This window comes from Pelophylax lessonae, assembly GCF_965119305.1.
Source record: "Pelophylax lessonae genome assembly, chromosome: 13".
NCBI classification, from domain to species: domain Eukaryota; kingdom Metazoa; phylum Chordata; class Amphibia; order Anura; family Ranidae; genus Pelophylax; species Pelophylax lessonae.
Window position 1 is genome coordinate 14,500,465 of NC_138780.1, and position 72,089 is coordinate 14,572,553.

The 72,089-nt window shown below is 44.4% G+C and overlaps 2 protein-coding genes and 1 long non-coding RNA gene across 3 annotated transcripts; all 3 read left to right on the forward strand.

The window, feature by feature from the left end:
• Positions 1-17,376: 17,376 nt before the first annotated feature.
• LOC309569798 (SLAM family member 7-like) lies at positions 17,377-28,808 on the forward strand (the record flags this gene model as incomplete). Its single annotated transcript, XM_082275802.1, has 4 exons — positions 17,377-17,498; positions 23,429-23,725; positions 25,648-25,905; positions 28,639-28,808. The coding sequence occupies exons 1-4, from the start codon at positions 17,450-17,452 to the stop codon at positions 28,806-28,808; spliced, it is 774 nt and encodes a 257-aa protein (XP_082131928.1). The 5' UTR covers positions 17,377-17,449.
• A 9,841-nt stretch (positions 28,809-38,649) lies between these two features.
• Positions 38,650-50,507, forward strand: LOC309569582. The gene is made up of 2 exons (XR_014226076.1): positions 38,650-38,682; positions 50,352-50,507. It is a non-coding gene; the product is annotated as an uncharacterized lncRNA (long non-coding RNA).
• Positions 50,508-54,494: 3,987 nt separating this feature from the next.
• On the forward strand, positions 54,495-61,484 carry LOC309569799 (SLAM family member 5-like; the record flags this gene model as incomplete). The annotated part of the gene is made up of 5 exons (XM_082275803.1): positions 54,495-54,571; positions 55,669-55,983; positions 58,552-58,806; positions 60,729-60,828; positions 61,352-61,484. The coding sequence occupies exons 1-5, from the start codon at positions 54,526-54,528 to the stop codon at positions 61,482-61,484; spliced, it is 849 nt and encodes a 282-aa protein (XP_082131929.1). The 5' UTR covers positions 54,495-54,525.
• Positions 61,485-72,089: the final 10,605 nt, after the last annotated feature.

The following is a 72,089-nucleotide window of genomic DNA, read 5'->3' on the forward strand; positions in this document are numbered from 1 at the left end:
CCGGAAGGTTTTACCCCCAATAAACCAGGCCCTTTTCTGTGATAAGGTCACTGTGTTACTTTAATTGACAATACCGCTGTCGTGCGAAAAAAAAAAGAGTGACAATCCTGAAAAAAAAAAACATTATTTTTTTACTTTCCGCTATAAAATCACATTTTCCACCATTATAGGCCAATAATTCTGCTACATATTTTTGGTAAAAAAAAAAAAATCCCAATAAGTGTATATTGATTGGATTGAGAAAAAGTGATCACATCTACAAGCTAGGGGAAAGATTTATGTCATTTTTTTTTTTTTTACTAGTAATGGTGGGGATCAGCGATTTTTAGCGGGACTGTGACATTGCAACGGACATATTGGACACCCAACTGATATTTTTGACACTTTTGGGGGGACCAGTGCCATTACTACAGTAATCAGTGCTAAACATATGCACTGTTACGGTACTAATGACACTGGCAAGGAAGGGGTTAACACCAGTGGCAATCAAAGGGTTAAATGTGTCCCTAAGAGGTGCTTTCTAACTGTGTGGGGGATGGGTTTGCTGGGTGAACACAGAGGCCTGTGTTCCTAAATAGGACCTGTGTTCATTACTCACGAACAGCGGACTGCCATGTTTACATTGGCAGACCATCGTTCTGTCTCCACGGGGAGCGATCGTGGGTGCTCTGCGGACATCGTGGCCATCGGACCTGCTGATTGGCTCCCCCTGTGGCCAAATGACGTGTGCGTGCCCCCACTAGCTGTCCCGCAAAATTACGTACAGGTACGTCGTTTCGCGGGACAGAACTGACCTGCCGCAGTATAAGTATGGTAGCTGGTCAGCAAGTGGTTAAGTAAGATTTATTTACAGTGAAACCAAAATCCATCCAGACACCAGCAAACAGGAAACAAATGTGAAAATACAAGTGAAACCATAATCAAAAAATAAAAATGCCTAAGGCCGCTTTCACATGGGCTTTCTGATCAGGTCTGCCTGTCAGTTTTTCAGGCGGAATTGATCGGATTCTCCATGCACCCCTATGGAGCAGCGGATGTCAGCGGGGAAGGGGAAACTAGGACTGGGTTCAGGAACAAGTGGAGCAGATATAGGGCAGCAGGGTACAAGATGAAAAGCAAGATCAGGAGAAGGATAAATGGTAAGCAGTATCTGGCTAGCAAAGAAAAACACTGAAGCAAAGTGTAATAATAGAGGTGGGACTAAGTACCTTCCCAACAGCCAGCATCAGGCAGAGACTGGTTACTGGAACGAGCTGGCTGCTGGGAGGGTATTTAGTTCCTCCTCTACTATTACACTTCAGTGTTTTGCTTTGCTAGCCAGACAATGCATGGACACGGGAACTACAACCTTCTGCTCTGCAAAGCACAGTGCCACCAGCAGGAGATCCAGGTCCTGACGCTAACAAGCAGAGAAGGCACCATTTCCAGCATATCTATCTTTTTAAGTCTTTGATTTGTTGTTTTTAATAAGTGGGAACAGAATGACAGCCCGGCAACTAGCATTTTTAGTAGCAGAGCTCAGCAATGGAAGCTGCCTTGTTTCTTTCTGAAGAAAAGTGCCATTTTTAGTCAAACCTTTGTAATGGTGGCCATACATATTATCCGATTGATCCAAGCAATCAAATCAGCAACCAATCAAATAGCCATATTTTCCCTCTAAACTGTGTTGTGCTAATCAATAAATGTGTCAGTAATCTCCAAATACAACAAAAGATACAAAATTGTCCCAAAACCAATTAAGCCTTGGTTCACACTGGTGCGACTTGTCATGGGACTTGAGAGTTCAAAGTGACTTGACAAGTCGCGCTGCATGAACGGCAATGGAACCATTCTAATCGGTGCAACTCAAGTCGCTCTGACTTAGAAAAACGTTCCTGCACTACTTTTGGTACGACTTCAGCACGACTTTGAAGTCATAGCAGTGTGAACGGGGCTGATGGAATTAACATAATAGTCCGCAACATGTGTAAGTAGATGGAAATCTTCCATCCATAAATCTTAAAATAAGTGCCACGATAGATCAGGAACCTCCACCGGGTGGACAGAAATGCAGGCTTACCAGACAAATATGACCGCCTAAAGTCATAAAAGGCACGTATGAAGGGAATCCACACTGGCCACGTCTCTCTAGCTTCTTCTCAGAGACTCTAGGTAGCCTGGTAAATCCTATGTTTCCCCCTTCAGACATCAGCCATGAATGCTCAGAAATAAAAACAAGAGCAGACGCTCCATATAGCGTGAAACCCAATAGTACCTTTTATTTAAATATAAACATCACTTACAAACATCAACAGGCTAATAGCGCTTTAAAATCAGCTCTGGTCAGTATACAAACAGAATACCACTGCGTGATGACGTCAGCAACGTTGCTCCTCCCTATGCGTTTTGTCACATATGACTTCTTCCGTGATCCTTCCAATTGATTTAGATTCAGTTTAGATCAGCAAGGGTTGAACATTTTTGACGTGTTGCATCATTAGATTTGCTCGGATTATGAGGATGCCAAGGAAAAAACAGAGATACAATGGATAACTTGCAATCATATCTTTCAACTATTAAATTCCTCTCCCCCTGGTGTGACATATCGATCTACTGTGTTGTCAATTAATTACTCTTATCGGGGGAGATCAATTGTAAAAGAAATCAATTGTTTATCAAAGCGTGTATTGCCACCATAACTGAGATCATAGAGATATCGCTTGTAGCAATTTCTTCATCTGTGTGTCAAATATGTATTTTTTTCCCTTACATGCTTTTTGAAATTTGAAATATCTATCATCTATCTACTGTATCTATCTATCTATCTATCTATCTATCTATCTATCTATCTATCTATCTATCTATCTATCTATCTATCTATCTATCTATCTATCTATCTATCTATCTATCCACATAATACAGGGGTGTCAAACTCAATTTCATCCCGGGCCACATCGGCATTATGGTTGCCCTCAAAGGGCTGGTTGTATCTGTAAGACTAGATGTCCAGAGACCCCCCCCCCATATCAGATGTCAAGGGCACCCCCCCACCCCCCCACCATCAGAAGTCCTTTATCCCCCTTATATCATAGTGCACCTCCTTACCTTGTTCTTCTGCTGGGAAGAACCTGGGGAAGAGCTAGTAGGAAAAAAAGTGCAGGGTCTTGAGGAGGAGCAGAGGAGCACTGGAGTCTGTTGAATGCTGACACAAGAGGAGGGGGTGCTGCGGCTGCACAGAGGCACAGGATCTGTAGGAGTTCTGTCTTCCTCTCTGCTGCCAACTGCTAAGATAGGGGGGCAGCAGATGCAAGCTGCCTTCTTCGTGGCTGCAGGGAGAAATGAAGGATCTGGTCGAGGAGTTCTGTCCTCCTCTCTGCTGCTGACTGCTGAGACAAGGTGAGGGCAACAATGAGGGGGTTCCCACAGCTGCAGGAGAGGTGCAAGGCCAGGCCTTGTGTTTGACACATGTGAAATAACATATGAAGGAGTTCATAACTCTTTCACATTGCAGTGGTTAATACCAGTAAACTTCAGAAAGGAAGTACATTTGTTCTTGGCATCGGCAGCCTGCTGCTATTAGCTTGGGCAAACTTCAGCCCTCCAGCTGTTGCAAAACTACAAGTCCCATCATTCCTCGGCCTTGATCAGTCATGCTGTCATTCTTGCAGTGCCTCATGGGACTTGTAGTCCTGCACGCTGGAGGGCCAAAGTTTGCCTATCCCAATTTATGACATTAAGCTCTTGAACACAGAGGTGCAATTCTTGCAATCACCTAAGTGCTCCTGTAAATAGGTGCCATATAATCAGCCCATCTCTTTAAAGCTGAAGTTTAGGGATGATTTTTCTTGCGTAACTCCATTGGTCCAGCTTGGACCAATAAAAGGAAGCATGTCAAGCTACAAATCACTGTAGTAGTTGCCGCTACTATAGTAATAGCAGCTGTCATCCATCCAGACCCTAGACCCCAGAATCCATGCTAGACCCTTCCCCATGCGTGTGGCCTGGCTGGCTAGGAAAGGGAGAGAGGAGAGTGAACATGTGCGGTGCCATCCCCTTCTGAACCATGATGATGTCACAGGGATGATCAAAGTTTTGAAAAGTTCGGTTCGACCAGAACACCCGAATTTCCCGAAAGTTCGGTTCGGATTCCAGAACCCCATTGAAATCAATGGGACCCGAACTTCTGGAATCAAAAAACACAATTTTGAAGCCCTAAAACCCAATAAATGCCCCTAAAAAGTACCTAGGGTTCTGGGTCATGCCCCAGGGACTATGAATCAGGCAAAAAAAAGTTCTTAAAAATTGTCGTTTTTTGATAGAGAGCCAATTATTGAAAAAATTATTGAAAAGAAAAAAAAATGAGATTTCTTTGGATTTAGTGTCGGGGGGGGGGGGGGGTCTAAAAAGAGTACCTGTGAAGTTTCAGCTCTGTAGAATGTCCAGAACCAGAAAAAAAACAGATTATTTTTATTAGAATTTCAGTAGCGCAGGGATGGTGTTACCCTCCTTTCACACCTTGGCGTTTTTGTTTCAGGTGTTTTTTGGGCGTTTTTTGAAGGCGTTTGGAGGAAGGCATGACATCTGAACTTCTGCATAGGGGTATATATATATATATATATATATATATATGTGTGTGTGTGTATATATGTGTGTAAGTATATATATATATATGTGTATATATATATATATATATATATATATACTGTATATATATATACATATATATGTATATATATATATATATATATATATATATATATATATATATATATATATATATATATATATATGTGTGTGTGTGTGTATATATGTGTGTAAGTATATATATATATATATATATATATATATATATATATGTGTATGTATATATATATATATATATATATATATGTATATATATATATATATATATATACTGAATATATAAATATATATATATATATGTATATATATATATATATATATATATATATATATGTGTGTGTGTGTGTGTGTATATACATATACATATATATACACATATATATATATATATATATATATATATATATATATGTATACCCCTAACCCAGATTCTGCATAGTGGGGTCACACTGACATGGCAGAGTCAGTTCACACTAAACTACTCTACGGTCACCCTGACATAGCAGAGTTCGGTCACCCTGACATGGCAGAGTCAGTTCACACTAAACTACACTACGGTCACCCTGACATGGCAGTTCGGTCACCCTGACATGGCAGAGTCAGTTCACACTAAACTACACTACGGTCACCCTGACATGGCAGAGTCAGGTCACCTAAACTACACTACGGTCACCCTGACATGGCAGAGTCAGGTCACCTAAACTACACTACGGTCACCCTGACACTTTTAACTATCCCTACAAAAACTAGATTGTTGAATCTAACTATAGTGGTATATAGTACCCTAACTACACTGCATATCCCTTTCCTCACACTAAAAGCAGCAGGAGAAACACAAATGCTTCCACTCTCTTCCTCAGCCTCTGTATTACAGTGCTAGAGATTTGGCGGGGCTATGTTATATACTGGGGGGCGTATTCACTCCTGATTGGCCTCTTTACCCCGTAGTCACTCCAATCACATTCCTAGCAGACTCCTGCCCCCTCAATTGGCTTTTACTGACGTTTCTGGGCCAATCATGGGCTTTTAAAGCCCAGTTCCTGTCCCATTGCATTTTGGGCGGTTCTGGTGACCGAATTCCGAACTTTTACCGCAAAAACTTCGGAATTCGGCTGAATTTCGAACACCCAATGTTCGGGTCGAACTGATGGTCGACCCGAACCGTTCGATCATCCCTAGTCACAACCATATTTGGGAATTTTTGGTAAACAGGCACATTATCATTAGTCCCAGCTGGCCTGCCATTATCATGTGGGAGAAATCCAGTGGAGGCTGGGGGAAGAGTCCTAAACTCTCACTGAGGGTAGAGGTGTCTGTGATTCCTGCTTGTGGAAGGAAGGCTGGTGTGGTGGATAAGACTTGGCAGGAGCTCGGTAGGTGGATGGATGAGCAGAGACCGCTGCAGGTACGGCATGCAACCAAGCTGGAATGCAAGCCGCCATAGAAGCTAGGAACCAGAAGGATATCGGGGCAGAAGTGGCATTGCTATGTAGGTGGTAGTCTGTGTGCTTCTTCCCTTCTTTTTGGTTTGACAAAGGAGCTGAATCGCCCCGAAATATGTTATCACCTACATAGTGATTTCACTTCCGCCCCAATGTCCTTCCAGTTCCTAGCTTCTACAGCAGCTTGTGTTGCAGCTTGGTTGTGGGCCATTCCTGCAGCGGTCTCGTCCTTCCACCTACCAAGCTCCTACCAAGTCTCATCCACCACACCAGCCTTCCTTCCATCCTGCCGAGCTCCTGCCAAGCACGCCTTCCTTCCACAAGCGAGAATCACAGACACCTCTACCCTCAGTGAGAGCTATGGCCTCCCCTGGATTTCCCCCAGATAATATCGGCAAGCCAGCTGGGACTGATGATGATGTGCCCGTTTACCCCTCTTACCCTGTGAGTGCAATCCTTTATATTTGTCTATACTCTTTTATTAAACAGATACACTTAGATGGCAGCGCCTTCTTTCTTTTATTTATTTCCATAGTGCACAGAGAAAACCAACACTCTCATTAAGAAGAGCTGCAGCCATCTTTAAATGGACAGATTTACATGGAACTTTCCCACATATAGTCTATGGCACAATAGGGTTATCAACACGTTCTCTGGTTGCGCTTGGAGTTTTTTTTTGTTTATTACATAAAGCCCATCAGGCTATCACTGGAGGCTTTAGGACCTTGTGAGGACCCTATGGCTGGACCTAATGGGAGATGTCCACATCATCTAGCAGTGACTTGAGCACCCAAAGGACTCGCCGACTCCGCAGTTCAGAAGGCAGAAGACTCTGGACCCAACCCTTCAAGTGACCATGGAATTGCGTAAATGTTTGGGCCATTTTTTTTTAAATGGTGGGGCAATTAGCTCACATTTTCTGATGAAAGATCAGCCACGCCAAACTATCACAGTTCTGCCTAAAGTTATCAATGCCAAGCCCTGAGGAAAGAGAAATCTGGATAGAGATATAGATAGAGTGTTCAAGATAGATAGATATACTCTAGGTCCATGCCGCCAGTCATGGTGGCCACCTCAAGCAGCACTCATGGAGGAACAGTGAGGAATGCCACTGAAGCTACATAGTTACATAGTAGTTGAGGTTGAATAAAGACAATAGTCCATCCAGTTCAACCTGTGTAGATGTGTGTGGCCGTAATCATCTCTCATACCCCTGAATGTTCTGATCAAAGCTGAAGTTGTTTAAAAGCAGAATCAACAGAATGGCCCATAGATAGATAGATAGATTAGATACTGTATTATTTGTTCATTAATATATTACCTTCACTACCGCTCATCCCCCCTGCTGCTTATTAACCCTTAAACTGCTTTTGACTATTTATTATTATTATTATTTATGTCCAAAGGTGTATTACAAGATAATTAGTAATAAAGGACACAGGAATTGCAGTCTTTTCTGAATTTTGTTCTATGTTTTCTAAAGATGAAGCAGAGCAGATGCTGTTTACTTTCAGACAGCCTGTTTCTGATTGAAGCCTCTGATGATGAACCCATATGGAGATATACAAGGGTGGGAGGAGTCATGGCTCAAACCCATCCACTTGTGTCGGTAAATTCAGCTTCAGCTACAGAGCTCTGTTAAGCCTTGTATACACTCGTGGTGCTCTTTAAAGATGGACCCGCGCTCAGATTGCTCCTAAGAGCCTTTGACTGGTGGGAATGAGGTGATGTATCACTTCCTTACCACCTGTTTTAACCCCCTAAATGCCAGATTACCACTCCACAATTGCCTGCAATGCATGGGTGCAGTGCGGCCCCACTCACTTGAATGGGTCCCATTCGGCAATGTCTGCCAAACGCGACAGGGGCAGTGGTGGTCGTCCATTGGGGGTGCAAGGGTGCCGCCCCCCATCCATGCGTCCGGCCCTCTAATCTACATGCAGGGTACCGGACGCATGGATTTCAATGGGTTTTTTTTTTTTTAACCACGTGATTAGAGCCAGAGGCTCTAATAGGCTTTAAAAAAAGGGTGGGCTCGGGGCGTAGAGCACTGCGCCCTGAGCCAACCCAGTTGTGTGACAATAGCGAATGAATATTACACGGATTCTCCTCCTGGCCAATCAGGAAGCGGGTCCTGAGGCCCGTTTCCTAATTGGCCAAAAGGAGAAGCCATGCCATTGGCCAAGGAGGAGGAGGGAGTCCGGCCCCCTAATCTACATGCAGGATGCCGGACGCATGGATTCCAATGGGGTTTTTTTTTAAGCACGTGATTAGAGCCAGAGGCTCTAATAGGCTTTAAAAAAAGGGTGGGCTCGGGGCGTAGAGCACTGCGCCCTGAGCCAACCCAGTTGTGTGACACAAGCGAATGAATATTACACGGATTCTCCTCCTGGCCAATCAGGAAGCGGGTCCTGAGGCCGGTTTCCTATTTGGCCAAAAGGAGAAGCCATGCCATTGGCCAAGGAGGAGGAGGAAGGAGATGCAGAAAGCTGAGGGGGAAGAAGCCTGCCTGACCTCCCTCTACATGTCCAGGGTGAGTGACCCGGTGACCCCGGGGGGGGGGTATGTGCGGGCTGGGCTGGTCCGGGGGAGGGGGGTATGGTGTGGTCCGTCTGCCGCCCCCCCAGCTCATTGAGCACCAGCTGCCACTGGACAGGGGGTATATTATTATGCCACGGCCGCTAAGCAGAGCATCGTGACCGCGTAATGTGTACACCACCAGCCGCCGCCTTTCCAGCTAAAGGCGGAGTGGTTGAGGAGTGGTAAAAATGCAGCCTAAACTGCATGGTTTTACCGCCCCAACCACTAGTGTAAACAAATCCTTAAAAACAAACTTATCTGAGCAAAGCAAACATGGATGAACAGGAAAGTATGTGAAAACAAACCAAGAGCACCACCTTGTGGCCTCTTATAAAAATGCAAAATGTATGTATTATTTCATATCTGCCAGCCTAAAAAAAATAGAACAAAAATATAGGAGAAGTGACTATTCGTTTCCTATAAATAAAACTGGTAAATAAACAGATTTTACAATTGTCACATTGCTATAATTGCAAGTGATGTTTTAGTTATGGGCAAAGGCACTTGTTTGGTAGTCACTTCTCTAAATCTAGTGACGAGACCTCAACACTAGAGTCCTTAGTTCCTACTTTTTTTCACCTTTCAGTAGTCTCTCACCTCCGGCAGCATTTCAAGTATTGTGAAGCACATTTTCCAAAATCTCAACAGTGCATGGGAAGTGCAACCCCTGTTGATAACTACATTACTCAACATAGCAAAGTAATTCTAGTAGATGTGTATTTATTTAAAAACAAAAATAATAATAATTTATCCAGTAAAAGTGCACATTCATTCGTTGTGTGACGGCGGGCCAACAAAAAAATGATATTAGGTTATTTCTTGCTCTGGTCTAATTTTTTTTATATTGTTTTAAAAAAGAAAATACAGTACCGCATTTGGCCACTAGATGATACTTAGCACCATCTGGTGGTCAAATGTGGTATTTTTTTGTTTTAAAATAAAAAGCAGCCTAATAGCCTTAAGCTGGATACACACGATACGATTTTCTTTAGATTTTTTCCTTTACATTTACCAAAACCATATAATACGAGGTCAAACCTAAACACTTTTAACCACTTCTGGACCGGAAGATTTTCCCCCTTAATAACCAGGCTATATTTTGCGATTCGGCACTGCGTTACTTTAACGGACATTGCACGGTTGTGCGACGCTGTACCCAAATAAAATTGACGTCCTTTTTTTTCCCATAATAGAGCTTTCTTTTGGTGGTATTTGATCACCTGTGCGATTTTTATTTTTTGCGCTATAAACAAAAAAAAAACGACAATTCTGAAAAAAAAAAACATATTTTTCACATTCTGCTATATAACATTCTCAAAAATAAAAAATGCACAAATCTAAATTTTTTAACATTTTAGGGCAATTTGTATTCTGCTACATATTTGTGGTTAAAAAAAAAAACGCAATAAGCGTATTTTGATTGGTTTGCGCAAAAGTTTTCGCGTCTACTAACTACGGGAAAGATTTATGTCATTTTTATTGTTTTTTTTTTTTTACTAGTAATGGCGGCGATCTGCGATATTTTTGCGGGACTGCGACATTGCGGCGGACAGATCGGACCCCTAACTGCCATTTTTGACACTTTTGGGGGGACCAGTGACATTACTACAGTAATCAGTGCTAAAAATATGCACTGTCACTGTAATAATGACACTGACAGGGAAGGGGTTAACACTGTGGGTGATCAAGGGGTTAAATGAGTGATTCTAAGTGTGGGGGGGCGTGGCTTGTAAAATGATCATAGAGACCTGTGATCCTATATAGAAGGATCACAGGTGCTCTGTGATCATTTCAGGGAGAAGAACGGTCGGCTGTGTTTACAACATCCGACCGTCCTTCTCCCTCAGCGGGGAGCGATCGCGGGTGTCAGGCGGCAATTGGAGCCGCCTGCCCCGGGCATTGGCTTCCCCACTGATGAGCGTAGGTCAACGTCGCTTCACGCAGGAGGGACGCACTGCCGCAGTCAATCGGCGGCGGGCGGTCGGGAACCAGTTACTGTAATTTGTATGCAACCAGTCAGGCCCCTGCACTACATAGTTGAGGGTAAATCTAAATGAAATCTAACAACAAAAGTTGTATGGTGTGTATCCGGCTTAAGAAAATATTTTTTTTTTTGCCCATTCTGCACAGAACGAACATACATGCCTTTTTTACTGAGTGAGTTGCCAAATACTTTATAAACACAACCCATATTCCTTTTTATTTTTTTCAGGACAAACAAGACTTTCTTTTGGTAATATTGTCTTACAAAAATGATTTATTTCCATGCAATCTATAGAAAAAAGAAAAAAAAAGATGTAACAATAAATGGATTTTTGTCTTACCGTAAAATCCTTTTCTCTGATGCTCATTGACAGACGCAGCTCCATATCTTCTTCACCCGTGGGTTATGCTGTTCTTCATAGGAGTAGGACACTAGGTGGAAAAAGGGTTAACAAAGCTTAACCATGCCCATGGGGCAGTCCCAGGAGGTATACTCCCACTTCCTGCTCTAGGATTTCAGTTTTTTTTTCTGCCTAGTCAGGAGTAAGGACCTAGCTCCTTACCATTTTAGCAAACTTTGTTTCAGATTCCTACCTTTTGTTATTCTGAAGAAATAGCTGTTTGTTTGTCTGTGTCAATGTCAAAGTGAATCTAATGGGAGTGAGTTTATCATTATCAATCAGCTGCTGCACCTGCAGGGCTCTAATGAGGAAAGTGGCAGGGTCTGCGTCCCTTTGAATGGGATTTCCCTTTGGCAGTATCTCACCAAAAATGAAATTTTTGTTGCAGGGGATGCCCAAAAATCTGACTTCTGCAGACTTCTTGGAAAACACACACAAGCAGGAAATTATTTTGAAGTTTGCCCCCATAATGCACTGCACTCTTGCAGTTTTCCCCCATAATGCACTGCACTCTTGCAGTGCATTGATTGCCGATGATTGGCCAAAGCATGCACCGGACCTGTATGCTTTGGCCAATCACAGCACAATGTACTGTCAGAGACATGATTGGCAATTTATCTGTATTGCCGGGAGCCGACAATACGTTACAGCCGTGAGCAAGTTTAAATTACATTTTTTTCCTTTAGAAATGTCAGTATTGATGCAGCAGGCTCCATACATTATACAGATGCGCCACTTTACAGGCACATTAAGGGGACCCCCCAGGCACGATATTTAAAGGAATTTTTTTTTTTTATTTGTAGTACCCTACAAGGTAGGTGCTAGGTAAAGTATAGTGGGCCTTATCTGCTTATCAGCAGGGCCATGATTTACAGCTGGGTTGTCATGTCTCTCAGGTGTGGCTGTTGAGACTGGGGAGTCTCCCCACTGTGCTCCATGAGAGGGTTCTCATTGGGCAGTGGAGGAAATCCAGCCAATGGCACACTCAGGCCTGTATCTACCCCAGAAAGGCAGATTCTGCCACACAGCATTCTGGGAGTGGGTATAAGTTTGAGGGGAGCGCATGACGCAGCGTCTTTGGCGGGAAGCAGAGCCACAGGAGGGAGAGGACGGCTGTCTCTCCTCCTGTCAGAGGAATCGGGTGTCCCGGGAGGGTTGTAGTCCATATATTGTTGACACAAGTTTTCAAATCAGGTCAATATATGTGGCTTGACCAGCGGCGGTACTCCCAGTGCTCATATGGATTGAATCCTCCACCACACCATCAGTGCTCCCCATAGAAATGGGCACTCACCAGAAAACTGATAGGGATCACGCTTTTTAAATATCCGCTCCAATACTTCCTCCACCTCTACTGGACCGTATCGGACACTCAGATACTCAATTTATTTCCAATATGATCAGAAGCCTCTTAAGTTTTCTTAGACATCCGCATCACATGACCACAATTCTCCAATCGTTATCACTGTTTTGGAAGGGAAGCAAATATGGAACATCGATAGTATAATACGGTTTTTATTCACATAATTCCCATATCACATCACATAAAACCCCCCAATCCAAATCTGCTTACATTCAATAGAAATAATTAAAGCATGTTCAAAAAGACTCTGATGGTTCGCTACCTCATCGCGTCTACTGAGGTTCCTCCAGGCTCGCGGCGGGTTCCGGAAATGTTGCGGTCGCGTCCAGAGTTACCAAGAAACAGCGTGCTTACGTCCTGACATGTTTCGTCATTACGACTTCAACTGAGGACCTGGGGTAGGTCATAAAAGCTGAGGGCACATGTGACAGGGCTTCTTTGGGCGGGAAGCCAGGTCCCAGGAGGAGGGTGATGGCTGTCTCTCCTCCTGTCAGCAAGGAAGGTGGTCACAGGCGGTCGGCCTAGGGGACCAAGTGTGTGATGCTGAGCCAGGAGGTCCAGGATACTGACGAGTGGAGCTGAAGGCAGAGCGAAACAGGAAAAACAGTGTTCGTGAGTACCGGGAAGCTTGCCAGGGTTCTGCCCAGGAAGGGGACCACTCCGGTGGAGAGTCAGTGGACAAGGGGCTAGCATGCATGGGAAGTGAGAAAGGGGTGCCAGGTTAGGACCCTGAAGAGGAATTAATTCAGGAACATATCTTTTACTTCACTTCAGTGGCAAGGTGAAGCAGCGGCCTTGCCGCACACACTACAGTCAGTTGTCCTCAGCAATTGTGCATAGTTCAAGTTGGAGTATCCCACTCATCCCTTCTCTCATCCAAGTTCTAAAATAAAACACAAAAACCAAATCCCCTGGACTGTTCATTGTCTGAGCCGAGTTTTACAGACCATTGCTATGGGTAACCCAGGGGAATCCACACTCAGCAGCTCCCTAGGGGGCAGTGCTACAATAGCTATCAGTGCAAATCTAGAATATAGTGTATCTCCTGTAAAATGCTGTAATACCTAAAGTATCTCCATCTGTATAGTTATATTGTTTTGTATTGCTACGCTTTTTCAAACCAATGAAATTATTTGAATATTAAAAGCATGTATTGTTTCCATAAAAGGAACCATAGCTCCCCTTCCAGGAACAGAAAGCGTCATTTCTGACGGCACACAATCAGATGCTTTGTCACTTCTTGTTACGCAAAAAGAGGAACCAGGCAGTAGATCCCATGGACATTGTCTCTGGGACATTCTACGGTAATATGTAATGACTGCTAGGTGCCAAGAAATATCAATACCTAAACTGGTATACAAGTGTGACGTTTTTCGTTCTTTTTGAAGACGTAAGTCTGGTGGGATTACTCACCCCAGGGGATCTTTGTAGTAAAATCGAAGTATAATCCCTTTGTGTAGAGACCTGAACAGTCCATTACTGTTTTTTTAGAGGTTCCCACAACAGCGGCAATTTTCAGCCAAGTATCGGTCAAAAGGTGGCCACTGACCTCACTGATAGTTTCACCCTCTGTTTTCACCTGGTGATCTGGCCAGTAACACACCTCCTCTAATCTTACTAGGGGATCCCTAAGACCTGAAGCTTTCTTTCAAGGGTTCTGATGGCACCTGAATAGTTCCAAGTCCAACACCACTTAGCAGAGCCACCAGCTTGAATGCAAGGGTGTCATTTTGGTCACCCCTGTAGGGTGGGGCAATTTTCCAACTTACCACTACCAATGTAAGGAGCATTTTCCCAGTGATACCCCAATGGACTAATCTTACTAGGGGATCCCTGAGACCTGAGCTTTCTTTCAAGGGTTCTGATGGCACCTGAATAGTTCCAAGCCCAACACCACTTAGCAGAGCCACCAGCTTGAATTCAAGGATGTTGTACTGGCCACCCCTGTAGCGTGGGGCATTCTTCCCACTACCAATGTAAGGAGCGTTTTCCCAATGATCCCCCAATGGACTAATCTTACTAGGGGTTCCCTGATGGCGCCTGCATAGTTTCTCCCTCTGTTTTCACCTGGTGATTTTTGCCAGTAACACACCTCCTCTAATCTTACTAGGGGATCCCTAAGACCTGAAGATTTCTTTCAAGGATTCTGATGGCACCTGAATAGTTGCAAGTCCAACACCACTTAACAAAGCCACCAGCTTGAATGCAAGGGTGTCATTCTGGTCACCACTGTAGAGTGGGGAATTCTTCCCACCACCAATGTAAGGAGCATTTTCCCAATAATCCCCCAATGGACTAATCCTACTAGGGCATCCCTGAGATCTGAAGCTTTTTTTGAAGGGTTCTGATGGCACCTGAATAGTTCCAACTCAAAGTCCAACACCACTTACCAGAGCCACCAGCTTGAATGCAAGGGTGTCGTACTGTGGCCACCCCTGTAGGGTGGGGCATTCTTCCCACTTCCCACTACCAATGTAAGCAGCGTTTTCCAATGATCCCCCAATGGACTATTCTTACTAGGGGTTCCCTGATGGCGCCTGCATAGTTTCTCCCTCTGTTTTCACCTGGTGATTTGGCCAGTAACACACCTCCTCTAATCTTACTAGGGGATCCCTAAGACCTGAAGCTTTCTTTCAAGGTTTCTGATGGCACCTGAATAGTTCCAAGTTCAACACCACTTAACACAGCCACCAGCTTGAATGCAAGGTTGTCATTCTGGTCCTCACTGTAGAGTGAGGAATTCTTCCCACTACCAATGTAAGGAGCATTTTCCCAATGATCCGCCAATGGACTAATCTTACTAGGGGATCCCTGAGACCTCAAGCTTTCTTCCAAGGGTTCTGATGGCACCTGAATAGTTCCAAGTCCAGCACCACTTACCAGAGCCACCAGCTTGAATGCAAGGGTGACATTCTGGTCACCACTGTAGAGTGGGGCATTCTTCCCACTACCAATGTAAGGAGCATTTTCCCAAAGATAACCCAATGGACTTATCTTACTAGGGGATCCCTGAGATCTGAAGCTTTCTTTCAAGGGTTCTGATGGCACCTGAATAGTTCCAAGTCCAACACCACTTAACAAAGCCACCAGCTTGAATGCAAGGGTGTCATTTTGGTCACCCCTGTAGGGTGGGGCAATTTTCCCACTTACCACTACCAATGTAAGGAGCATTTTCCCAGTGATAACCCAATGGACTAATCTTACTAGGGGATCCCTGAGATCTGAAGATTTTTTTCAAGAGTTCTGATGGCACCTGAATAGTTCCAAGTCCAACACCACTTACCAGAGCCACCAGCTTGAATGCAAGGGTGTCGTACTGTGGCCACCCCTGTAGCGTGGGGCATTCTTCCCACTTCTAATCTAAGGAGCGTTTTCCCAATGTTCCCCCAATGGACTAATCTTAATAGGGGTTCCCTGATGGCGTCTGCATATTTTCTCCCTCTGTTTTCACCTGGTGATCTGGCCAGTAACACACCTCCTCTATTAGATCGCCCCACAGCGGATGAAGGAGCACAGGGGGCACCTTAGGACAGCAGCATTGTCAGTCTGGGGAAAAAGGGGAGTGTTAGATGGACTAACAGATTTAGATACACTAACAAATTGAAGCCAAACTTCAGCTCACACTTTATAAGCAAACAGAAAACAGTTATTTTTCCTCTTGGGATAAAGGATTTGCATTCATAAATAAAAGTTGGTCCTTATAAGCAGCCCTACCAATGTAAAGTGGTTTGTCTCATCCGTGTAAACTGATACATTCTGCTGGAGAGTTTATGCTTCTGAAAAACAACAGACTTGCTGGCCGGATCACCAGATGAAAATAAAGGAAAGAAAGCCCCAAAAATGCAACAAATGCAGCCATCAAATCTAAGAATTGGTAAGCTGCAATATGATAAATGTTTGCTTTTGGGTTTATTACCGCTTTAATGCTGCACTTATTTCAGATTGAGGTTGACCAGTGGCGGCTGGTGCTCCATGGGCCGGGGGGGGGCGGCTGACAGACCACACCATACCCCCCCCCCCAACCACACCAGCTCCAGCCCACACACCATCCCCTCCCTCGGCGGCTCACTCACCCTGGACTGACGTGGAGGGCAGACAGCGGCGACGGCTTCCCCTGCGTCTCCTCCTCCTTGGCCAATGGCATGGCTTCTTCTTTTCGACCAATCGGGAAACAGGTCTATGGACCCGCTTCCTGATTGGCTGGGAGGAGAATCAGTGTGATAATAGCGAATATTTATTCCCTATTGTAACACAATTGGGTGGGCTCAGGGCGCAGTGCTCTGCGCCCCGAGCCCACCCTTTTTTAAAGCCTATTAGAACCTCTGGCTCCAATCACATGCTTCAAAAAAAAAGCCCCATTAGAATCCATGCGTCCAGTTCCCTGCATGTAGATTAGAGGGCCGGACTAATGGATAGGGGGGGCAGCGCCCCTGCGCCCCCAATGGACGGGCCGCTACTAAAGTTGACCTGTCAGAGGAAGCTTCAAGAAGGCTCTAATAAGGAAACTTTTGCAGGCTCTGCTTTCCCATGAAATGAAACATCTAAGTATGAGAGTCTTAGTCATTTCCACCTCCCCCTCCTCAGATACGGGTTTTGGGCTGATTGATGCAATAAATAGATACGAAACCAAGACCAAAAATTGAAGATATTACAGCTTACCGGTCCTTCAAGCTTCACTGGTTTGTTCCCTCCAGGGTGTAACTGAGCTACATTTTTTTGGGGGGGGGGGGGGAGGAAGTATCAGATTCATGAAGTAGTGAAGCCAGTTAGCATTATCAGACAGACATTGTCATTGATGGCCTCCTCGCTGTGCATCTAATGTACTGTCTCTTGAAAAAAATCTTAACATCAATAACTTACATTCCCCTTCCTGTCCAGGCAATTTTTCAATTTTCAGTAACTATTACCAGACTTTTTTTGGAAAATGAAGAAGTATGTGGGTGTTGAGGGGGTTAAAGAAAAATTGTTGTCAGTGGTAAAGATCTAATGTAAGAGGAAGTCAAGTCACAGAAGTCTGAACTGCGACGTTTTGGCAGTGCACAGAGAGCCAGCGGAGAATGTTACAGCTCTACGGCTTCATTCTATTTTATTGTTCCTTTCAAGCAGGTAAGTGCCATCATCGGCATTGCTCTGAAACTTGATTGTTAACATTTTTACCGCCTACTGTAACTCTGTCACTCTTGGTAAGCTGTTCACTGCAGCCTCTTCAATGGATTTTCTGCTTGGCGACCAATTAATCCAATCAAGATCCTTGGGGTAGTCTCTTTGGGAATTATGTTTTCTGTCATTCTGGGTAGATTCTTTCAGGAGATGTGATGAAGATCTGGAAAAAAGGCCAAGAGCTAAGTGAGAAATAAATGAATAGAAAGACAAGTGTAGAAGATGTTACATTGTGAGATTGCCATTGCTTGAAAATTATTACCAACCTAAACCACCCATTTTCAACCAGGGTTCTTCAAGGAGATTCTGGAGGTTCCTTGAGCTTTGGCTGATTGAGCTTTTATCTGATGGTGCTTGCACAGTTCCAATAGGACCAACACCAATTGGAAGAGTCAGCTGAATGAGCCAAACAATGTTTTTAGCCGACTGTAGGGGTGGCATTCTGACCACCGATGTAAGGGTGGTTTTCTTCCTGCTGGCTGCCAATGTAAGGAACACATTTCCCATTGACCACCAGTCTAGGGGGAATTCTTCCCACTGACCACCAATGAAAGAGGAATTCTTTCCAATGACCACCAAAGTAAGGGGCATTCTTCTCACTGATCGCCAATGTAAGGGGCATTCTTCTCACTGACCACCAATGTAAGGAGTATTCTTCTCACTGACCACCAATGTAAGGGGCATTCTTCTCACTGATCACCAATGTAAGGGGCATTCTTCTCACTGATCACTAATGTAAGGGGCATTCTTCTCACTGATCACTAATGTAAGGGGCATTCTTCTCACTGTTCACAAATGTAAGGGGCATTCTTCCCACTGATCACCAATGTAAGGGACATTCTTCCCACTGATCACCAATGTAAGGGACATTCTTCCCACTGATCACCAATGTAAGGGGCATTCTTCCCACTGATCACCAATGTAAGGAGCATTCTTCCCACTGACCACCAATGTAAGGAGCATTCTTCCCACTGGCCACCAATGTAAGGGGCATTCTTCCCACTGATCACCAAGGTAAGGAGCATTCTTCCCACTGGCCACCAATGTAAGGAGCATTCTTCTCACTGACCACCAATGTAAGGAGCATTCTTCCCACTGGCCACCAAGGTAAGGAGCATTCTTCCCACTGGCCACCAATGTAAGGAATATTCTTCCTATTGACCACTAATGTAAGTATCATTCTTCTCACTAACCACCAATGTAAGAAGCAGGGATGTGCAGTCAGGGGAGGCAGAGCCTCTCCTGCCATTAACATAAATAAGAAAAAACTAAAGAAAAAAACAATCGTGCTTCGAGGGTCATAGCTCGGCGATCTGGGGGTCACAGAGACACCAAATTTGAGGGGTAGGTACCTAAACTTCAGTAATTTGTCCATTAAGCCGCCTGCTTGAGTACAGTTTTTTTTTTAAATATAGTAAATTACCCTTTAAACAATATGTAATATTTATTTGTATATTACTTAATTATGGTAATTACCAATTGCTACCCAGGACAATTCTGACACTTCTTTCTTACATGTAAAAATTATCATTTTTTTGCTAGAAAAATACTCAGAACCCCCAAACATTATATATATATATATATATATATATATATATATATATATATATATATATATTAACAGACACCCTAGGGAATAAAATGGTGGTTGTTGCAACTTTTTATGTCACACGGTAATTGCGCAGCAAATTTTCAAATGCATTTAAAAAAAAAAAAACACTAAAGTTAGCTGAATTTTTTTGTATAATGTGAAAGATAATGTTACACTGCGTAAATAGATACCTAACTTGTCACGCTTTAAAATAGCGCACACATGTGGAATGGCGCCAAACTTCAGTACTTAGAAATCTCCATAGGCGACGCTTTAACATTTTTTACATGTTACATGTTTAGAGTTACAGAGGAGGTCTATTATATAGATTATATATGGCACTTTCATTAGTTCTCACAGTTTACTAATTTAACCAACATAATAAGGACTTGTTTTAATAAAATCAGGACTGTTGGTAGCTACAGTATCTCACAAAAGTAAGTACACCCTCACATTTTTGTAAATATTTTATTCTATTTTTTCATGTGACAACATTGAAGAAATGATACTTTGTTACAATGTAAAGTAGTGAGTGTACAGCTTGTATAACAGTGTAAATTTGCTGTCCCCTCAAAATAACTCAACACACAGCCATTAATGTCTAAACCGCTGGCAACAAAAGTGAGTACACCCCTAAGTGACAATGTCCAAATTTGGTCCAAAGTGTCAATATTTTGTGTGGCCACCATTATTTTCCAGCACTGCCTTAACCCTCTTGGGCATGGAGTTCACCAGAGCTTCACAGGTTGCCACTGAAGTCCTCTTCCCCCTCCCCCATGATGACATCACAGAGCTGGTGGATGTTAGAGACCTTGCGCTCTTCCACCTTCTGTTTGAGGATCCCCACAGATGCTCAATAGGGTTTAGCTCTGGAGACATGCTTAGCCAGTCCATCACCTTTACCCTCAGCTTCTTTAGCAAGGCAGTGGTCATCTTGGAGGTGTTTGGGGTCGTTATCATGTTGGAATATTGCCCTGCAGCCCAGTCTCTGAAGGGAGGGGATCATGCTCTGCTTCAGTATGTCACAGTACATGTTGGCATTCATGGTTCCCTCAATGAACTGTAGCTCCTCAGTGCCGGCAGCACTCATGCAGCCCCAGACCATGACACTCCCACCACCATGCTTGACACACTTTCCTCACATGGTTGCCGCCACACATGCTTGACACTATCTGAGCCCAATAAGTTTATCTTGGTCTCATCAGATCACAGGAGATGGTTCCAGTAATCCATGTCCTTAGTCTGCTTGTCTTCAGCAAGCTGTTTACAGGCTTTCTTGTGCATCATCTTTAGAAGAGGCTTCCTTCTGGGATGACAGCCATGCAGATCAATTTGATGCAGTGTGCAGTGTATGGTCTGAGTACTGACAGGCTGACCCCCCCACCCCTTCCACCTCTGGATATGACACTGAGCAGGTGCACTTAACTTCTTTGGTCCACCACGGCGAGGCCTGTTCTGAGTGGTACCTGTTCTGTTAAACTGCTGTATGGTCTCAGCCACCGTTCTGCAGCTCAGTTTCAGGATCTTGGCAAGCTTCTTATAGCCTAGGCCATCTTTATGCAGAACAACAATTCTTTTTTTCAGATCCTCAGAGAGTTCTTTGCCATGAGGTGCCATGTTGAACTTTCAGTGACCACTATGAGAGTGAGAGCGATAACACCAAATTTAACGCACCTGCTCCCCATTCACACCTGAGACCTTGTAACACTAACGAGTCAAATGACATAGGGGAGGAAAAATGGTTAATTGGGCCCAATTTGGACATTATCTCTTAGGAATGTACTCACTTTTGTTGCCAGCGGTTTAGACATTAATGGCTGTGTGTTGAGTTATTTTGACGGGACAGCAAATTTACACTGTTATACAAGCTGTACACTCACTACTTTACATTGTAGCAAAGTGTCATTTCTTCAGTGTTGTCACATGAAAAGATATAATAAAATGTTTACAAAAATGTGAGGGGTGTACTTACTTTTGTGAGATACTGTAAATAGAGCACAGTGTCATTTTTATTTTTTATTTCTGCATTCTATAACAGCCATGTACTTCCCCAGTGAAAGTTCACCATTTACAGGACTGTTACAGAATGCAGAAATAAAAAAACTAACAAAAATTTGCTGTCCAATAGATTCCTTTCACCAGACGCTTATTTTTTTTAGCCCAAGAACAGGTCCAGGATAGCTGAAAGGCTCTTCCACAACCCTAGGGAGCCATTTAAAACTCACTGAACCCATTAAAAACCAAAACCACTGAAACCACCCTAATTTTCGCTTCTTCACTGACTTTAGTGCATTTTCCAAAAAAACTAAATTTTGCCAAAATTTGCAGATTTTGTTTTTGAATATTTAGGGTAAATTAAAGTACCTTTTTTTTCAGGTACCCATTCCTGTTTTGTTGGGGATTGTGGATATAAAAATTTCAATTAGTTTAAAGTATCTTCCGCAACTCTAAAAAGCAGGAAAAAAAAACGTAAATTGACTTCAATATATTTTAAATTATATACTATATTATAAATTACATTTTTTATATATATATATATATATATATATATATATATATATATTTATATATATATATATTGCCAAATTTTTCAGGGTTTTTTTTCAGATAATTAAGGGAAAATTAACATACCTAATTTTGCAAGTATTTATTTCTTTAATTCCAATTAGTTCAAAGGGTCTCCTGCAACCCTCAGGAGCCACTTAAAACCCATTGCACCCAATAAAAAAAGCAAAACCAAAATGGGTTCATTTCCCCTTCCCAACTGATTTTAGGGCATTTTCTAAACAAAAATTTTTTTTTATAAAAATGTTTAGATTTTGTTTTAGAAAATTTAGGGGAAATTAAATAAATACTTGCAAAATTAGGTATGTTACTTTTTCCTTAATTATCTGAAAAAAAAAAAAATTGGCAATATATATATCTATATCTATATCTATATAGATATATATCTATATCTATATATATAGATAGATATAGATATAAATATATATATATCTATATATATATATAGATAGATATAGATATAAATATATATATATAGATAGATAGATAGATAGATAGATAGATAGATAGATAGATAGATAGATAGATAGATAGATAGATATGGCCACATTTTTTTTTGGGGGGGGGGGGTTTCAGATAATTAAGGGAAAAGTATCATACCTAATTTTGCAAGAATATATTTCTTTAATTCCAATTAGTTCAAAGGGTCTCCTGCAACCCTCAGGAGCCATTTAAAACCCATTGCACCCAATAAAAAAAGCAAAACCAAAATGGGTTCATTTCCCCTTCCCAACGGATTTTAGGGCATTTTCTAAACAGAATTTTTTTTTTTTATAAAAATGTTTAGATTTTGTTTTAGAAAATTTAGGGGAAATTAAAGTACCTAATTTTGCAGGTACCCATTCCTACCTTGTGGGGACGGTGGATCTATAACTCCAATTAGTTGAAAGGCTCTTCCACAACCCTAGGGAGGCATTTAAAACTCACTGCACACATAAAAAAAAAAAAAAAAAAAACACCCCCCACCTCAAATTTCCCCTCACTATCGATGTCAATGCATTTTCCAAAATAGCTAAATTTTGCTAAAATTTTCTAATTTTTGTAAAAAGATTTTAGGGAAATTAAAAAGGTGAATGAGCTATAATTTAAAATATTTGAGTGGACTCTCAGCAGCTATTTAAAACTCATAGCACCAATTAAAAAAAAAAACACTAAAACCGCAGAATGTCCCCATTGACTTCAATTCATTTTTCAAAATAGCAAAATTTTGCCAAAACTTTCAGATTTTTGTCAAAAAAATTCAAAGAAATTTAGAATTTCGATGTCAATGCATTTTCCAAAATAGCTAAATTTTGCTAAAATTTTCAGATTTTTGTAAAAAGATTTTAGGGAAATTAAAAAGGTGAATGAGCTGTAATTTAAAATACATTATTGGACCCTCAGCAGCTGTTTAAAACTCATTGCATCAATAAAAAAAACAGTAAAACCGCGGAATGTCCCCATTGACTTCAATTCATTTTTCAAAATAGCAAAATTTTGCCAAAATTTTCAGATTTTTGTAAAAAAAATTCAAAGAAATTTAAGAATTTGAATTTTGCAGGCACCTAGTCGTTCTATGCGGGAAAGGTGTAGCTTATCATTTAAATAAGGGGTAATGTTGGGCTTTGTCATGGCAAAGAGCAAGAGTGATATAGAAGTGCAACAATTGGTAGTTATCCACCAATGTACCAGTCTACTGCAGCCAATTAAACAAGAGATTCATTTTTTTTTTTGCTGACAGTGCGATTCGCTCGAGCTTCTCGACACCCCGTGGAGGTTATCTCTGCCGAGGAGAGGGACGTCATTCTACTCATCAATGAGACTGGAGTGGATGAAATCTATTGGATCTTTGATAAAACTCACATTGCCACAACAAGAGCCAGAGGGGGGATTGAAGTAAAGAATAACAAGTTCAGGGGGCGACTGCATTGCGTGGATGGGGTCTCCCTGAAAATTTCCAATGTCACCAAGAAAGACCAAGGAACCTACACGGCCAATATCTTAGAAGCTAAACAGGAATTTCTTCTCAAAGTCTACCGTAAGTGAAAATTGACTTTTTTTGGGGTCTTTTTTTTTTTTCTATATGATTTTTTTGCATACCGCTAAATTATTGATGGGAATGTCATGAGCACAGTAGGTGTAGAGACCTGAGAGCCCAGAACAGGAATGGTGGTAACCCTTCATAATAGGCACAGCAGGTGAAGAGGCCTGGGAGCTCAGAATAGGGATGGTAAGGATTCCTCAATACGAGCACAGCAGGTGTACAGACATGGGAACTCAGCACAGGGATGGTGGGAACTCCTCATAATGGGCACAGCAGGTGTACAGACCCTGGAACTCAGCACAGGGATGGTGGGAACCCCTCATAATGGGCACAGCAGGTGTACAGACCCTGGAACTCAGCACAGGAATGGCGGGAACTCCTCATAATGGGCACAGCAGGTGTACAGACCCGGGAACTCAGCACAGGGATGGTGCGAACCCCTCATAATGGGTACAAGGGGTGTGCAGACCCTGTCTGATTTTTTTTCATACTGGTACATTGGGAACACCATGAGCATAGTAGGTGTACAGACCTGGGAGCTCAGAACAGAGATGGTGAGAATTCCTCATAATGAGTATAGAAGGTGTACAGATCTGGGAACTCAGCACAGGGATGGTGGGAACCCCTCATAATGGACACAGCAGGTGTATAGACCCAGGAACGCAAAGCAGGTATGCTTGGAACTCCTCATGATGGGCACAGCGGGTGTACAGACCCAGGAACCTAGCACAGGGATGGTGGAAACCCCTCATAATGGACACAGCAGGTGTATAGACCCAGGAACGCAAAGCAGGTATGCTTGGAACTCCTCATAATGGGCACAGCGGGTGTACAGACCCAGGAACTTAGCACGGGATGATGGGAACTCCTCATAATGGGCACAGCAGGTGTACAGATCTGGGAAATAAGCACAGGGATGGTGGAAACCCCTCATAATGGACGCAGCAGGTGTGTAGACCCATGAACATAAAGCAGGGATGGTGGGAACCCTTCATAATGGGCACAGCGGGTGGGCAGACGCAAGAACTCAGCACAAGGATGATGGGAATGCCTCATAATAGACACAGCAGGTGTATAGACCCAGGAACTCAAAGCAGGGATGGTGGGGACCCTTCATAATAGGCACAGCAGATGTACAGACCTGGGAAATAAGCACAGAGATGGTGGGAACCCCTCATAATGGGCACAGCAGATGTACACACCTAGGAAATAAGCACAGGGATGGTGGAAACCCCTCATAATGGATACAGCAGGTGTGTAGACCCAGGAACTCAAAGCAGGGATGGTGGGAACTCCTCATAATGGGTAAAGTAGGTGTACAGACCCAGGAACTCAACACAGGGATGGTGGGAACCCTTCAGAATGGGAAAAAGGGGTGTGCAGACCTGTGAACTTAGTGCAGGGATGGTGGGAACTCCTCATAATAGACACAGCAGGTGTGTAGACCCAGGAACTCAAAGCAGGGAAGGTGGAGACCCTTCAGAATGGGTAAAGTAGGTGTACAGACCCAGGAACTCAACACAGGAATGGCGGAAACCCTTCAGAATGGGAAAAAGGGGTGTGCAGACCTGTGAACTTAGTGCAGGGATGGTGGGAACCCCTCATAATGGGCACAACAAGTTTACAGACCTGAGAACACAGCACAGGGATGGGAGGAGACCCTCAAAATGAGCAAATCTGCTCTCTGCACAGGCTAAGCACAGCACAGTGATGATTTCCATGTTACTTTTAAAATTGCAAAGGCATTTGGTGCACACAAAGTCAATTCATATGTTTCGTGGCTGCTGGGGAATTAAAGCTTTCATGCCCAAATTTCAGCTTTAATAGAGTCATTGAACCTTGTTTCCCTCTAAGCTTTTGATAAACCCCAATATTGTCCTTTGTTTTACATTTACATATTCCTTAATCTATTGCAGCCATCTTGTTGTGTAATGACATAAATATTCGTGCTGACGTGACCAACAATGGGACCTGCAGTCTGGCCTTGACCTGCCTAGCCAATGCTTCAAACGTCAACTTTTTTTGGATTTACCCAAACACAAGTGACTTATATAAAAGTGATGAAACGCTTCACATATCTAACGTTTACCCCAACATCACCTGCAAATGTATCGCCAAAAACCCCGTCAGCAACGTCTCCAAATCCGTCACCCCCTGGCAGTACTGTCACAAAGGTAATTATGTCATCTTTTCCATTAAAGAAACATATACTGTACAGGATTTATCAAAGCTACCGCTGCAGTGGGGTATATTGAAAATCAAGTGGTTGCAGGGGCGTAGATAAGGGGGGGGGGTCAGGGGGGTCCAAACCCCCCCCGGGCATCGGTCATATACACAGCAGCTAGGCTAGTGTAGCCTATCAGCTGCGGGAGCCACACTGCCACTGAGAAGACCACCTGTCTCATCTGATAGGCAGGGCCCGGCTTACATTGAAGCCATGTTTACTATTACTACAGATGTGCCTGCTGGGGGCGCTGTATATACTGTATATATTTACACACCACAATTTGTCACAGTGTGGCAGGTGTGATAATTTTTGTTCTCTGGGTACTCAAGGCTCAACACCCCCCCAGGAAAAAAAAATATCTATGGCCCTGAGTGATTGAGACATTTACTAGAAAGGGATCCTGTAAAAAACGATCTGTGGTAACTGGTAGAAACTCAGGGGGTCCATTTTTCCCAAAAATTCAGAAGGAATGTCACAAGCATTCGCCCCGCCATGATGGATTACCCTTGTGTTTTGTATAATATGATTATTTCTTATGATCGTCAGCTCCATCTAGTGGCTATAATGCGATATTCTCTAACAAAAAACCTCAATCAGCAATATACTGCATTATGGCCACTAGATGGAGCTGACGATCATAAGAAATAATCATATTAGACAAAACACAAGGATAATTGTGATCGTCAGCTCCATCTAGTGGCTATAATGCGATATTCTCTAACAAAAACCTCAATCAGTAATATACTGCATTATGGAAACTAGATGGAGCTGACGATCATAAAAAATAGACATATCATACAAAATATGGGGATAGTACCTTACAGATGGGTGAATGCTTGTGACATTCATCCAGTAAACATTTTTTTTCATAAATAGACCCCCAAAGAATCTAATAGCCGTGTGGTTGTCCATTCGAATTTTAGTTGCTTGCAAAGTCAAAATTAATTCTATCAATTGCTGTTTCAATTACCAGTAAGATTATTGTCTATATCAGTGATGGTGAACCTTGGCACCCCAGATGTTTTGGAACTACATTTCCCATGATGCTCAACTACACTGCAGAGTGCATGAGCCTCATGGGAAATAGAGTTCCAAAACATATGGGGTGCCAAGGTTCGCCATCACTGGTCTATATAGTTGTAATGACAGCTTCAATAAAGTTAACTGAAATAGAGTTAAATTTCAAACAAATTGAGATGGAACAAGAATATTATATACTGTATATATACAAAACTGTGCAAATGGTTTAGGCAGGTGTGAAAAAAATGCTGTAAATGAAGAAGCATTAATAGTTTATTTATATAAATGAACAAAATGGAAAGTAAATGAACAGAAGAGAAATCCAAATCAAATCAATATTTGGGAGGACCGCCCTTTGCCTTCAAACCGGCATCAGTTCTTGTAGGTAGACTTGCATGCAGTTTTTGATGGAACTTTTCAGGTAGGTTGTTCTAGACATCTTGGAGAACTACTCACCCATCTTCTGTGGATATCGGGTGCCTCAAACCCTTCTGTCTCTTCATGTAATCCCACACAGATGTGCTGATGTTGAGATCAGGGCTCTGTGGGGGCAAACCATCACTTCCAGGACTCTTTGTTCTTCTTTTGAGGACTATGGCAATGAAAAACCACGGTGGAGCCCCCCGAGGGGGTCTCTTGGCTTGGTTGGCATCCGGTGGGCTTGTTTTACAATGAAGGCCCGGGAAAAAGCAGCACGGCCATAGGTAGTGACCAGCAGTTCTTCCAAAAAGGTAGCCAGGTTGGTGACTTCAGCACCCTCAGGGAGACCAATAAACCGCAAATTGTTTCTCAAGGTCGTCCTGTTTCTGGAAGAGCTGTACAATATCACGGGACGCCTGCTCCCCAGCATTCCTGACCAGGGGGGATAACGTCCTCCACACGGCCTAAGTGGTCCTCTGCCTCTGAGACACAGCCCCGGAGCTTTTGGAGGTCCTGGCGGAGGAGGAAGATGTCCACCTTCACCTCCTCCAGTTTAGTAGTGAGCATGATATGGCATTGCGAGATGGCCTCCAGGATCCTGCATTGGTCAGCCGGAGACGCAGCCGGAGCAGGGGAAGAGGACGGGGAGCCGCCATCTTTAACATGCGTACCTCCGTCTTGCCGCCGGAACTTATCGAGCTTTGCGGCGGCCTCCGAGATTTTGCATGGCAGTGACATGCTGCCAGGTCGCACCGGGGTATCGACGTGTTGTGAAGGGCGAGTAGGCTCGATGGAAGGGGTGCAGGAGCAGTGATGAGAAGAATCGCCGGGAGAGCTCTGCTCACACACATCTGCTCACATGAAGCTTCAGGCCACAACCCCCTCCCCCCTTTGTTCTTCTTTACACTGAGGATAGTTCCTAATGACATTGGATGTGTGTTTGGGAATACATTTGGGGCCAATCATACGCCTCCCTGATGGTAAGGCATGATGGATAAGTATTTGCCTGTATTTCTCAGCATTGATTCCTGACCAAATCTCCAACTCCATTCGCAGAAATGCAGCCCCATACTTGAAATGAGTCTCCACCATGCTTCACAGTTGGCTGCAAACACTCATTATTGTACCGCTCTCCAGCCCTTCAACAACAAACTGCCTCCTGCTACAGCCAAATATTTCCTCAGTCCAGAGCACCTGCTGCCATTTTTCTGCACCCTTGTTCCTATGTTTTTGCACATAGTTGAGTTGCGTAGCCTCATTTCCACATTGGAGATTTGGCTTTTTGGATGCCATTCTTTCATCAAGACCACTTCTGGCCAGACTTCTCTGGACAGTATATGGGTGTACCTGTTCTCTGATGGCACTTGCCCAGTCACTGGGAGTGAAAGACTTAATGATTTGAATTTTTGAATTGCTTCAAGTGGGACAGTAATATTTGTCAGCCATGTATCTTGAGAAATATGTGATAACTTTTCCTGTTTGATTCTGAACATGTTCATTGAAAGAGATAATCATATTGGCTTCTGTTCCATGTCCTTCAATGTCAGAGACAGGCTTTCCCTATTGTTTGTGTATTGAGCTAATGTGTATTGTGTTAAGTCTGCCTATCCCATTGTTAAATGTTAATGACCTCACATTGTTCTGTCCAGATGGCTAGATAATTAGTTCAGGTTAATTCTGTTTCTGTATACAATTTCATCTGCATATGATCATGTAATCAGGCAGAGGGGAGGGATTGTGTACACTGTATGGGAGTGACTGAGTGTAAAACTCTGTTTTTATTGGATTGTGAATTTCATGTCCTGTTCCCCACAAGGTCCACCTGGGTGGTAACCTTGTCGGGGAAAACTGTATAAAAGAGCAGCTGTACCATTAAACCTAGACTTCTACTTCACCCTCAATCTAGAGTCCTGTCTCTTATTGGAGGAATCTGCTACAAGGGATTGCTATGCTCTTCATACTGCCTTAAATAATCACTAAGCTCTTGTAAGAGCTTGTTCCTGTTACTGCTTCACTCTCTGGGGAAAGAGAGGTTCACCCACTGGAACCTGGAGCCTTGTTGTAGGTCCAGGGTGGGTAGGAGATGGCAAGACCCCAACCAAGCTGCGGCAGTTCGTGGGGGTCTGCGGTGGTTATGGTGTCTGGTGGAGTGCTTGGAGCCCTCAGGAAGTATTAGGAGTATCCGTCAACAGAGGTACCCTTGTGGGGGAAAACTGTATAAAAGAGCAGCTGTACCATTAAACCTAGACTTCTACTTCACCCTCAATCTAGAGTCCTTTCTCTTATTGGGGGAATCTGCTACAAGGGATTGCTATGCTCTTCATACTCTCTTAAATAATCACAAAGCTCTTGTAAGAGCTTGTTCCTGTTCCTGCTTCACTCTCTGGGGAAAGAGAGGTTCACTCACAGGAACCTGGAGCCTTGTCGTAGGTCCAGGGTGGGCAGGAGACAGCAAGACCCCAACCAAGCTGCGGCGGTTTGTGGGGGTCTGCGGTGGTTATGGTGTCTGGTGGAGTGCTTGGAGCCCTCGGGAAGCACTAGGAGCATCCGTCAACGGGGGTACCCAGTCGGGGTGTCAGTTGATCCATTACACTGGACATCTTTCAATATGGAAGGGAAGAAAGCAGGACATTTTTTCCTTAGCTGACCACTGATTCTACAGTCCTCAACGTTGCCCGTTTCTTTTTGCTTCTTCAAAAGAACGCTTGAACAGCACATCTTCAAACCCCAGTCTGCTTTGAAATATTTGCCTAGCAGAGACATGCTCATGCAGTATAATTACCATGTGTCTTGTTGCTGTGCTCAATCTTTCCATGGTGAATGACCTGTGACATGAAACGGTCTTCCACAACCTCACCTTAGTAGCAGAGTTTGGCTGTTCCTCACCCAGTTTTAGGCCTCCTACATGGCTGTTTCAGTTAATGACTGTGTTTCAACCTACATATGAAATTGATGATCATTAGCACCTGCTTAGTATAACTGGTTAATCCTACAATATCCCCAACTTTTTGTAAAAGTAACAGTGTGCAAGTATAAGAATTGATGCCAATTTGAAGCCAAAGGGTAGTCACGCCAAATATTCATTTGATTTAGATTTTTCTTCTGTTCGTTCACTTTGCACTTTGATAAATTGATAAAAATTAACAATTAAAAATTAATTTCTGAAAGCATTCTTACTTTATAGTATTTCTTCATACCTGCCTAAAACTTTTGCACAATATGGTAAATATACACTCACTGGCCACTTTATTAGGTACATCTGTTCAATCTCTTGGTAACACAAATTGCTAATCAGGCAATCACATGGCAGCAACTCAATGCATTTAGGTATCTAGACGTGGTGAAGACATTTTGCTGAAGTTTAAACCGAGCATCCGAATGGGAAAGAAAGGGGATTTAAGCAACTTTGAACGTGGCATGGTTGTTGGTGGCAGATGGGCTGCTTTGAATATTTCAAAAACTGCTGATCTACTGGGATTTTCACGCACAACCAGGGGCGTAACTACAGGGGTTGCAGGGGTTGCAATCGCAACCGGGCCCCATGCTCAAGGGGGCCCATGTGGCTCCCCTGTACACCTGAATAGGAGGGGCGGCGGGGGCAGCATGTAGAGAAATCACTGTCCTCCTTTTTTCCTTCTGTAGCTGCAGGAGGAAAATGGAGGAGATTGGTTCCTCTGTATGCTGCCCCCACCACTTCTCCTATCCAGTATACTTGTGTTCTGCTGTCTCTGGGCCCCTGTGTGCTCCCCTGGTCCCCCCCCTTCTGTGCTGCCCCCCCCTTCAGAATGCTCCCTTCACAATAGAGAACCAGGAAGGGCTCGGTAAATATGTAATTTACAAGCTCCTTCCTTTTCTGAATGGACAGAGTCATAGTCAGTGACATTGTAAAAAAAATTAAATAAAATGATAAAAATAATACAATTAAAATACCAAAAAAAAACCTACTGACACCAGTGGGTGAACTTCCAGGATCGCAAAGGTCACACTTGTGACAGGGCCCTGGCATTCCACCACCGTGGGTAGGCCCCAAGATGGCAGGAAGGGGGCCCACTGCAGAACTTGTGAAAGGGTCCTGCTGCGGGACTGTAATAAAGGGCCCCGCAACTAGAGTAAAGGGCGCCAAGGGTCCAGGGGGCCCTTCATGGTTTCTTGCACCGGGGCCCTGAAGGTTCTAGTTATGCCTCTGCGCACAACCATCTCTGGGGTTTACAGAGAATGGTCCAAAAAAGAGAAACTATCCAGTGAGCGGCAGTTGTGTGGAGGAAAACGCCTTGTTGATGTCAGAGGACAATGGGCAGACTGGTTTGAGATGATAGAAAGGCAACAATAACTCAAAAACTACTCGTTACAACCAAGGTATGCAGGATACCATCTCTGAACCCACAACACATCAAACCTTGAAGCAGATGGGCTATAGCAGCAGAAGACCACACCGGGTGCCACTCCTGTCAGCTAAGAACAGGAAACTGAGGCTACAATTTGCACAGGTTTACCAAAATTGGACAATAGAAGATTGGAAAAACGTTGCCTGGTCTGATGAGTCTCGATTTCAGCTGCGACATTCAGATGGTAGGGTCAGAATTTGGCATTAAGAACATGAAAGCTTGGATCCATCCTTCCTTGTATCAACGGTTCAGGCTGGTGGTGTAAGGGTGTGAGGGATGTTTTCTTGGCACACTTTGGGCCCCTTAGTACCAATTGAGAATCGTTTAAACGCCGCGGCCTACCTGAGTATTGTTGCTGACCATGTCCATCCCTTTATGACTACAGTGTCCCCATCTTCTGATGGCTCCTTCCAGCAGGATAATGCACCATGTCACAAAGCTCCAATCATCTCACCACTGGTTTCTTCAATATGACAATGAGGTCACTGTACTCCATTGGAATCCACACTCACCAGATCCGGTCACTTTACTCCAATGGCCTCCACACTCACCAGATCCGATCACTGTACTCCATTGGCATCCACACTCACCAGATCCGGTCACTGTACTCCAATGGCCTCCACACTCACCAGATCCGGTCACTTTACTCCAATGGCCTCCACACTCACCAGATCCGATCACTGTACTCCATTGGCATCCACACTCACCAGATCCGGTCACTGTACTCCAATGGCCTCCACACTCACCAGATCCGGTCACTGTACTCCAATGGCCTCCACACTCACAACATCTAAATCCAATAGAGCACCTTTGGGATGTGGTGGAATGGCAGATTTGCATCATGAATGTGCAGCCGCCAAATCTACAGCAACTGTGAGATGCTATCATGTTACTATGAAGCAAAATCTCAGAGGAACGTTTCCAACACCTTGTTGATTCTTTGCCACCAAGAAAGAAGGCAGTTCTGAAGGAAAAGGGGGTCCAACCCAGTACTACCAAGATGTACCTAATAAGGTGGCCTTGAGTGTATATATACACTATGTTGTCAAAAATATTGGGACACCTGCCTTTACATGCACATGAACTTTAATGGCGTCCCAGTTCAACATTGAGTTGGCCCACCTTTTGCAGCTATAACAGCTTCAACTCTTCTGGGAAGGCTGTCCACAAGGTTTAGGAGTGTGTCTATGGGAATGTTTCACTATTCTTCCAGAAGTGCATTTGTGAGGTCAGGCACTGATGTTGAACAAGAAGGCCTGGCTCGCAGTCTATGCTCTAATTCATCTCAAAGCTGTTCTATTGGGTTGAGGTCAGGACTCTGTGCAGGCCAGTCAAGTTCCTCCACCCCAAATTCGCCCATTCATGTTTTTATGGTCCTTACTTTGTGCACTGGTCAAAATCATTTGGTGGAGGGAGGATTATGGTGTGGGGGTTGTTTCTCAGGGGTTGGGCTTGGCCCCTTCTGTTCCAGTGATACCAAGACATTTTGTACAATAAAAAAATAAAAGAAAGAAAAAAGTGGGGTTTTATGGGCCCAAATGGGATGATCAGAATATAGTACAACACAGCAAGTTAATTAAAAATGCATATTTATTAGTTAAAATTATTTTCTCATAAAAAGGCATTTTGTTATTGAAGGGCTGGAGAGCGGTACAATAATGAGTGTTTGCAGCCAACTGTGAAGCGCGGTGGAGATTCCTTTCAAAATCATTGGGTGGAGGGAGGATTATGGTGTGGGGTTGTTTTTCAGGGGTTGGGCTTGGCCCCTTTTGTTCCAGTGATACCAAGACATTTTGGACAATAAAAAAATAAAAGAAAGGAAAAAGTGGGGTTTATGGGCCCAAATGGGATGATCAGTATATAGTACAACAGACATGCTCTGAAGACATACATACATATAACATATGACATAAAAACAAGAACACAAATTGGGTAACCAAGTGGTGGGTCTCAACAAGAGAAGGTGGAAATGGTCCCTGTGCAGCCAACGCGTTTCGCTTGGTTTTGCTTCTTCAGGTCTTAAGAAACCAAGAAACCAGCTAGTGTTCTATAAAGTATGTGAGAGAATAATGCAATAATTATGTAATTATACATAATTATATAATGCTATACAGTATATAATTCTCGTATGACAAAACATATAACGTCATGCTGTGTAATGTATATAACAAATCAAAATAATAGATAAGAATAGTGCGTACTGACCCATTGTGTGCAAAATCATAGGGCGGGCTAAAGTTCCATAAATGGACTCAAGTTGTATGGCAGGCGTGGACTATATGTCGAATTGCAGTAATGGTGGAATAGTATATACATGTTTTTATAAAGTGTATTTACAAAGCATTGGGGTGCATATGCGTCCATATATGAGGCACACGCTGTATTAATATATATATATTTATTTATAATGCCCCAATGTCCACATTTTAGACAATTTCCTGCTCCCAACCTTATGGGAACAGTTTGGGGATGTACAGTATATAAATATATATATATATATATATATATATATATATATATATTGTAGCAGAGCGTCCCAGAGAGAGCCAGGAAAGTCCTGTTCGGGGTTTATACATCACCCAGGCATCTCTCATATACCTTTAGGGATCTCTGATCCATGATCCAGTTCAGATCTTGCTCCTCTTCACCAGGCCAATTTAAACTCACCTGAGACAGATAGCAGTGCTCTCTCAGCCTGGGAAATTAGACAACGTTTGTCTATGAGAGCAGAAGGTTGGTAACACTGTCAGTGTGTGTCTTTGGAAGCTGACAAGCTGTAGGCTTGCTCAGTCTGTGTTAGTTAGGGACTGCATTTTGTGTAGTAAGCGCCAGGACACGGCTAGGCTTTTGTTTATGATTATTATCCCTGCTTGTTTTCCTAAGCCCCCATTCACACTGGGGCGACCTGTGAGGCGACCTGGTCGCCTCACAGGTCGCCGCAGGTCGCCTCCCATAGGGAAGCTGCGGACCCGTTCTGATAGGAGCGACACAAGTCGCTCCGACTCAGAAAAAGGGTCCGGAGCTTCTTTGGGGCGACCAGGAGGCGACCGCCATAGACTTCAATGTTACGAAGTCCGTGGCGGCCGCTCCGAGGTAGCGGCGCGCTGCTCGCACCGCGACCTCGGAGGTCGCGGTGCGAAGTAGCGTCGCCCCAGTGTGAATGGGGGCTTAAAGCACTGTACAGCACCTGTTTATAAACTTGTATATAGCACCAATAAACACCGCACTGTTTGTCACTACCTCAGTGGATTTGGTATCTGTGCCTGAAAGACTGTTCATCCCAGGGAGCTTTGCACCTGCTCATGGTTACGACTAAGCGGACGTTTTCCGTGAAACGCGTCAACCGCTGTGCACCCCCCCTGTGTCTCTGGCTATTATGGATGTACTTTGAGATGTTTTTATCATTTTTTTGATACAAATAAACAGATTTTTATTCATCTTCATCTTCAACTGGGAGTGCGGCTTTTTCTCCTTACACACAGCTTTGCACCTGCTACCTGTTCCCCAGCTTACAATATATATATATTGTACATATATATATATATATATATATATATATATATACAGTATACATTTCACTTTAAAAATGATTATAACAACATTTACCATTCTCATTTTTTTTAACACCTTTCACACCTTTTGTATCTACAGTTGACTAAGGAAGTAAATGTAGCAATTGGTGAACCACAAACCTCTTGCAAGTGGGTGACCTGCTTTCTGCAGTGCAAGTTCAGTAAGGACATTTGTTCTGCATGATTAAACTGTGCTGGTTTTTACTGCTGCAAAGATCACTGTGAAAAATTACCCCCATATTACTTATGCTAGGAAGACAACTAAGATTACTCCCCATTGCAAACCCTCCAAGAATGGAGAGACTTAAAGAGGGCCTGTAGTTTGCTTTTTCAGGATAACGTCAAAGGATCGCATTGCATAGCAGACCGCCATTAACATGTGCAATGTGTTACCATCACACCTATATAAGTTTGTTGGACATCTCATTCAAAAACTATGACCATAAATATGGAATTTGAAATCTTTTGGGGCTTTAAAATTCTCCATTCTTCTGGGAAGGCTTTCCACAAGATTTTGGAGTGTTCCATTGAATATGTGTCCATTCAGCCAAAAGAACGTTTATGAGATCAGGTACTGATACCAAACTGATCAGACCATGTCTTTATGGAGCTGGCTACCATTTATGAGGTCAGATACCCTTGCTGGATGACAAGACTGGGCTCACAATTGGCTTTCCAGCTCACAAAAATATAGACATGCCTTCCCCGACTGTGATCTTCACCTATAGCAGCCCCCATTCCCATGAGGCAAGCAGGCCTACCAGTTCTCGGATTCCCCCAGGTCTTACACACAATTCTATATCATCTGGCCACCATGCCAGGGCAGGGGCGAACTGAGTAAAGCAAACAACTACTTGCAGTTGGCAGACAGGATGAGGTTTAATGACAGTCCAGGTACAAGGCAGGCAAGGTTCAGAATAGTCAAGGTCCAATCCATAGTCAAAAGGCAGGCAGAGTTCAGAGAGTAGTCCAAGTTCCAATTCGTGGTCATAAACAGGAGAATCCAAACAGAAGAGCAAGGCAGACAAAAAGGGAGCTTGAGCATTTATAACAAATCACAAGCATGAGACTGCAGGCTTGGCTGGGTTAAATCAGGTTTGGCCTCCACGCAGAGAATGGCTACATTAATCACCTTTCAGGTGGATGGACAGACTTTATAGAGGGTGTCTGAGGGAATTTGTGCCCATTCAGCCAAAAGAACAATTGTAAGGTCAAGTACAGATATTGGATCTGGTTTTTAGTCGGTGTCCCAATTCATCCCAAAGGGGATCAGTAGAGTTGAAGTCAGGGCTCTGTGAAGGTCACTTGAGTTCCTTCACACCAAACTGTTCAAACCATGTCTTTATGAACCTGGCCACCAATTATGAGGTCAGGTACCGATGTGGAATGGAATTATCTAGCTCAACATCAGTGTTCCAACTCACCCCAAAGATGTTCAGTAGGATTGAGATCTGGTCTCTGCAGAGGCCAGTTGAGTTGAACCATAGCAAACTGGTCCAATCATATCTTTATGGAGCTGGACACCATTTGTGAGATTGGATAAGAAGAATTGGTTTGCAGTTGGTGTCCCAATTCATCCCAAAGATGTTCAGTAGGGTTGAGGTCAGGGCTCTGTACAGGTCAATTAGCTTCCTCAATGCCAGACTCATACATCAACGTCTTTATGGAGCTGGCTTTATACACGGGGGCATAGTCATACGGTAACATGTAAAAAGGGTCTTCACCAAAGTGAACACTTGTCTAAAATGTCTTTGTATGCTGTAACATTGACAGTACTCTTCACCAGAACTCGATCATTTGTAGGGGTGTCCACCAACCTTTGACCTTATAGTGAACCGTATGCCCTCATTTCGGTTAGAGAAATTAGAAAGTCATGGTACTTCCTAGTATGGGAGACCATGGGATTCTCTCCTCTTCCCACAACAATGTAACCCTCATTAGCCCTGTGTATTCTCCAATACAGTCCCTGTGACAGTACTCACCGTCACTGGAATTTAAAGACAGATAATTAATGGTTTGGACTGCTTCATATTTGTCAGCAATATCTCCATATAGAAATATTAAGATTTATTCCCATTTGCCATTAAATCTGTAATTCCTAAATGCTGTGTATATTACATATCTTTCAATGTCAGCAATGTTTTCCTTTTGTTTGTGTATTGGGAGGGAATGTGGATTGCCCTGTCTCATTGTTAAGTGTTAATGACCTCCCATTGTTCTGTCTGTCTGCCTTAAGAGAAACGTATTATGGGATGTATGAAGATATGTGGATTGGATGCTAAGGGGGGGGGGGGGGAGATTGTCCCACGTTGTATATTTTGTACACTGTATGAGAGTGTAAAACTCTGTTCCTATTGGATGGTGAATGTAATGTCCAGTCTTCAACAAGGTCCACCTGGGTGATAACCTTGTGGGTGAAAACTGTATATAAGTCTGTTTTCTTGTTTAATAAAGTTGTTCTAGAGTTAGTTCACCCTCAATCTAGAGTCCTGTCTCTCATTGGGGGAATCGGCTACAAGGGATTGCTATGGTCCTCCATACTCCCTTGGATAATCCCTAAGCTCTTGTAAGAGCTTGTATAAGAGCTTGTTCTGCTGCACTCTGTGGGGAAAGAGAGGTTCACCCACAGGAACCTGGAGCCTTGTCGTAGGTCCAGGGTGGGTAGGAGATTGCGAGACTCCAACCAAGCTGCGGCGGTTCATGGGGTCTGAAGTGGTTACGGTGTCTGGTGGAGTGCTTGGAGCTACTCGGGAAGCACTAGGAGCATCTGTCAACAGAGGTACCCGGTCAGGGGTGCCCTGTTCCGTTACAGTCCCACCTAGCAGCTGATGGAACCTGAAGCAAACTTGCTGCTTTGCCCTGCCCATCGATAAGTCCAGCCCACCTACAGGAGCTTGCTGGACGTCCCATTCCATAACCATGTACAGGCATGTAAGGAACAGGTCCTCTTCAGATCTGCATAGCAGGTAGGACATGTATTTTTCAAAAAAACTGATGAATATTAAAACTAAGATGGATATAGTGCAGTGTTATGTAAAAGAGACATCTAAAATGGGCACTCTCAGCTAAGAATCAGGACGTTACCAAAGAGGAATGTACCTGTAGTTCTTAAGACATTTTTGTGAAATTAAATATTTTAGGAAATTAAATTACTTTAATGTGATCTTGAAGAGTTTTAATACAATCTTTCAACTTTCATCACAGAAGGACACACCCTTCATCTACAAACGGATGGATTTCCACTGTGGATTGTACTTGCCATCATTGCTGTTATTATTATTATCATTATATTTGTATCCTACAAGAAGCTAAAAAGAAAAAATATAGGTAAGTATTTGTTTAAAAAAAATATGCAATAATTCTAAACTGGTATCTATACTGAAGCTCAAACTACACAAAAAGCTTTGCTTTTCATTTGTGAATAATTCAGTGGCTGCAGCCTCCAGTGATAAATCATGCCATTCCATTGACCCATCCCAAGATCTTTAAAAGAACCAATGCTTCTGTGATTGAACTGATAAGGTCCGTAATTGGTTGCACAGGATCCAGGTCAAAGTTTCTGGTTTAGGAGTGGAAAGTATTAGAACCTCTGTCAAGCTTTATATGCTGTCTGTGTCCCATTGGAAGAGATTTCTGTTTTATCTAACACCCATTATATGGAAAAGAAGCCCAATCACTACGATCACAAGTTCAGGTGTCGTCAATCACTCCTACTTTTTTCCTGCTGTGGTCCTTAAAGGGGAAGTGCTCTCTGTGGCCTTTTAGCAGCACGTATCCTTAGGACAGAGTACCTGCTCCCTATAGAATAATATTATCAGCAATAGAATTTTGGCAGAGGTTGCAACCCTTCGTTAGAACATGTTTTTTATGGCTGCTTGTGCCCCCCTTGAGGAACTTCCCCTCATTTTATCTTCTAGTGACACATTGAGAAGTGAGGGGGAATTTTCCCAGTGGGGATACCATCACATACCTTTACCCTTACCTTACTCTTACATAGAATACGAAAGAATTGGAACCTCCATCAACTGTTAAATTCCGTTGGCATCACCATATAGAACAAGGCTTCTCATAGGGTTCCATAGAACATTAGGGTTCCTCCAGAGGTTGCTAGGGGTTCCTTGACCAATGAGCTATTTCTTCCTCTCAGATGAGTTCCCACTGACATCATTAATCTTTTTTAGTGATCTGTAAGGGGGTAATTCTTCCCAATGACTGCAATTGTTACGGAGAATTCTTCCCACAGTCCATCACACTAATGAATCATGAGTGGTAGATATAGTACAGTAATACCTTGGTTTGCGAGTATAATTGGTTCCAGCAGCTTGCTTGTAATCCAAAACACTTGTATATCAAAGCAAGTTTTCCCATAAGAAAGCATTGAAACTCAGATGATTCGTTCCACAAGCATTTAATGGTATAAATAAAGATATGCTGTTATTATATATAAAGTACATTACTGTACAGTATAAGTATGCCATCTCCTCTGTTAAACATTGTGTCCCTGTGTCCGTGCTGTACATAACAGATGCAGATTTATACTGTATTAGAGCGTATATCTGGCACTGTGTGACTGTTCACTGCAGTCCTCTGCTTCTCTCCTCCCCTCCTCCTCAGATGACGTCAGAAGGAGTGATCGGCCCCTCCCGCCGGGGAGAGCAGAGAGACGAGGCGAGAGAGAGGCAGAGAAACTAGGAGACATATACAGTAAGCGCAGGGACACTCTGAAACAGTATAAATCGGCATCTTTAACACTCTGAAACAGTATAAATCGGCATCTTTATATACAGTACAAGCACTGGGACACATAATGGTATGTAACAGAGGGCATTAACAGAGGGGATGGCATGCTTATAGTGTATAAAACTGCTCGTATATCAAGACAGTGCTCGTATATCAAGACAGATTTTTAAAAAAAATGTTGCTCGTCTTTCAAAACGCTCGTAAACAAAGGTACTCGTAAACCAAGGTTTCACTGTAATTTTTAGCAGGGGTTCCCTGAGACCGAAAAGTTATTTCAGGAGTTCCTCTATGTTGAAAAGGTTGAGAATAGTGTATATGGAAAAGAATCTTCCTGACCTGTCTGAGACCAGTCACGTGGGCAGTAATTGAGGGTGAAATTTCCCCATTGGGGACACCAGCACAAACCCTTCATGACATTTATTTAGAATAAGAAAGAATTGGAAGCTCTATCAAGTTTTGAATGCTTTTGGCATCACCATAAAAGATTATTATTCCTGATCTGTCACATGGCCAGGAATTGAGGATGAAATTTGCCCAGTAGGCACCAGCACAAACTTATAACCCTTCCTGACTCTTACGTAGAATAAGAAAATACTAGAACTGGAACCCCTATTGAGTTTTAAATACCATTGGCATCACCATATAGAAGATTAATCTTCCTCTTTTGTTCGATTAATATTCCTGATCTATGCGAGACCAGGCACGTGGCCAGGAAGTGAGGGTGAAATCTTCTCAGTCGGGGACACTAGCACAAACTTATAACCCTTCCTGACTCTTACGTAGAATAAGAAAATACTGGAACTGGAACCCCTATTGAGTTTTAAATACCATTGGCATCACCATATAGAAGATTAATCCTCCGCTTTTGTTCGATTAATATTCCTGATCTATCCGAGACCAGGCACGTGGCCAGGAAGTGAGGGTGAAATCTTCTCAGTCGGGGACACCAGCACAAACTTATAACCCTTCCTGACTCTTACGTAGAATAGGAAAATACTGGAACTGGAACCCCTATTGAGTTTTAAATACCATTGGCATCACCATATAGAAGATTAATCTTACGCTTTTGTTTCGATTAATATTCCTGATCTGTCTGAGACCAGGCACGTGGCCAGGAAGTGAGGGTGAAATCTTCTCAGTCGGGGACACAAGCACAAACTTATAACCCTTCCTGACTCTTACGTAGAATAAGCAAATACTGGAACTGGAACCCCTATTGAGTTTTAAATACCATTGGCATCACCATATAGAAGATTAATCTTCCGCTTTTGTTCGATTAATATTCCTGATCTGTCTGAGACCAGGCACGTGGCCAGAATTTGAGGGTGAAATCTTCTCAGTCGGGGACACCAGAACAAACTTATAACCCTTCCTGACTCTTACGTAGAATAGGAAAGAATTGAAAACTCTATTGAGTTTTAAATGCCATTGGCATCATCATATCAAAGATCAGCCTTCCTATTCTGCCTGAGACCAGTCACATGGCCAGGAATTGAGGGTAAAATTTCCCTAGTGGGGAGACCAACACAAACTTACAACCCTTTCTGACCTTTACGTAGATTAGGAAAGAACTGGAACCGCTATCGAGTTTCAAATGCTGTAGCCATCACCATATAGAACAGGGGTCTCCAAATCAAAGCAAAGGGCCAGTTTACTTTCCTTCAGACTTTAGGGGGGGAGGCAGACTGTGACTGGTGGGAGCAGAAAATTCTCCGACATCAGATGGCATAAACAATGCCCCGTCATTGGTTTGTACGAAAAGAATATTGCCCCATTGTTGGTATCAATGGGAAGAATAGCGCTCCATCGATGATGTTAGTTGGTGGAATAGAGCCCCAAGTGGCAGATAAAGGGATGCCAAGGGCCACATCTGGCCCTCCGGTTGCAGTTTGGGGACCAATGATTTAGAAGTTTAATCTTTCTGTTCTGTCTGAGACCAGTCACGTAGCCAAGGATTCAGGATGAAATTCCCCCATTTGGGACACTAGACCAAACTTACAACCCTTCCTGACTCTTATGTAGAATAGGAAAGATTTTTACATAATGTTTTAAATACCTTCGGCGTCATTATACAGAAGATTATACCTTCCTGTTCTTTCTGAGACCAGTAATGAGGTCAAGAAGTGAGAGGGACATAGACACCAGTAGAAATATTGCGCTCAACACATTAGTATTCACAATGAAAAGTGCACTTGTGCAAATAAATTATTATAAAAGTCTTTTGGTGCTTAAAATATCAAAAGGAGTTAGGTGATTAACAGCAGCAGTTTGATAGAAGCACAGACTTGATAGGAGTAAGATTCCAAAACCTCCACCTCCACACATTCACCCAGTGCTCTTATAAGATACTCCTTACCAGAAGGATATGACCCCTTGATTATAGGGGGTCACACAGGCATAATGAACAACATATAAACCGACCATCCGCACCAGATTCCCTCACCAACAGGAGTATGCAATCAGACCAGATATGGGATCCCAATGTAGGACATATAGGGAGGCAACAAGAAAGCTCTCATGGTGCAGTATGTCAATTCAAACGAACATATATTATCATGTATTGCACTTACTACAATCCGTAAGCAGAATCGCTTTGTACATCAGTAAAAACTCGGTAGCTGGAGTGTATGAACGCCGCTCCACGCCTGCGTTCCACCAACCCCGGAAGTTTACGGTCTCACGCTCCCGACGCACGTTTCGTCAGTCTGTGCTGACGTCATCAGGGGATCAAGAAACGTGCGTCAGAAGCGTGAGATTCTGCTTACGGATTGTAGTAAGCGCAATACGCTTACTACAATACACTTAACTGCTGTTAATCACCTAACTCCTTTTGATATTTTAAGCACCAAAAGACTTTTATAATAATTTATTTGCACAAGTGCACTTTTCATTGTGAATATTAATGTGTTGAGCTCAATATTTCTTACCAAAATTCATTTATCACGTTATTCACGTTGTTTGTTTGCAGCTCTCAGTGTGGAAGAAATTCCCCCTATATTTATTTATTTATTTATTTATCTATTTATTCACGTTGTATGTTCACCAACACATAAGTGGCCGTCAAAGGTTTTATTTGCGCAGTTCTTTTGGTATACACCAAATTTTTCCCATAGACACCAGTAGAACCACCTTCACTGCTCGACTGCAAAAACTATTTTTGTAGCACTTCAACAGAGTAACAATTTTTCAGGATCTCAATAAGAGCTGCGCATTCATTTGGCAAATATTATAAAGCACCAATAAAAACAATGTGGTGAGCAGGATCCAAAGACCGTTTAGAGATCAAAATAAATCAATCTACTGAATACCCATGCGGAAATCTAGACCGGGAACCCTAAGCAACCAGAGACGTGATCGAGAGGTGATGGGAGGGGAAAGACCCTCCCAGAAAGGTTGCAATGACAGGGCTCACAGGGTAGTATGTGCAAAAAAAGTCAAATTTTATTAATGAAGCGGTGCAATACAAAAACAGGTAAAAACTACCTTGTAGCAGTAGTGTCACAAGTAGTAAAGAGCCGACCCCTGGGGTCAGTGTGGGTGGCGGGTACAAAGTGGGGACACCACCCAAAGCCAGTACGCCACCTGGTGCAGGGACTGTGTCTTAAATAGCCCGATGGAGGGGGGGTAAATAGAGAATACACGGCTGTGAACCACTACTTCAATCCCTGTATGCTATCATATCTCCTCGTGTCTGTAAATTTAATACACAGTATGAGGGATGGGTCAATGAGACCCTAAGTCATAATTTAGGGTGTAGGTGTATGATAGCGGGGGGCTAAATGTGCTCCTGTGGACGAATGATAACTGAGAGTGGCAAGTACACTAAATATCACATTCTTTCCTAGGGATAATGTTAGTCATTGGAGGAAATCATAAGTGTACAGGGTGGCCACCCAAAAAGAGAGCTCGCTGGTACCCTGTTGTGGTCTCTTATTAGACCTGTTGTCACCTAACCAGTGAGGGCAAATGTTCCTACTGGGTTGTAGAGGTGGTTTGGGACCATAGAGCGGGTGTTGGCCCGGTGATGACGGAGCTAGTTTTCGGAAGTGTATGGGAATGGAGAGGATGGAATGGGGTGCCGGAAGAGAGGTAATAATTGGAAGGGGAGCAGTTAGTCCCAATTGGGGGGACGTTTCTCACTTGTGGGGGATACACGTGCCGCCTGTCCTGCTTGGTGAAGTTGGTTGCGACCTGGGTAGTTGCCCTACGGGGTGAGAGGGAGCTATGCGTCGGTAATCCACCCAACAGCCGAAGCTGAATGTTTGTCCATTGAAGGGTATGGGGAGCTGGCCTTACCGGAAGCTTCTCCTCCAGATTTCCCCGTGTGGTCGGGTGAGGTCCAAGGTCCCTTGTCCAGTAATACTCACGGCAGGCGGTGTGTGAAATATCCCCGTGCTGTGGTGAACTTAACGTCCTCGCTGGTGCTCCGTTCTCTCTTCGCCCATTCAGTATCCTTCCCCGGAGAGCAGTGTCCGCTCGTCCATGATGCCGGAGCGGCGTCTGCAACGATATTATATATATATATATATATATATATATATATATATATATATATATATTATAAAGCATTCCTGACCATACTACCCCAAGAAGGCTTTGGCTTCTTCTGAGATCTAGTAGCCCAGCTGGATCCACTTATGACCACCTGGAAAGACGGGGTCTGGTGCTTTGCACCAGAAGATACTCTATCCTAGAGATAATGGCTGCTAAAAGGACCACCAAGAGCCCTGACACTTCCCCTTTAAGGACCACAGCAGACTGAAAGTAGGACTTCCTGATAGTACCTGAATGTACTGTCATAGTGGTTGAGAAAGTATGCATGGGAGTCTTTAGCACGTTGACTTGTTACATCCTGACCACTGTGTGCTTCATCACCTCCCTTTACTTGATCTGCCAACATACAAAGTACATTTTCCAACCACCACTGTAAATACAATCTCACCAAGCCACTTCCTTAACACCCCCACTAAACCTTTATGCTGCACTGAAACAGTTTTACACTTTCACTTTTAGCTGATCTGCTTGATATCTTGGGGTCTTCACCCAAAAACTGAACCCTGAGGACTATAGGTTGGCCTCTCCAAGTTGTTGTCTGGCTATCATGCTGAGCCTTGACCAGCCAGTGCCCTCTACATACCTTAAACTATCTCAGATTCCGTGGGACTGTACCAGGATTTTAAAAAAATTTCAACGTGCCACAGATCTAGATCCAGTGTCCTGAACTTGAGTGCTGGATCACCTGCCAGAGTGAGCTCATCGCTGCTTCTCCTTTCACTGTCCAGTCACAGGCTGCAATGGATCCAAGATGACCTGGGCTCAAAGGAAGTGGGTTAAATAGTACTGGCCATCAGACTGAGGACATCTAGTGGCAGAAAAAAAGTATCGCAATGAAATTCTCTTGATTGAAGGTGAATATTGCAGCAAAAGCTGGCTTTTTTATTTTGTTGTATTTTTTGCTGGAGTTCTGCTTTGAAACATCCCATTTTTATTGCTGTCTGTGTTCCCACTGGGGATATACACCTTCCTATCTACATCAATTTACAATATGTGCTCAAATTACAGATACAGAGGACACAGAAGTCAGTACAGTCTGTGATAAGGTAAATATTATGCATATCACTAGACGTGGTACACATGAGGCCACATTTTTTTTAAAGAATACCAATCTGAAAAATACCATTATCCTGCTCAAATTGATACAGTTGCAAAGTGTCAATTCTGCATGAATGACTCCAAAAACACTTACACCTGACCACCACACCCACATGAGATTGTTGGACATCTCGTTTCGAAACTATGACTTTTAATATAGAGTTGGCCTCCCTTTGTGGCTTCGTAGACCCCCACTGATATGCCTAAAAGCTGTGGCCACCTGACCTTCACAACTACTGTATATGAGCTTGTTGGACATTCCATTGTGAAAACATGGATATTAAGATTGCGTTGGCATCCCTTTGTGATTATAATGCAATAGTCCCTCATTAATATGCCCATAAGCTGTGGCCACCTGACCATCACACCTATATGAGATTGTTGGACATCCCATTTTGAATCCATGTATCCATGGCCATTTATATGGAGTTAGCCTCCCTTTGTGGCTATAACATAGTAGACCCCCATCAATATGGCCAAAAGCTGTGGCCACCTGACCATTACACCTATATGAGAGTGTTGGACATCCCATTTCGAATCCATGTATCCATGGCCATTTATATAGAGTTGGCCTCCCTTTGTGGCTATAACATAGTAGACCCCCATCAATGTGGCCAAAAGCTGTGGCCGACTGACCATTACACCTATATGAGATTGTTGGACATCCCATTTCGAATCCATGTATCCATGGCCATTTATATAGAGTTGGCCTCCCTTTGTGGCTATAACATAGTAGACCCCCATCAATGTGGCCAAAAGCTGTGGCCACCTGACCATTACACCTATATGAGCTAGTTGGACATCCAATTCTGAAAACATGGATATTGGAGTTGGCCTCCCTTTGTGACTATAACATAGTAGACACCCATCAATATGCCCAAAAGCTGTGGCCAACGGACCATCATATCTGTATGAGCTTGATGGACGTCCTATTCAAGAAACATGGACAGTCTTATGGAGTTGGCCCCCTTTGTGGCTTCAAAATCCTCCACCCTTCTGGGAAGACTCTGCACAAGATTCTGGAGTAAGTCTTTGGGAAATTACATGTATTCAGACAAAAGAACATTTGTGAGGTCAAGTACTGATGTAACATGAGAAAACATAGCTTGCTATTGGCATTCCAATTCATTCCAAAGGTGTTCAGTAGGGTTGAGGTCAGGACATGGCGCAGGCTACTCGAGTTCCTCCATGCCAAACTGGTCAAATCATGTCTTTATTGAGCTGCCCACCATTGAAGAGCTCAGGTACTCATGTAACATGAGAAAACATAGCTTGCTATTGGAATTCCAATTCATTCCAAAGGTGTTCAGTAGGGTAGAGGTCAGGACCTGGTGCAGGCTACTCAAGTTAATCCATGCCAAACTGGTCAAATCATGTCTTTATTGAGCTGCCCACCATTGAAGAGGTCAGGTACTGATGTAACATGAGAAAACATTGCTTGCTTTTGGCATTCCAATTCATTCCAAAGGTGTTCAGTAGGGTAGAGGTCAGGACCTGGCGCAGGCTACTCAAGTTCCTCCATGCCAAACTGGTCAAATCATGTCTTTATTGAGCTGCCCACCATTGAAGAGGTCAGGTACTGATGTAACATGAGAAAACATAGCTTGCTATTGGAATTCCAATTCATTCCAAAGGTGTTCAGTAGGGTAGAGGTCAGGACATGGCACAGGCTACTCAAGTTCCTCCATGCCAAACTGGTCAAATCATGTCTTTATTGAGCTGCCCACCATTGAAGAGGTCAGGTACTGATGTAACATGAGAAAACATAGCTTGCTATTGGAATTCCAATTCATTCCAAAGGTGTTCAGTAGGGTAGAGGTCAGGACATGGCACAGGCTACTCAAGTTCCTCCACGCCAAACTGGTCAAATCATGTCTTTATTGAGCTGCCCACCATTGAAGAGGTCAGGTACTGATGTAACATGAGAAAACATAGCTGGCTATTGGCATTCCTTCAGTAGGGTTGAGGTCAGGACATGGCGCAGGCTACTCAAGTTCCTCCACGCCAAACTGGTCAAATCATGTCTTTATTGAGCTGCCCACCATTGAAGAGGTCAGGTACTGATGTTGGATGATAGGACCTGGCTCATAATTGGTGCTCCAAGTCATTCCAAAGGTGTTCAGTATGGTTGAAGTCAGGACCACTCCGCTTCCTCCACACCAAACTGGTCAAACCATGTATTTATGGAGCTGGCTTTGTAAATAGGGGTACGGTCATTGGTGGAACAGAAAAGGGTCCTCAACAAACTGTTACCACAAAGTTGAAAGAGCCCAATTGTCTACAATGTCATCGTATGTTGTAGTGTTCACAGTACCCTTCACTGGAATCACTTGACCTGGACTTGGAGGGTGGTCCACATATTTTTGGCTAAAAAGTTGTCATGATCCACATATTAACATACAGTATATACAAACTCACGTAACCACTTGAGTAAATTGATATCTAACATGTCATGCTTAAAAATTGTGCACGCTCATGGAATGGCGACAAACATTGGTACTTAAAAATCTCCATAGGCGACGCTTTATAAATTCCTACAGGTTACCAGTTTAGAGTTACAGAGGAGGTCTGAGGCTCAAATTATTGCTCTCGCTCTAATGATCGCGGCGATACCTCAGATGTGTGGTTGGAACTCTGTTTACCTATGTGGGCATGACTTGCGTATGCGTTCGCTTCTGCGCGCGAGCTTGGAGGGATGGGGTGCTTTTAATTTTTTTTTCCTTACTTATTTTACCTTTTATTTTTACATTGTCCCATTAAAAAAAAATTTTGACCGCTTTTTTTCCTATTACAAGGAATGTAACTATCCCTTGTAATAGAAATAAACAGGACAGGGACTCTTTAATGTGAGATCTGGGGGTCAAAAAGACCTCACATCTACACTAAAAAGCAAAAAAAAATTAATTTTTTTTTAGCAAGAAAAAAATTGGGCCCTTTAAAGGCCGTTGGGCGGAAGCGACGTATGAGTTGCGTGGGGGCCATCTTGCCCTCACTCGACTTCCTGCCTGGGACACTAAAGGACCAGATCGTTTTCCCCGCTACCGACGGCTCCGATAAATGGGGAAAACGACCCGGAAGCTGCGGGAGGGGGGTGGGCACCTCTCCCGCCACCCTTAAAAGTGATCCCGCTGCCGAACCGACACTGGGACCACTTTTATGTGAAAGAGGACCACCGGCCGTGTAAAAAAAAACAGGGCTATGGCAGTTAGCTGCTTCCATAAAACCGGTATTTAACGTCAAAGTAGCTACGTAAATACGCGACGAGCCGCCCGGAAGTGGTTAAAGTAATAATTTTCATGTTAGGTGTGGTGGTCCATTAAAGATAACTGGTCATTGTGATTTTCATATGGAACAACTTTGTTCCCCAGAAACAGAAGATGCTGGTTACGTAGATATACACTATACCACCAAAACTATTGGGACGGCTGCCTTTACACGTACATGAACTTTGATGGCATTCCAGTCTTAGTCCGTAGGGCTCAATATTGAGGTGTCCCACCCTTTACAGCTATAACAGCTTCAACTCTCCTGGGAAGGCTGTCCACAAGGTTTATGGTGTGGGTTTTTTTTTCCAGGGGTCCCAATACTTTTGGTAATATAATGTATATTAGCACATGCCCCTCTACATAACCCAACGTGTTGGTTCTGTCCTGCCTTATTCTCATCCTCAGGCTTTCTTTGCCTGGCACATGTTTTTCCCCTGGGTGAATATTGTGTCACATGACCCTTCACCAGGCATAAGATACAAGGAATGTCTGTCATGATGGGCCTCCACAGTGGAGCAGCTAAGCTCTATCTTGTCTCATGAGTGGTTCAGGGGACAATAACTACACTGCTAAATTAAAGGAACACTTTGAAAACACATTAGATCTCAATGGGGAAAAATATCATGCTGGATATCTATACTGGTATGGACTGTGCCCGTTGCTCGCCTCTTCGGGGGTCAAGGAGGCAGTGAAGCCCTTCTCTCCCTCCTGGGCTCTCAGGCCTGTAAACCTTCCCCACGGAGGCTGTGGGCTGCCCACTCACTCGCTCGTCATGTGCAGATACTGTATATTCTTGCACCTCGACCTTGCCACTGTTTGCCGCCACGCTCCCACCGCCACCAAACCTGGACACTCCATAGACTCTCTCGCGTACCCACAGAGATGGCTCTGCGTGCCATGAGTTTGCCATCATTCCCATAGACACGCTCCTAAAGCTTTTGGACAGCCTTCCCAGAAGAGTTGAAGCTGTTATAGCTGCAAAGATTGGGCCAACTCAATATTGAACCCTACAGACTAAGACTGGGATGCCATTAAAGTTCATGTACGCGTAAAGGCAGGCGTCCCAATACTTTTGAAAAGCTAGTGTATGTCCTACTTGGCTGGCAAGAGGTTAGACTGATCTCCATCAAATGCATCCTTTTAAGCTGTATTGGAAGGATTGGTGCAGGTCACAGTCAGAGGAGGGGAACAATAAATGCACATGACCTGATGTTGCATAATATTACTAATGCTGGAGGTCCCCATAATGTCATCTTGTACACAAGACTCATTACTTGCTCCTATATGTCTGCACTCTGCAACTGTTTAAAAACCCCTTTTTTTCTGATTCTCTGGCAGGTGCCCTTTGCTGAAACCAGTTTGAAAAAAAAACAAGTGGCCGTCAACACACAGCTGCAACATGTGATACAACTGCGTAGAAAATAAATGATTTCGCAATGTTTCATGTGATGAGTGTTTTGTACAGGCGTGGCGGAATAAATATATGCTGTAGATTCTTTAGTTTTGGTTATGCTTTTTTTTTTTTTTTATTTAAAGCGTAATAATGAGTTCTCCCCTCCAGGCCCTTCCCTGGTTTTTCCCAGTGGTGGGTGGTCTTTGATGATGCAGAAACTTGATGGCATCAGGGGCACTCTTTGCATCATTGTATGTGTGCTTAGGGCTCCTTGGAGATGCCTCCCCCCCCCCCCCCCATCCTCAGTGCAGCATGAAGATGAAGGAGAGAGAGGCAGCAGCGTGGAGTGCCACCTCCCTGAAATGAGTTTTTGCAGGTTGGTATGCCTGTGAAACCCCACCATCACTCACAGTTTGTCCTCAGTCTTTCTGATGGTATCATACTGGGCATCATAGAACCTGGAAAACTGAGGACACCTAGTGGCAGATTTAGTTAATCACTGATCAAGAACAAGCATGCAACCAGTAAATTGTTGAAGCATTTAATATACTTGTACTTGGACTAGTTCAATGGTTTACCAAACATTGAGAAAAACAGAAACCCTAAAATAAAATTGTTTGGAGCATACAGTTAGAGGTCAACTCAGTCAGCTCCTGTTGGAAGGAATATTTTTTGTTCTAAAATCAGATGTTTCTAGATGGTTGAAACCAGTGGTGGCTGGTGCTCCATGAGCCGGGGGGAGAGGGGGCAGCCGATGGACCACGCCATAACCCCCCCCTCCAACCACACCAGCCCGCACACCATACCCCCCCCCATTGCTGGCTCACTCACCGTGAACATGTGGAGGGCAGGCAGGCAGGCGGCTTCTACTCAGTCTCCTGCGTCTCCTCCTCCTTGGCCAATGGCATGGCTTCTCCTTTTGGCCAATCAGGAAACGGGTCTCAGGACCTGCTTCCTGATTGGGCAGGAGGAGGATCCATGTGATAATAGCGAATATTCATTCGCTATTGTCACACAACATGGTGGGCTCAGGGCGCGGTGCTCTGTGCCCCAAGCCCACCCTTTTTGAAGCCTGTTAGAGCCTCTGGCTCTAATCACGTGCTTCAAAAAAAAAAAACCATTGGAATCCATGCGTCCAGTGCCCTGCATGTATATTAGGGGGCCGGACACCCTGCGCCCCCCGATGGATGGACTGCCACTGGTTGAAACCTGATTACACCTGGCCTGGAATGCCAGCATACCAAGTTTACCCAGCAGGGTATTCGTGACAAGGAGTCATAAATGGGAATTCATATCCTCACAGGATGTTCTCACATAGGCCTCCTGTTGTGAGGTATGGGGGTAGAGGAGCCTCAGATAAGACCTCCTGGGGAGGTTTTACCAACATCAAAGGCCAGCCGTTACTAAAAGATGACCCAGGTCGAAAACAGTGATTCTCCGACGGATGGCGCCCCTAGTGGGGTCTATAATGGCACTTTTCCACTGCAAGTACCGGCTCGGCTCTACTCGGCCCTGCTTGGCCCGGTTTGCTTTTCCACTGCTGGTACCGCATGGTACGGTGTTGGAACGGTTCGGTTCGGTACGGTACGGTATGGTTTGCTTTTCCACTAAAGTAGTACTAAAGTTAAGTGGGTGGGATAACAATGGGGTGGGTGGGATTCTCTGACCAATCAGTGGCTAGTAGTGACTGCATGCAAAGGATTGTGGGATATGGTACCTCTTGGAACCACAATCGAGGTGGTACTGTTTTTGAGAGCCGTACCGTTCGGTTCCATGCAGTGGAAAAGCCCCGCCGTACCGAACCGTTCCTACACCGTACCATGCGGTACCAGCAGTGGAAAAGCACAAAAGCGAGCCGAACCGTTCGGTTCCATGCAGTGGAAAAGCGCCATAACATGCTTCCTGGAAAGATGAGATACTTCCTGTGGATTAGGAAGGGTGGCCTCTTATGAATTGTCATTGGTCAAACAGACAGTGGGTGTCTATGTGGGTGGTGTCTGAGTGGACTTTAAAAGCAATCACCAGCTAGAATTCTGTCTCTTTTTGCGCTTGAGCCCAGGTGAAAGATACGGAATTCCGAGGACGCCCATATGTAAAGTATTACTCTGGTCAACACACTTTTTCTGGCATAAGGTATTCCAACCATTTCAAGGTAATTTTAGGGTGCTGATTCCAAATCTGGCATCAGTTTTTGTCTGTCACATCAGGTTTTTGAGATATCAAATATTGCATTCTCAATAAAAACAGCAAATTTCTGCTCATATACGAATAGCTATACAGGCATACATACAAGAATAAGATAAGATACAATATACAATAATAACGAAACAAACATTTAATGAGCCGTAGCACAAAGTTGTGAGTGACTGCATAGCAATGTGAGTGAATGCATATTACCATGTAAGAACTGAAACCTTTTACATTGACAAGGCAGAAGGAGCAGTTATCCAATGGTTCTCTCCAGACCATTGGCACACCAAACTTCAGCTTAGCATCCTCAAACTACGGCCCTCCAGCTGTTGCGGAACTACACATCCCATGAGGCATTGTAAAACTCTGACATTCACGGACATAACTAGGCATGATGGGAATTGTAGTTCCTGAATAACTGGAGGGCCATAGTTTGAAGACCATTGCGACCATGATCGCAAGGTTTCAACACAGGTCTTGCACACTTTGTGAGGAGCTCAATTTTTCTCTTGGTCTCCAAGTCGTACTTTAAAGTAGGCAAGAAAAACCTTCTTGACAAAGACATTGATGTTGCGCCTTTGATCCTGCAAAGTGAAGCTGCCACAGATGTAACAGAAGATATCTGGGTCATTACTGCATTTCCTTCTTTTGGATGTTGTAGCTATTGTTAGATCAGGCCAGGGGCGTAACTACAGGGGTTGGAGGGGTTGCAATTGCAACCGGGCCACCAAACCTGGACACTCCATAGACTCTCTCGCATACCCACAGAGATGGCTCTGCGTGCCAGCTGTGGCACGTGTGCCATGAGTTTGCCATCATTCCCATAGACACGCTCCTAAAGCTTGTGGACAGCCTTCCCAGAAGAGTTGAAGCTGTTATAGCTACAAAGATTGGGCCAACTCAATATTGAACCCTACGGACTCCAGGGGGCCTGTGCCGCTCCCCTTTACACCTGGATAGGAGGGGCAGCATGCAGAGAAATCACTGTCCTCCTTTTTCCTCCTGTAGCTGCAGGAGGAAAATGGAGGAGATTGGTTCCTCTGTATGCTGCCCCTGCCACTCCTCCTATCCAGTTCACTTGTGTTCTGCTGTCTCTGCGCCCCAGTGTGCTCCCCTGGTCCCCCCACTACTGTGCTGCCCCCCCCCCCCCCCCACTGTGCTCCCTTCCCTCTCCTGCCGGCTGCTGCAGGGGATGTGTCACAATAGAGAACCAGGAAGGGGTCGGTAAATATGTAATTTACCAGCTCCTTCTTTTTCTGAATGGACAGAGTCATAGTCAGTGACATTGTAAAAAAATAAAATAAAATGATAAAAAATATTACAATTAAAATACCAGAAAATAAAAACTACTGACACCAGTGGGTGAACTTCCAGGATCACAAAGGTCACACTTGCAACCGGGCCCTGGCATTCCACCACCATGGGGAGGCTCCAAGATGGCAGGAAGGGGGGCCCACTGCAGAACTTATGTAAGGCTCCCACTGCGGGATCATAATAAACGGCCCTGCAACGAGACTAAAGGGCCCCAGGATCAGTGGGAAGAGCCCCAGGCTTGAATGGAAGGGAAGGGCCCTTCATGGTTTATTGCACCGGGGCCCTGAAGGTTCTAGTTACGCTTCCGACTCCAGCAGACATATGAAACATTATTTATTCCAGTTTGGTATTCACAAATAAATCCTAAAACAATATATTTTGTAAAATGCAGCTATTATAAGTTCAGAGACATGTCTTTATATTAGCTTCCTGTGATCTTTAGAGTAACCGTTGGGAAGTGGCTCACACCCTTTCGATGACTGAGCATGTTCCCATCTAGTAGCTTCCATTGTATTTTCTTTTTTGTCCTATTTCCCCGTTTGAAACAGTTAAACGGAAGCGCACAGCCCTGCTGTACAATTATAAAAAATGAAGAAGTAAGGCAGAGGATCAGAAATGTCTCCGTACTGCTGGCTGCTTCTACTGTCCTCTCTCTACAGATGTAAGTGGGAATTCCTTTTTAAATAGAATTCATCTATCTATCTATCTATCTATCTATCTATCTATCTATCTATCTATCTATCTATCTATCTATCTATCTATCTATCTATCTATCTATCTATCTATCTATCTATCTATCTAACTCTCTATCTATCTATCTATCTATCTATCTATCTATCTATCTATCTATCTATCTATCTATCTATCTATCTATCTATCTATCTATCTAATCTTATCTTATCTTATCTTATCTTATCTTATCGTATCGTATCGTATCGTATCGTATCTATCTATCTATCTATCTATCTATCTATCTATCTATCTATCTTATCTTATCGTATCGTATCGTATCGTATCGTATCGTATCGTATCGTATCGTATCGTATCTATCTATCTATCTATCTATCTATCTATCTATCTATCTATCTATCTATCTATCTAACTCTCTATCTCTCTATCTATCTATCTATCTATCTATCTATCTATCTATCTATCTAATCTTATCTTATCTTATCGTATCGTATCGTATCGTATCGTATCGTATCTATCTATCTATCTATCTATCTATCTTATCGTATCGTATCGTATCGTATCGTATCGTATCTATCTATCTATCTATCTATCTATCTATCTATCTATCTATCTATCTATCTATCTATCTATCTATCTATCTATCTATCTATCCTATCTTATCTTATCTTATCTTATCTTATCGTATCATCGTATCGTATCGTATCGTATCGTATCGTATCTATCTATCTATCTATCTATCTATCTATCTATCTATCTATCTATCTATCTATCTATCTTATCTTATCTTATCTTATCTTATCTTATCTATCTATCTATCTATCTATCTATCTATCTATCTATCTATCTATCTATCTATCTATCTATCTATCTATCTATCTATCTATCTATCTATCTATCTATCTATCTATCTATCTATCTATCTATCTATCTATCTATCTATCTATCCTATCTTATCTTATCTTATCTTATCTTATCTTATCTTATCGTATCTTATCTTATCTTATCTTATCGTATCGTATCTTATCTATCTATCGATCTCCTACTAATTCTTCCGCTCATTCTCAGATGTGTTGTGTACTGATCAATGTGGAGAAATAAAACAAGTGGTCAGCCAGGAATCAGAAGACATTCTTCTACGAGTGGACAAGCTTGGAGTGACAGAAATTTCTTGGGTCTTCAGGAAAACCCTTATTGCCATGACCAAGCCCAATGGATCTATGGAGGTGAAGTCCCGTCCGTTCAAAAACAGACTCTACAATGGAACAAACGGATCACTAATCATCACAAAGTTGACCAAAGATGACCAAGGAGAGTTTGCAGCCAACATAAATTTTGTTAACGAAGAACAGTGCAATCAGATCTATAACCTCACCGTATACAGTAAGTCACCGCGTATTATCTCTCTATAGTTCTACAGAATGAGTTGTATGGGAGCTGGTCAGCCTTTCTCAACCTTTTCAACACTGAGGAACCCTTGAAATAACTTTCCGGTCTCAATGAACTCCTATTAATAATGACTATATCTACAACTCATGGTACATTAGTGTGATGGTCATTGACAAGAAGTACCTACAGATAGCTAAGAAGATTAGGGGTGTCAGTGGGAACTTATCTGAGAGGAAAAAATTGCTTATTGCTCAAGGAACACCTAGAAGGGAGGAACTTTAGAGTTCCATGGAACCCTGGTTGAGAAACCCTGATTCAGAGTGTGGTCGAGGTGTAATTATGTCTTATTGTGAGTATTCCATAGAACACTGTACCCAGATGTGCCCAGAGCCTGTCCTTCACTCCAGAGCATGCACAGGCATAATCAATAAAATGTATAACATGGATAACATAAATGGATGCATAAATGAATAACATTCTTCCTGTTGATGTTAAATTTTAAGGAACAGCAAAACTGACCCATTGTACATATTGGCAGGGCTTTTTTTTCTCAGAGAATAGGTTCAGGTACTGCCCACCCCCCCCCCCCCTGTTACGGAACTGCCGACCCACACTGTACTTGTGGTCTTCCGTCAGTATACAGCTTCCTTGCAGTCATGAACATACTGTATATACCAGATTTTCCCAGCCGCCCGCATACAAAGCTAGCCGACAACTTAGCTTGTACTGGAATCACTCTTTATTGAACAGTCACACAGAATTTATATACAGTGCGGACCTCCCCCTCCTGATCAGATTACCACAGACAGGTCAGGGGTTGCCTGATTACATTATCATATGCAGATGAAAAATTGTATACAGAAACAGAATTAACCTGAACTAATTATCTAGCCATTCGGACAGAACAATGTGGGCTCATTAACCGCTTGCCGACTGCTCACAGTATATTTACTGCGGCAGTCAGCCCCTCACAGGCAGAGTGACGTAGGTCTACGTCGCTCGCCTGTGAGGCTCTGGGGAGCGAGCGCGCGCCCGAGGAGGCGTGCTCCCGCTCCCGCGCGGTCACGGACCCCCCCCCCGCGCGTGTGACCAGCGGACCCGATGTCCGCCGGTCACTCTGCGATCGGCGGGGGAGAGGGAGAATGTCAGGCAGCTTGTGTAAACAAGCCACCTGTCATTCTCCTCGCTGTAAAGACACTGATCACACGGATCTAGTATGTAGATCCGTTGATCAGTGTCCTTACAGCTCAAGCCACAGCCAATCACAGTAGAAAGCACGCCCCTAGGGACACACACAGCCCCTCCCTCCCAAATAAAGTTAACCCCTTCACTACCAGTGTATTTTTACAGTAACAGTGCATATATATAGCACTGATTACTGTAGAAATGTCACTGGTAACCCCAAAAGTGTCAAAAATGTCAGTCAAGGGTCCGAACTGTCCGCCCCAATGTCGCAGAACCGCAAAAAAAATCGCAGATCGCCGCCATTACACGTTAAAAAAAAAAACAACAAAAATGACAAAAATCTTTCCCTTTGTTAGTAAACGCGATAACTTTTGCGCAAACCAATCAAAATACGCTTTTTGCAATTTTTTTTTACCAAACATAGGTAGCATAAAACAAATTGGCCGAAAAAGTTAAAAAATTTTGATTTTTACATTTTTTTTGGGGGGAATTTCATATAAAAAAATGTGAAAAATATTGTTGTTTTTGCAAAATGTACGCTCTTTTTTTGTTTATAGCGCAAAAAGTAAAAATCGCACGGGTGATCAAATACCACCAAAAGAAAGCTCTGTTTGTGGGAAAAAAAGGACGTCAAATTTGTTTAGGTACAGCATCGCACGACCGCGCAATTGTCCGTTAAAGTCACGCAGTGCCGAATCGCAAAATACCCCCTGGTCGTTAAGCAGGAAAATCCTCCGGGGCTTAAGTGGTTAAAGAGGTTGTAAACCCAAAAATTTTTTTTTTTTTTTTTTTCAACCTGAAAGAGAAACACATAATGAGCTAGTATGCATCGCTTAAATAAATCCCTTAGCAGCATCAATAAATCCCCCAGGTGCAACAATAAATCCCTTAGCAGCATCTATAAATCCCCCAGCTACAACAAAAAAAATCAGTCCATTAATCCCTTCCTCTCCACCCTTCCACTGTATGTGACCTATACATTATCCCCTCCACCTTCCTGTTCCTCTGTGTATGACCAGCATGCTCTGTATCTAGTGCGCCATTACCAAGCTCCATGTTTATACCCCAATTTTTCTTCATTTCCAAAAAAAGTGGCAAAAATTAGATCTCCTTGGGGGTTGTTTGCTTTCCAAAAAGAGGTACTTTTGGGGGCGCTCCTACTGTCCTGTCCAGTGTTAATCTTTGGCCCTCAGGGGCTATCCTCATGATACTCTTTTTTGCCGCGTAGTTTGGCCTTACAATGGGTGCCGTCTCGGTAGTTCCTTTCACATTTGGCCCCATACCTTTCCCAACAGTGAAAAAACTGAAGAACATTTCTAGATTCCATATCTAGGACATCTCATTCTTTAGTGGAACTTTTATATTTTGTTTCTGCAGGTAAACTGTCGGACGGGGACATCAGGATTTATCACAACGTCACACGCAATGGAACCTGTAATGTGACTTTAACATGCGCCGTTGATAAAAAAGACGTGTCAATCTCTTGGAACGATTCTATGACCAATACTGTTAGGAAGACGTCAATGATAGAGGTTGCCGACCCGTACACCAACTCCAGCTGGACCTGTACGGTCTCACATCCAGCTGCCAGCGTCTCCAGAACCGTCCTACCACTGGACTTCTGTCAGAATGGTGAGCTTAGAAGGATCTCCTACAGGCTCTTTCAACCACTTCATGTCTACATGCACTTGGCTGCAATTCATTGCTTTAGATCAGCTTGATGGTGACAATGGTGGAACATTCCTGCACAATGTGTGTCAACACGACCACTTGTAGTGATTCATGGGTCAAGGTGACAACCCAAGGGCAGTGCCAGAGCAAGGTCACCTAGAGCCCAGGGTGAACATGCCAAATTGCACCCCCCCCCCCCAAGATGTATGAGCATTATGTGCCAGCAAAAATCCCCTCCCCCCAAAAAAACATTGAGAACTTATCTGTATGCTCACTCCCTAAGAAGCCCAAATCCTCTCTCTCCTCATATGCCCCCAGCACAAATCCTCCCCCAAAAATAATCTTCCTCTACCCTTCAAATTTCCCCTCCTAGCACAAATTCCACCCCCTCCAACATACTCCAACTCCCCCCTTGCAGCGAAAATTCCCCTCCCCCAATCGCCCATCCTAGCACAAATGACCCTGACTAATTTCCTCCCCTAACCGAAATACGCCCAATCATCCTTACTAGCACAAGCCACCCCCCCCCCACACTCCCCAAAAAATTATCCTCCCCTCCTAGCACAAATCCTCTACTCTTCAGATTTTCCCTCCAAGCACAAATCCCCCCCCCCCCACTTCAAAAAAATATATCTTCCTCCTCCTAGCACAAATCCTCTACCCTTCAATTTCCCCTCCAAGCACAAATCCCCCCACACACATACACACTCCGAATCCTCTCCTCCAGCAAAAATTCCACTCCCCCAATCACCCATGGCCCATCCAAGCACAAATGAACCCCACTAATTGCCTCCCCTAGCACAAATACTCCAAATCATCCCTACTAGCACAAATCTCCCCCCCCCCCCCAAAAAAATCTTCCCCCCTCAGCACAAATCCTCTACCCTTCAAATGTCCCTTCCAAGCACAAACCCCCCCCCCCCCGCCCACACACACACACACACACACACACATTCCAAATCCACTCTTCCAGCAAATAGTCCCCCCAATCACTCATCCTAGCACAATTGACCCCCACAAATTTCCTCCCCTAACAAAAATACTCCCAATCATCCTTACTAGCACAAATCCCCCCCCCCCCCCAAAAAAAAAAAAATAATCTTTACCCTCCTAGCATAAATCCTCTACCCTTCAAATTTAATCTCCAAGCACAAATAACCCCCCTACCCCCAAATACTCTAAATCCCCCCTTCCAGGAAAAATGTTCCTCCCCCAATCACCCATCATAGCACAAATGACCCCCACTTATTTCCTCCCCTAGCACAAATACACCCAATCCTCCTTACTAGCACAAATCCCCCCCAAAAATAATCTTCACCCTCCTAGCATAAATCCTCTACCCTTCAAATTGTCTCTCCAAGCACAAATCCCCCCCTTCCCCCAACATACTCCAAATCCCCTCTTCCAGCAAAAATCCCCCCCCCCCCCACACACACACACACACACACTCGAAACCCTCGCTTCCATGCAAAGATCAAGAGAAAAGAATGAGATTCTCCCCCTCTGAAATGCCATAAAATCCCTTATCTGAGAGTACAGCCCAAGAAAGGGAGGAGATCAGCATGACAATCCCCTTCCCGAACCATGTCAGGTCACATGCGCTCAAAGTGGTTGGGTTCCTTTGCAAGAGGCAACCCCCATAGCAAAGCATCTTGTCCCCATGTTGATGAGAACAAAGGCCTCTTCCCCCACAACTGTGTCTCGGTGTTTGTCGGGGGGTCCGTGTACGGGGGGGGGACTTATTGGAATCTGTGACAAGCTCAAAATAGCAACCCAAAAATAGCAAGAAAAACTCAATGTTTTTCTTAGTTATTTCCAGTATGGTATTATAAATTAATTAATAATTAATTAATTATTTATTTATTTATTTTTTTTTATTACAGAAAGCAAATTGAAAATCATAATCGTTGCCGTTCTCACTTGTTTCTTCCTACTTGCTATCATTGCATTCGTTTTCTATTTGTGGAAGAAACACAATTACTGGTAAGCGTTTACCATCTTTTCTTTTTTTTTTTTTTTTTTTTTTTTTATTATTTTTATTATGTCATTTAATTTTTATTACAAAACATTGCAAGAGAAGCAATAAGAAAGAGTTCAGGACAATTAGTCATAATGGAAAAATAACAGGTTCAGTGATATATAAGTACACAGAGGATACAAGGTGATCATGTGACCGATGAATGAGATAATGAGCCCCAGGTAAATCAGGGGATGGTTCTGCCAATCAGATCTTGTCGTCCCAGGTGACCACTCTCTACCCAAAAATAATAATAAAAAAATATTATTATGCAATATTTTTCATTTACTTGATTAAAAAGAAAGATTGTGTTTGATCTTTTTTTTTTTTATTAAGAACTACTCAAAAGAGAAAAAATGGAAATAATTTGCACAGAGAACCACCACACATTACCGTTAAATGCTATTTTGACTTAATAATAAAACTAAAAGACTTAAAAATTAAGGTCATCAAGTTTCTTCATGAATATTTTGTGCTTTTTTTGTTTAGTACGAGGATGAAATGGAACAGGAAGGACAGATTACCCTCTATCAGTGAGGACCCCCAGCAAACTGAACATGTTTATTCGGATATTGATTACTCAAAGGCAAGTGGGTCTTCAACGTTGTCTTACAAAATTTAATAATCTAGATCAGTGATTTCCAAACTGTGGCCGGGGGCCAGATGGGGCCCTTTGCTTGCTTTTATTTGCCCCCCCCCCCCTCACATCAGCAACAGTGGGGCAAAGGTCCTGTCACTGCCACCAACAATGGGGCACTGTTCCTCCCACTGTCACCAATGATGGCGCACTATTTCTCCCACTGACACCAATGATGGCGCACTATTTCTCCCACTGACACCAATGATGGGGCACTATTCCTTCCACTGACACCAATGATGGGGCACAATTCCTTCCACTGACACCAATGATGGGGCACTATTCCTCCCACTGATACCAATGATAGGACACTGTTCCTCCCACTGACACCAATGATGAGACACTGTTCCTCCCACTGACACCAATGATGGGGCACTATTCCTCCCATTGATACCAATGGGACACTATTCCTTCCACTGACACCAATGATGAGGCACTATTCCTTCCACTGATACCAATGATGGGGCACTATTCCTCCCACTGACACCAATGATGGGACACTATTCCTCCCACTGATACCAATGATGGGACACTATTCCTCCCACTGATACCCATGATGGGGCACTATTCCTCCCACTGACACCAATGATGGGGCACTATTCCTCCCACTGATACCCATAATGGGGCACTATTCCTCCCACTGATACCAATGATGGAACACTATTCCTCCCACTGACACCAATGATGGGACACTGTTCCTCCCACTGACACCAATGATGGGACACTGTTCCTCCCACTGACACCAATGATGGGGCACTATTCCTCCCACTGATACCAATGATGAGACTCTGTTCCTCCCACTGACACCAATGATGGGACACTATTCCTCCCACTGATACCAATGATGGGACACTATTCCTCCCAATGACACCAATGATGGGACACTATTCCTCCCACTGACACCAATGATGGGACACTATTCCTCCCACTGTCACCAATGATGGCGCACTATTTCTCCCACTGACACCAATGATGGCGCACTATTTCTCCCACTGACACCAATGATGGGGCACTATTCCTTCCACTGACACCAATGATGGGGCACAATTCCTTCCACTGACACCAATGATGGGGCACTATTCCTCCCACTGATACCAATGATAGGACACTGTTCCTCCCACTGACACCAATGATGAGACACTGTTCCTCCCACTGACACCAATGATGGGGCACTATTCCTCCCATTGATACCAATGGGACACTATTCCTTCCACTGACACCAATGATGAGGCACTATTCCTTCCACTGATACCAATGATGGGGCACTATTCCTCCCACTAACACCAATGATGGGACACTATTCCTCCCACTGATACCAATGATGGGACACTATTCCTCCCACTGATACCCATGATGGGGCACTATTCCTCCCACTGACACCAATGATGGGGCACTATTCCTCCCACTGATACCCATAATGGGGCACTATTCCTCCCACTGATACCAATGATGGAACACTATTGATCTTTTATTGAAAAGAATCAAGCAACATATTTTATACAAAAGTAAAAAACATAACTATAGTACAATATTCCAACAGAAAACAAAGGAATACACATCCATGTGCAGAATATATACAATATATACATAATCCACTTCCAACATTTTTAGAAAACTATTTACATAAAGCAGCAGAGAGGGCCTAAGAGGCACAACCCATCACCTATGTATGCAGCCATTTATCAAAAACTGAGCATTAAGAAAAAATCTAGGGTGATAAGAGACAGAAAGCCACACCCAGGACAGAGACTCCTGGCAGTCAGGGAGGCTTGAAACCCCTCCACGCCTTCAACCAAGCCCTCTGACCCCACTTGTCTCTCTCAAGCGCCCGAATCTTCCCCACCTCATGCAGAATGTCAAACACCACCACCTGAACAGGAAGGATTTTACGCCGAAGGGTGACCTGACACCGTGCGTTCCAGGTGTAATAACGGACTACTAAGCTAACTAAAAAAAGTGTATCCAAACAAAAGCCCCCCACCAGTATTGAATGCTCCATACACCCACTCAGCATAACCCAGCCTGGAGAGGAAAGGAACACCGAGGGCCCGCCCCACCTGTTTGTATACCTCTATGTTAAAAGGGCAACGAAGCAGAAAATGGTCCATAGTCTCCTCCTCACCTGAACATTCCTCCCGAGGACAACCACGATCCATCCCACTGCGGAATTTCAAATTGCCCCGAACATAGAGCCTCCCATGGAAGCACAACCAGGCCAGATCCCTGATTTTAAGGGGGACTCTAGCCAAATTAATCAATCTTAACCCTTCCCTCAAAATTGGGCCTGGGCAATCCCTTAAGGCCAGTGGGTCATGAAAGACTTTGCTCAAGACTCGGCTCATAAGGACTTTCCTCGGAGCAGATCTGAGATCTTCAGCCGACAGTCGCCACTGCCGCAGCAACTTCAGACACGGAGCGACATAGGCTGGGAGCTGACCACGATGACCCCTGAGATTCTTCACTTGGCCACCTTCTTCCCAAAGTCGCAGAAAAGGCCTAAACCAAGATCTAAACATGCCTGTCCATCCAGGAGGTTCCACTGCAAGCATACTACCAATGTTAAACTTGAGAAATAGCAGTGAAAAGAAAAGAACGGGGTTGACCATACCTAAGCCACCCTCCCTCCTGGATAGATAGGTGACATTCCTCTTGATGGGGTTCAGTCTGTTCCCCCACAGCATCTGGAAGAACACACTATAGATCCTAGCATAGAGAGACACTGGCAAGATGCAGACAGGGCTGACATACAAGAAGATCGGTATCAGGTAAGTCTTAATCAGATCAACCCTTTCCCTCAGAGATAACTTCCATCTCTTCCAGCTGACCACCTTAGTATTGGCAACTTCCAGCCTGCCTTCCCAGTTTTTAAGGCCATAATCGCCAGGTCCGAATTCAATGCCTAATATCTTAATTTTTTCCTGGGGCACTGGAAAGGTGTCCGGGAGATCAAACCCCTCACCTTCCTTTCCCATCCAAAAAACTTCACTCTTTTCCTGATTGATCTTGGAGCCTGATGCTTTAGAGTACCGTGATGTCAGAGAGACCACCTCCTCTGCTTCATCTGTCCCAGTGACAATCACTGACACATCATCCGCATAAGCAACAACCCTCAAAGGCGGCTCACCCGGGATTCCCACTGGTACCCCACACAACATGCTGCTCTCTAGCCTCCTGATGAAGGGGTCGATTGCAAACACATAGAGCAGGGGACTCAGGGGACAACCCTGGCGCACCCCAGAACCAACCTCAAAGGACTGTCCAACCCAACCATTAACAAGAGGGAAGCTTTCTGCCCCCTTATACAAGACTTTTAACCAATCGACAAAACCACCCGGCAGACCGTACTTACTAAAGAGCAACCACAGGTACTCATGGTTGACACGATCGAAAGCCTTTGCCTGATCCAATGCCAGTAAATACTTTCCCCAGCCTGCAGCCCTGCACTGCTCCAAGGCCTCCCGGACAGCTAAAACCGCTGTGAAGGTGCTCCTACCCTGGATCGAACAGTGCTGATGGCGAGAAAGCAAAGACTCTGCTACTGCCGATAGGCGCCAGAAAAGTATCTTCGCCAGCACCTTTCTATCGACATTGAGAAGGCTGATGGGGCGCCAATTCTCAATCATCGAAGGATCTTTACCTTTTGAAAGAAGAATCACAGCTGAGTGTCTCATGGAAGGGGGAAGCACCCCCTCAGCAAGACAACTGTTAAAAATCTCTACCAAATGTGGGGCCAGAATAGACTTAAAGGCTTTGTAAAACTCAGCCGTCAGACCATCCGGTCCAGGTGACTTCTTGATGGCAAGCTGTTCAATTGCCCTCGTCACCTCTTCAACTGTGATCTCTTCTGTCAAATTCATCAAAGGGACATCTCCACCATTTAGACCTGGAGTAGAGTCCAAAAAGCTTTCCATCTTGTCTCGGTCAAGCTCTTTCCTCCCAAGAAGTTCAGCATAAAAAGACCTCACGACCTCCAGGATCCCTGACCTGGACTTTGTCAAGGAACCTGTACTATCCTTAAGGCCAACGACCATCTTAACAGCTACACCCTGTTTGCAGTTCTGGTAAGGGTCAGGCGAGTGGTATTTCCCATAGTCCCGCTCCAGAACCAAAGAGGTATGCCGATCATATTGACACTTCCTGAGGAGGATTTTCACTTCAGAGATTGCCCCAGGATCTCCTCCTCTCGAGACAAGAATATCCAGCTTCCTCCGCAAACGTTGGTAGGTCATGTATCTATTAAACTGTTTTTTATTGGCTAGGCCCCTGAAGAATCCAGCAATCCTCTTTTTGGTCAGCTCCCACCACTCAGCCTTGCTGCTACAAAAGTCCAGGATGGTCACCTGCAGGGCCGGACTGGCCAACCGGGATAGCGGGAATTTCCCCGGTGGGCCGTCGGCCCTGGGGCCGATTTGAGATAGGGACGGACGGCCGCTGCCCGGCCGCTGCCGGCCCGCTGCACTCGAACGCCGCCGCCGGATTCTTTTCAAATGCCTACACCAGCCGCTGTGAGCGGCATGACGTCATATCCGGCGGACAGCTGCGCGGCGGCGGATCTCCTCTCCTGCATGACGGGCCGCGCCATCCATCTCTCCCTTTCCTCCCACACGGACAGCAGCCGGCAGCGGGAGGTCGTCTGAGACACACAAGTGAGCGAAGCAGAGCCTGCCCTATGTTGCCCTGTTCAGCCAGGTAAGAGTAAACTGGCTGGGGGGGGGGGGGGGAGTCAGCATTGTATTAGGGCCCCTAATACAATGAGATGAACAAAATGGTGGCCAAAGGTCTCCCACCACTGGTGTCCACTGATCCATGTCTCAAGAGGTCCCCCAGGGGCCAGCAAAATGGTCCCTGTCTCAAGCCAGCTTTCAGCACCTGCAGCAGCTGGTGATGACTGCATTACTAGATCACATTATAGCTGAAACCAGGGAAGACTGGCTAGCCGGGAACACTCTGACTTTTCTCCCACTGTAGCAATAGCACATACGGCATATGGTCTTTCAGAGGCGGTTCACACTGAGCCCCGGGTCACACTTAGGCGATGCGGGAAGGCTGCGAATTCGCAGCATGTTCCCGCATTGCAAACGCACCCCCGGCAGTTCACACTGCCATATGCGATACGCTGGGGGTGTCAATGAAATCTTAACGACACCCCCAGTTTGATCGCATATCGCAGTGCGATCTTGCAGTTCGCACAGGATCGGATCGCACAAGTGTGAACCGCTGTGCGATCCGATCCTGATGCGGCTGCAAAAAAGGGTCCTGTGCGAGTTTGCTCCGGGTGCGGTGCGAATTTAGCCATACAAAGTGTATGGCTAAACTCGCACCGCACAGCCGATCGCATGTAATGAAGGAGCAGTGCGCTCCGACATTACATGCGAACCCTGCACACGCATCAGTGTGAACCGGCTCTCGTGGCTGCGGCGTTTGCATGTAATGTCGGAGCGCACTGCTCCTTCATTACATGCGATCGGCTGTGCGGTGCGAGTTTAGCCATACACTTTGTATGGCTAAATTCGCACCGCACCCGGAGCAAACACGCACAGGACCCTTTTTTGCAGCCGCATCAGGATCGGATCGCACAGCGGTTCACACTTGTGCGATCCCATCCTGTGCGAACTGCAAGATCACACTGCGATATGCGATCAAACTGGGGGTGTCGTTAAGATTACATTGACACCCCCAGCGTATCGCATATGGCAGTGTGAACTGCCGGGGGTGCGTTTGCAATGCGGGAACACGCTGCGAATTCGCAACCTTCCCGCATCACATAAGTGTGAACCGGGGCTCAAAGAAAACATTGCCTTGGGGCTTCCAATGCAACAGAAATTTGTAAAGTACTTTGTAGCAAGTGTGCCCTGGGTTTACCAGCATGTATCCCAGGCCACAGCAAAGTCCCGGGATCAGCAGCAACTTTTTGTCTCTCCCCTAGGTGCCACATTCCTAAATCAACTCCAATGGCAGCCCTGGGCCCTATACACAGGCTGCTGGCTGTCAGTCCTGTATTAGGGCCCCTTATACAATGCTTATCCGCCCCCCTCCCCCTTAATACAATGATGTTCCCCCTGGCCCCCTCCCCCTAATACAATGCTGACCCCCCCTAAATTTAGGAGGAGGGGGATCATCATTGTATTAGGGGGAGGGGTGGGGGTTCAGCATTTTATTGGGGGGGGCAGCATTGTATTAGGGGGATGGGGGGGATTAGCCTTGCATTAGGGCCCCTAATACAATGCTGTTCCCCCTGGCCCCCTCCCCCTAATACAATGCTGATCCCCCCCCCAAAATTTAGGGAAAGGGGGGATCAGCATTGTATTAGGGGGAGGGGGCTAGGGGGAACAGCATTGTATTATGGGGAGGGGGGTCAGCATTGTATTAGGAGGAGGGGGCTGGGGGGAAACAGCATTGTATTAGGGGGATCAGCATTGTATTAGGGGGAGGGGGCTTAAGGGGAACAGAATTGTATTAGGGGGAGGGGGATCAGCATTGTAGTAGGGGGATGGGGGGATTAGCCTTGTATTAGGGGGAGAGGGCCGGGGGGGTCAGCATTTTATTAGGGGAGGGGGGTCAGCATTGTATTAGGAGGAGGGGGCTAGGGGGGGAACTGCATTGTATTAGGGGGAGGGGGGATCAGAATTGTATTAGGGCCCCTGATACAATGCCGATCCCCCTCCCCTAATACAATGCTGACCCTTCTAATACAATGCTGTTCCCCCGACCCCCTCCCCCTAATACAATGCTGACCCCCCCCAAACAGCTCTGTATTAGGGAAAGGGGGCCGGGGCGGGGGGGGGGAACAGGCATTGTATTAGGGGCAGGGGGAGTGGGAGTCAACATTGTATTAGGGTGGGGGGGACAGCATTGTATCAGGGGGAACTGTAACTCTAAACTGGTAACCTTTAGAAATTTTTAAAGTGTTGCCGATGGGGATTTTTAGGTACCAATGTTTGTCGCCATTCCACGAGCTTGTACAATTTTGAAGCATGAAATGTTGGGAATCTATTTACTTGTGGCGTAACATTATCTTTCACATTATGGAAAATAATTAGGCTAACTTAACTGTTTTCTTATTTTTTTAATTTAAAAAAAGTGAATTTTTTCCAAAAAAAATTGCGTTTGTGAGACCGCTGCACAAATTCAGTGTGATAAATATTGCAACAATCGCGATTTTATTCTCTAGGGTCTCTGCTAAAAGAAAATCTATAATGTTTGGGGGTTCTAAGTAATTTTGAAGCCAAAAAAAAAAAAAAGATTTGAAATTGTAAACAACGTGTTGGAAAAAGGGCCAGTCCAGAAGTGGTTAAATTATGTTTCATATATGAATACTTGATGACGTTGTGCTGGTATGACGACGCAATGCTATGGGGCTGGTATGTAATTTTTTCCAGGGCTGGTTTTCATACCCAGTCCGGCCCTGGTCACCTGTGCCTGAAAGAATTCCTCAAAGGATTGTCTAACATGTTCTTCCTCAAGGAGAGTCGAATTCAATCTCCAGATGCCTTTGCCCCTCTGAGGGAAGTCTGAAGCATTCAAGACCACAGATAGCATACAGTGATCAGAGAACTCCACTGCCTGCACCACTGGGGGTGAGAAAGCAGAGGCCTCCTTCAAAAAAAACCTATCTATCCTACTCTGACTATTACCTCGATGAAAGGTGAACCCTGTGTCATCCGGAAGGTGCTTAATGTGCACATCCACAAGACCAGCATCCCTAACCATACTATTTAAAAAAACGCTATCATATCCCAGCCTGTCATTGAAGTCCTTCCTGTCCTTGGGCCTAGTCACAGTATTAAAGTCACCTCCAAAAACCACTTGCCGGGATGTAAAAAGAAATGGCTTGATCCTTGTAAAAAGGCATTTCCTGTCCCACTTTGTGTGCGGCCCATAAATATTAATTAGGCGCAGGTCCTGCCCTCCCACAAGGACGTCTAAGACCATACATCTCCCAATCTCCACCTCAATAACCCGCCGGACAGTTACCATGCCGGTTTTAAACAACACCGCCACCCCGCTGTAAGGCTCGGCCGCAAGAGACCAGTAAGATGGACCATACCTCCACTCTCTCTTGGCCATATGAATATCTGCCAAGGAGGTGAGCCTAGTCTCCTGCAAAAATAAAATTTCAGCATCTAATTGGCTGAACAAAAAGAAGGCCATAGAACGAGCTCTTACCGACTTAATACTGGCGACATTTATTGTCACCACTTTTAACGGAGGGGGAACCGCCATTTGGGTTATTGGGTGGATTGCTTCTTAGCTCCCCTCTGCTGCTCATCACCAGAAGCCTCTCTTTTTCTTGAGGCCTCCTCCAACTCCATTTCTGAATCTGAATTTTGTTCACAGGAAGCTCCAGATGAGGAAATATCCCAAGCGGAAGCCCTAGAACGGTTGGGGACAGACACTGGGGCTTCCTGTCCCTGTTCCGTCCTCACCGCCTATCTCTTCCGCCTCACAACCCTCCTTCTCTCCTCCAGGTACTGCAGGTCAGACTCCGAGATGTTTTCATCTCTTGTTTTTTTCTTCAAAGTCTTCGCAGAAGACTTCTTTACAGAAGAAGCAGCAGCACCCTTTTTGGCACATGCCACCGCTCCAGGTGGGGGGGGACCTTCCCTTAAGTCAGACCTAGGAGACTCATGGGGCAAGACTGACTTGGGGGGCACAGACTTAGAAGGTTCTGACACAAGAGGAGCGGGTACAGTAGGCTGGGGGGACACAGAGACAGCCACAGAAGGAATACCTACAGACACAGGAGGGTTGGCCACAGAAACTGGGGAGGGATCCTGAACAGGACCTGGGGGGTCAGTCACCGCAGAGGAGGATGGTACACCAGGGGCCTCATCCTCCATCCCGTCCAGCCTCAACAGCTCATCTACTACCTCCTTCTCCATATTGTGCCAGGCCTCCGGACATCGGCTGTAGGGGTGGCCAAGGCGCAAGCACAGGTTGCACCTTATCGCCTGGGTGCAGTCCCTGGCCACATGACCCTGTCCCCGACATACCGAACATATTAAGGCTGAACAGGAGGAGCTAAAGTGCCCCTTTTCTCCACAGCGGTGACACAGCTTTGGCTGACCAGGATAAAAAACAGTCATCCTATCCCTCCCTATGAAAGCCGAGGAGGGCAGGTGACGGACAACATTCCCATCCCTGGCCAACCTGACCGTTACTGACCAACCCCCAGTCCAGATGCCACGTTCATCAAGGATTTTATTTGGCGTTGTCAAAACCTCACCATAATTCCTTAACCAGACCTCCAAGTCCCGAGCAGGAACACTCTCGTTAGTGAGGATGATGGTTATTTTTTTAACCGTTGATCTTTGTGAAACAGCAACTGGTGCCAGATCTTCCCATTCGGGTCTTGACCTGCACCGAGCCTCATATCGTTCCCAGAACAGGTCAAGACCCTCTGGCCTGGTGAAGCTGATTGTGTACTCCCGGCTCCCAGCTACATGTATTAGGGCATAAAGGTCATTCGCCCCAAAGCCCATCTCCAAAATCATATCCACCACCACACGCCGTGCTGGAGAGACTGCACCACCTTCCCATTTAAGAATGACTACATTACGCCTTGGACCCCCAGCAGAAGCCAGAGACCCAAGACCGGAACCAGGGGTGCTCAAAGTGGCAGTCTGTGGTGTAAATCTCTGCCTGGAAGCAGGGTTCCTCATTGGCTGCAGCCCTGGCTTAATAATATTACCAGGTGCAGAGCGTACCACCTGAGCAAAAGAGGGCTTATCAGGGCCAAGACCCCACACTGATGTGACTTTAGCCGGTACATTATTATTATTATCCTTATTATTAACTGCTTGTACTGAGCCAGCAGGATTGTCTATTGCACACATATTGGCAGCATTATCCATAACACCTGAAATAGAAGAATCGTTAGAAGAATCGTTACAATCACCATTCATTATCACAGTGTCTGCTGTAGTACCACAGGTGGCCTGATGCTGCAGTGTAGAGTCCTGAACAACAGCTGTGACTGGACAAACAGCCTTGGGCTCAGCAAAAGGGGGGTTAATGGGTTGCTCAGGCTCTTGTAGTTCCTTTGCTGCAATGTCATTTTTTAAACGCAGTTTTTCCTGCAAGGAAACATCAGCAGCTGAAATATTGCTGGATACAAAATTACCAGCCTGGGTGTCATTGGGCAAAACATCAGTATTAGCCAAGGTGTTAAATGGCACAAAAATAGTTTTATCAGTCACTTGTGACTTGCTAGGTTTTACCTTATCAGGCACATTATCAGGTATGTTCTCCTCACCAAACACCAGCTGATCCGCCCGTACTGGAGACTCCACTGCCTGGATCACTTTAAGCATGCCTCCTGAGCCCTGAGAAGGTAACGGGCTGCTCACCTCACCTTGGGGGGGCAGGGGGTCAGAACTTGGGGTCCCCTCCTCCACCTCCATCTTTGCCATCCTTGCAAATCTGCGGTCATTGCAGAACTTTTCTTTAAAGGGCCCCTCTTTACCTTCCATCATGGCCACAATGGTTTCCTGGTGTTGAACCCGGACCTTTGCCAACTGGATTTCCGAATCCATAGATCCACGGCTGCGGCTGTGCAAACCTTCACGTTGCTTTCGCAGGCGTTTCAAC